Raw genomic sequence first — 60,948 nt, forward strand, 5'->3', positions numbered from 1 at the left:
GACTCCAGACCTCAGCATCACTTGCTGTGGCTCAGACTGTTGGTGGCTGCTGCACGCACAGTTCACATGCTGGAGGATGGTGCCCTGGCCAGCAAGGGCCTTACCTGTGCTGTGATCACCCTTGGCCCCAGCTTGTCCTCCCTGGTGGAGAAGCCCTGCTCTTGCTGCTCCCTGACTCTCCCCAATATCAACAAAGGAGGTTCAGGTTGGAAATGAGGAGACATTTCTTCTCAGAAAGAGCAGTCAGGCACTGGAATGTGTTGCCCAGGGAAGTGGTGGCATCACCATCACTGGGGGTGTTCAAGTGGAGGTTGGATGTGGTTCTTAGGGACATGGTTTAGTGGGTGACATTGGTGGTAGGGGAATGGTTGGACCAGATGATCTTGGAGGTCTCTTCCAACCACGATGATTCTATGATTCTACCTGGGAGGTATCACCATCATTTCACATCTCTGTCTCCACATAACTGAAGTGAGTCTCTGAACTACCTTCCAGATTTTATTGCAACAGACCTTTATGAACAGTGAGTTTACAAGCTCTTCTTCCCTACAGCATATTTGAGTGTTCACATCTGAAATATTTTCTTCCAATAAGAAATTTCTCTGGGTTCTCTGAAGAACTTGGTTTGTGTTTGTTTTTCTCACACCTTTCCCTTCTGCATTCACTTCTGAGATATGTTTCTAGCACATAATACTTAGGGTGAGGAACCAGTCCTGATTTTGAGCTTTGAGTTGCTCTGTGGGTCACACCACAGCCTCTATGTGCAAATTTCTAAAAAGAAAAAATTCTTCATTAAAGAATTGGGATTCCTACATATTTCAGCTGATGAAAAACCTCCAGCTAGTGAAACAACCCTACTGTACACAATCTTTCTGGAAATAGACCTCAAACTATTGTTTTTACTAAGAAATGCTACTGTCCCAGTGAGACAGGAGTTACTAGTTAAATCATGAGATATCTAAGAGAGTTCTTATCCATGCTTACTCTTCCTGTATGCAGTCCCCATCACCAGGTTGTTTGCTTTAATAGACCCTCACAAATCTAGGCTAGTTATTTGACCTTTTGTTGTCCTTCCAAACCTACTCTCTTTTGTCAGTAATCCTTTGAGTGTTCTGCTTTTTTCAAGAGTTTTGAGTGAACTCAGGTGGTCAAGTTGAGGCCATGCATGGCTAGTTACAGCGGAAGGAGAAAAATAAGTACACTGATTAACATTCTGCTCCCTTTGGAGAGGCAAGGAAATGCCTTTGGCAGCTCCAGATTTACTGACACCCTGCTGGCAGCTTATTGCCTGTGTTATCTGAACTGCAATCATTTTTGAAAAATGTGGCTGATCCTTGACTGTTGACTGGGAGGGTGAGAACAGAGCTCTTGGAATTCAATGCTTGATGTTGCTTTAAAAAGTTTTTCTTCATTGGACCCCCTGTGGCCTTTCTCCTTAGCAGGCTTGAGCATTGCAGGCTTAATTCCTCACTGTGTTGTCATTCCAGCAGTCTCCGTCCAGGGATCCACACTCCTGAGGACCCCAGAATTTCACTGGACGTAATGACAACCGCAGAGATCTGGCACTGCTTGCTCTGGTCCTGCTAAATGTTCTTGGCTGGTGGCTCTACCCCTCCACGATGCTGTAGTCACTCAGAGACAATGTGATGAAGGCTCTGTAATAAGTGCAGGGAAACCATGAAATCTTTTGTTGGCTTATAGTAAGAACTTAAGCATATATTTTTCTTTAGTGTTCTGCCTTGTCTTTATCAGACCCGATTGTTTTCTTCGCACTGTGGCACTTAATTGGATTGTTTTCAGTTAAAAATCCAAGCTCACAAGGTAACTGGAATGGAACTGAACTGTTTTCTTTTCTCTGACCTCCCTCATTAGTAGCCTAAGCAAGTGTGAGGCTACGTTAAGTTTGGTACTATTGGTACTATTTTGTTTGCTTGCAATCACTTTTTTTCTTATTTCCTGCAGATGGAGATTGTCCTTATATCATTATTATTATCATTATATCCCAGCCTGGGGTTGTGGTATACAAGAAGTGAAATGGCTAGTTATATAATTTATGTTATCAATTGCCTTGACAGAGAGAAAGGACAATGAAGGTAAATCTCAGAAAGAAAGCAGCAAAAGAAGGAAGGCAATTACAGCATGCTTACATATTTTGTATTACAGAAGCAGCTTAAAAAACGACCTAATCGAATCTCCGTGCCGAGGCTAAACTGGGAAGATGGTAGCTTCTTTGCAAGCTCTACCTCTGACACAAGTGGGATACCAAAACATCATCTTATTTATTATGTATTTCTTCACAGGGTGATTGTATCAATTTCTTATGGGATTGTATGGGCTTGACCTACAAATGCAATGTTGACCAATTCCTCTCCTTAGCAAACTTTGAAAAATATTGCTGAAGTGTTAAAACTATTACTGCAATGCTCACGGTAATTAGCACTTCACTTGGAATGAATTTGACCACTTCAGAGGGTCGCTTTTGAGATAAATGGGAGAAGTGCACACTCCTTTTTGTGTTCACGTCGCATGCTGCCTGGTCAGGCAGATACCCTACTGTGTAGGGTGACAGCACGTAGTGTTACTTGCCCTTTGCTGACACAAAAACTTCAGATCTTTATCAACAAGAAAACTTAGGATCTTGCTGGCAGAGGCCAGCACACATGGCATCTTCATGGGCCAGGTTTAACTACATTGACTGTTTGTGTACATGTGTGTGCCTGTGACAGACAAATGGACAGAGTCAGAGACCCCATCAAATTGATGTCAACCAAGAACTGACTCTTGATGGTTTATCAAGACTTCAGCAGCAGCATAATTCACTGTTCACTAGAAAAAGTACATTTTCTAGGTATTCATAGGGACTATAGGAGGGACATGGGGAAACTGACTCTCACTTCCCTATTTCAAATTAGAGTTACACTACATGTAGTTATGCAGATTTGTTAAGAAGCCAGCTCATTTAAGAGCTGACCTTTGACAAGTTGAGAATGATTATTTTTGTATCCCTGCAGATTTTTATTGCATTTAATTGATCTGTATGACAATCTGCAGACCTGAAGAACTGACAGCTCTGCTCCTGCAAAGACATCTCTCAGAGTTCTCTTTGCTCTGCAAAGCAGAGACAGTTTACTGTTTACTGCTGAAGTGCCCTTGCTGCAACTTTGGCAGCAGTGTCTTCCTCACTAGCAGCCTGTGGCTTTGAGGGAGGAGCAGAGGTGTAGGAGAAGCACAGTTATGATGGAAACAGGAAGGGCTCAAGCACTTAGCTCCAGAGCTGGCTGAGAGGCAACACCTCTCAAGAGAGAACCAGATTACTGTCAAAAACTTGAAGACTTCTCATGATATCAAATAGGAAGCAATACCAGGGAAATCTAGTAGGAACAGGTCAGGTCAGGTACTGCTAAGGGGACTTACAGAACTGGGAGGGCTTCAGGTAATGGGACTGAACGACAGTGAGAGGATTGACTGGAGATGTAAATCAAGAAGGCAGCAAAGCAGGGGCTGCATCTTTGTGTGAGTATTTAGGATGGACCCTGAAATGTAGGGTAGTGGAGGAATAAGGCAGAGGAAGTTAAATAATCAAAGCACTTGGTCAAACCTCAGGGTTTCAACACCATCCTTTCCTTCTATTTCTGACTCATGGTTTTGTGACTGTTTGGGAGGGGAAAGATGACTTCAGATTTCTGAACTCTTAAAAGTTTTCAGGCTGCATTTTAGGATAGCTTTGGGGAAGAAATATCTTCAGTTTCTCCCTGGTGGTCTCTTTACATTGACCCATTACTTACTTCATCACGGAAAAAACAGAGGGTGTGATCTGGAGATCCCTTTATCCCTGAGACTGTGGTTTTCTCTGGTTAGCCATGCCCCTTGCCTCTTCCCTCCCAAAAGCCTCCATTCAGTGCAGCTCCTCTGAGGTACCTACACAGCTGGAGCACCCACCTTAGCAACAACGTGCCTAAACATGAACACAAGTAAGCTTATATCAGCCACTTTGGAACAAATTTTTCATGGTCTTAGAAACGTTTCCTCACAACTCCAACAATCTCTTATTTCTGCTTCCTTGTCACCCATCCTCTTACCTTCTCTACCAACTCCATACTGAGCTACAGACTCTAAAACTAACTGCAGGCTTTGACTCCCCACCACTGACCATCCGAACATGAGGATGTCAAGAGGGAGAGGGACCAGAAGACTATGGCCTTCAGGCAGGAACCTCGTCACCTTTTGCAGGCAAACTTCATTCCCATTCTGCAAGACCAGACACATGAACCTATCCTGCAACCCGAAGTGCTGGGTTCAAGTTACAGAAGAAATCCAGCAGGTTCAATTCCAGTCAGGTTAGTCTCCATGCTTTCTGTGCCTGCTTTGTGTTTCTTGATTGTCCTATGTATGCTACAAGTAGCTACATGATGCTATGGTGCCAGCTGTCCATTACAAGCATGAATGTCCCCTACATAGGCTGCTCCAGAATTCCATGTTCAACAGATTCAATGGGATAGCTCCCGCAAGTCTGGAGACTTCAGCATCAGACCCTAAAATAGATGCACCAGGGCTGAAAAGCAGGGAACAGAATGGAACAGCAAGTTGCATCATTTCATTTACATCTTGTTCCAGTTTCTTTTTTTCTTAATTTATTTTAAGAGCTTTATGTCAGAAACAAAAGCTGATCTAGACAGCTATATAGCAAAGACGAGCAGAAAGTAAATATTAAGTAAGAAGACAGACCGTGCAGTAAGCTTGCAATATAAAGGTGATCTGCCATGTATCAGGATAATTTGGAAACAATCTACACAAAATCTTCTCTATGGGGAAAAAGCATATGCTCATTCCTGAAACAGTGTAAGACCAGATCAAATACATTAATTAAGAATAAAGTATCTGCAGGAGTGCTTTGTTACATATATTATTTCATGTTAAGGGGTCTCATGGGAAAAGACTGCCAACTTCATCATTCTCTAATATTTAAAGAAAATTCAAAGCTGACTGTGCTAACTGAGGAAGAACACTGAGCTTCTTTAATAATTAAAATTGTTATTAATTAGTGTTTTTGCTAACTTTTTTTTTTGTTGTTGTTGTTCCAGACTTTCAATGTTTCTTTGTTTATGGAAAAAGGTCATGTATTAAATATATCTGTAGCAAGTCCGTGAGGATTTTCTCCAGAGAGAATCCAGAAATAATATTTTAAGAGATGACATTGTCTAAGTGAACTCAGCTATAAATATTTTAATTGCTTACAAAGTCAATCAATTTTGTCACATCTTTAACTCCTGCATGAGGAATTTGGTACCTCTGTGCCAGGGTTCCAAATTGCCTGCAAAAGTTGAAGCCAAGAAAGAAGTCTATGCTAAAAATCAGCAATACTTTCATAGCAAAGAAATCATTCAAATGGCATTGAAAATCTGCAAAATATTGGGTTTGGAATGATAGTTGTAAATTGCTAAGACATTCAGGATATGAGCTGAGAGCCTATAAGGGGACCATGGTGATTTCCTTGGTTTTGTTTAGCTGAATGAATTGCTTTGTTCCTTAGACTACGCATACGGAAACACAAATGGTTTCCCAGTGACAGAGATGTTATTAATATAAAGAAAATTATGTGGGCTTTCAGGAAAGTATAAACTAGAACTTTCTAAGAAACAGAATGGAGATAGCAACAGTCCGTAGTTGGTTGTACTGAACAGAGCTGGATTGTCACAAATGCCTATGAAAGGCACTTCATTAAGAACTTAACATCTTTGTTACTAACTTTAAGAGGCATAGCAAATGATGTATTCTGCTTTCAAACTAAGAAGTGAGGCAAGTAGTTTATGGCCCTGCATAAATCCATGGTTCATCCACTCCATAAATAGTGAAATGCTGGTCTCTTTACTTCCCAAAATATAATAAGAGTTGGAAAAGGTTCAGAGATGGTCAAAAAGGATGATGAGAAGTATACAACAGTTTTCAGGCGAAGACTCTTTAGTCTGTAAAAAAGACAATTGAGGAGGTACAGGATGTAAAAAGAAGTATAGCACTGACAGACAGATCAACAGTGTGCTGTGCTGACACCAAACCTAGTGATACCAAGACTCTCAGAAAACAGACTCAGGATAAGGAAAAGACAGAGATTTTCACACAACAGCCCATTGAACTCCCTGCTGAAGTGTGCTGGGAATGAGAGATACTCAGAGGCTTTTAAGAGGAGACCACACAAGCACTTGGAGTAGCAACCCATTGGGGTTAGAATATAGGCTGATCACATTGGGCTCAGGACATCTGAGGGTTTTAAAGGGATCTGTTGGAAGTTTGTTCTGTTCTTCCTTTTTCCTAGGTGTTTGCCCACAACCATCAGGAAGACAGAACTGTGGCCTAGACAGAGCCTGGGTCTGAACTGGTACAGGCATTCCTGTGTTGTCACATAGTTTTAAATACTGATGACAGTTTCCTGAGTACAGTCTGACCTAGCAAACAACATGGTGAGTAATGTTACTCACATGAATATTCCCAAAGAAGTACCAAAACAACCGATTTCAGTGTTACCTAATTCTTCGAGAGTTTCCAGATCAAGATCTTCTTAGTTGTTTGATTCAACTGTGGAACATTCCTTACGAAGCACAACCACACATACCTTCTAAGTTTGCATTTTGCCTATTAAGAAATTGCATTTTATTCTATGCCTCAGCATTTTATAAGCACTTGATACACTGCTATGCCCCACAGGAATCAGGCAACCAAACAGTACATTCAGCAGGTGCAAAACCCTGAACAAAATCATGCACTTTTATAATTTAGGTGGATCAGGGAATTACAAGCAAAATTTGGTTTAAAAACCATCAAAACCATCTGAAAAAGTCATAAAGACACTGGAAAATGTGTTTCTGCATAATCTGCACCATTCTCACCTCGTTCTGCCTTATTTCATGACTAATCTTAAAAGTTTTAGTATTTTGGGCTTATTTTTAGGAAATAGAGCTGGATGATAGTGTATAGAAAAACAGAGAAGAAGCAAGAAAGGAAAACCAGAATTGATTCCTAAATGTTACATTAGTTAAGTAGTTAGTTGCAAACTAATTGTAATGTTTCTTGTAAATTAAGCATTCATATGTTATTTCTGATGCTGAGAAGGTCTTTTTATGGTTAAAAAAAATAGAGTATTTCCAAGGGACATCTCTAGCATGACTCCAATATCATGATCTGTATTTGTTATATCAACTGACCACAGAAGACAGCAATTCATGCCAAAACCTCACATAAATGTCCTTTCACAGACAAGATATCCCCCTTTTGAATTACAAAAATGGGAGCATTATATTGTTTTGGTTTGCTACAGTCCTTCCCCTAAGTTTTTTGAAGGCTTCAGAGGCTCAGTGGAATTTGACAGCTGGTATTTAGGCTTTTGTGGTTGCCGTTAATTGCTGTGCACCAGGGTGTACCCTCATCCTGCAGCCAGAACGGTCTGAGCAGAGGGCACAGAAACTTTCGCTGCTTATTGCAGCGTACAGGAGTGGAACATTGTGCCGTGTGCACAAGTACACATGTTTAGAGCAAAGATTTTGTTTCAAAATGCTTACTATGACCGAAACCTGGCAGCTTAAAAAGATGTTCTTCTATGTAGTCAATAGGTTCTTAGACCTCTAAACTAAGGGCTAACTGCAAAGTACATAAACATAAGTTATTGAGCAAATCCTGCTGATTAATAACTCTTAACTTGCATCACAGTTTTGTTTAAAACCTTGTGTATTCCTGTCAGCTCTCCCCACTTCATTTGCCTGCACAGAAATTATTTGCAGGCTGGTTTTGCCAAGGTTCACTTCAGGGTGAGCTTTCTTTTTTTGCTTGTTTGATTTTGATTTTGATTGTTGCTTTCTTTAAGCGTGCAGACCTTCAAAGGTTATAGATGTGACTAACTGTATTCATGTTAGGTATCCCATTGACCTCAACTACAATAGAGGTTACCCCACTGCAAGATCAAGTAAAGAAAATCCTTCTGTGTATATAGATATATTAGGGGGAAAAAAAAAAAAAAAGGAAAAAAAGAAAAAAAAAAAAAAGAAAGAAAAATTAGAAAATTAAAATAAACCATGTCTATTTTGCAATGGAAAATCCACTAACAAAGTATTTCCACAGGCAGGTAAAAATAGAAACATGAAATACTCAGTTTTTCCATCAGTCTCTTAAGTAACAGGCAGTGCTATTGTTACACTGTTGTTTCTCTTGTTAATTGCACTACTATTTTGGAAAGCTCACAATGCTGACTTATGAGGAATGTTATAAGGAATTATGAGGAAAACTCATTATGTAAATAGACATTTATCATTGTCCAAAATAACTGACCAGTTTTTACATGCTGGTAATTTTTGTAGTTTCAGGAACCATTTGTTTTCCTTTCCTCCCCTGAAAATAGAAGTTTACTCCACTTCCCCCTCTCACACACACATACCAGCAAAACTCAGTAATTTTCCACTGGCACAACGGTCTTTCAGCATCTGCCATCTGCTGTGCTGGCAGGACCCACAAGAGGAGTAGCAGCAGCAAGTCAGGAACTGTAACATCATGTTGTGAATATTCATTCACTTCTCATTGTCACAGATGGTCCTCATTGTCTCTGGGACCAACCTTGCTTCCCCCAGCTTCCCTTTGACAGCTTTACAGGAGGGGAGCAGGCAGAAGCAAGATACTGAAATCAAAGCTCCCAAACATCAAAAAAAAAAAAAAACAGTTGAAATCAGTCACCACTCCCCTTAGGATGTTAGGGATGGTGGTAGCTCCGCCACTCCCCTTTACTGCTGGTATCTATACAGATTTGTAAAGACTTCTGCTCTGGGAAGAGTGCTTTAGTGAAATACTGCTTTTCTAGATCTATAATCATTTTATTTTGAATTTACTTATCATAATATATAGTGTTTTTTTCCCTTGTGCTAATTCTTTTGCTGGGTCATATATCTATGCTTTCAACACTGCAACATGGTAAACGGGAGTGCACAACTTCATTACTACAGGCTACAAATGTGGAAATGGTTTGGCTATCACAGAGAGCTGCCCCTCCATAAAGCACTCTTGCATTGCATACGAGTTAAAATGTGCTAATTTTAGGCTTCTGTTATTTCACACCTACCAAAACTAATGCTTCTGAAAACCAATCTCAGCAGGTAGGTCCATGGTGAATTTCCTGGCTCAGGATGAAGGCAAAGGGAACACATAGATCCACTTGCAGGACCAAGGTCCTGAGTTCGTAAGGTGCCTGGGAAGTAAATCTGTTTTAGTGCACTCAACTCTCATTACCCTGTTGTCACTGTATACTTAGGTAAAATAAATTTAATGTGGTAAAATAAACAAAATGTGGTTGCCAAGTAAGTCTGGGTCACAGCAACCACCCACAAGTCACAACACTAGTGCGAACATCCACCAGCTCCCACGTGCTGGGCGCTGTGAGGGGCAGCACACAGTGCCAGTGAATGTCATCCTTCCGATCCCAGCTCAGGCTTGCCCTCTGCGGCGCTGGCTTTACCAGCAACCCGCATCGCGGGATGACAGTTTTCCTCACAGGCGCTGCTGCTCCTCGCACAGCCAAAGCAGGGTTTCGCTTGCATGCCATGTGCGCCATCACCCTTCCCCTCGTACTTGTGCGCTGGGGCTGTAAATACACCCTGCCGGGGCTCCGAGGGGGCCGTTCCCCGGGTCCCCGCTCCCCTTAAGGGGCCGTGGCCGGGCCCGCCGGGGCCGTGAGAGGGCAGCGGGGCCGGATGGCTCCGCGCGGGTACCGGCAGCAGCCAATGGCGGCCCCGTTCGGCGGCGCCGGGCTCTCGCGAGAGCCGCCGGTAGCCAGCCCTCCGCCGGGGCCCTCCCGCCGCCCTGCTCCTCCTGTCATTAGCGCGGAGGACGGGGCCGTGGTCGCACCCGCTGCGGGCGGCGAGCGCGGAGGAGGCGGAGGAGGGCGGCGGCGGCGGCGGCGCAGAGAGGTGAGTGCCGCGGACAGCCTGCCGCCCCGGGGGGCGCCCCTCAGCCCAGCCCACTCTTCACCCCCGTGCACTGGGTGGTGGTGGGGAGGTGAGACCCTGACAACAGCGCCGCGAAATCCTCCTCAGCCTCCCCATCGCGGTTCGCCGCCCCCCCGGCGTGAGGCAGCAGGAGCAGCCATCGCCGCCGAGACGGAGGGAGGGACGAAGGGAGGAAGGGAGGACGGCAGCTGCCCCTCAGCTCGCGGCTCCCTCGGGGACCGCCGCCGAGTTCCACTCCCCACCTCTTCGCCCCCTCCCCCCCCCCCCCCCCAACCACCCCAACCACCAACCGCCACCACCGGGGGCACGCGGGCGGCGGTTGGGCGCTGAGGGGCCCTTGGGGGGGGGGGGCAGCCGGCGGGCGCTGAGGGATGCACCGGCGGCTTCGGGCGTGAGGGTGCCCTGCCTTCTGTGGAAATAAATACATACTAATGGGTTTAGCTCTGTAATTAGCTCTTTTTAAAAAAAAAAAAAAATCCTCAATAGTTTCTGTTTGCTCTGCTGGACAAATCCAAAATCCAAAACCTGCTTTTGTAGTTGAAGGAGTTTGGGATCGGGCCCATAATTTGACAGCTTGTGCTCTGTGTTTGCAATGGCTTCAGATAAAACTTAAATGCTAAGAAACATGAGGTGTCTCTCGTTGTTGCCTTTTTCTTTGTTAACGTTTTGGTTTAGAATGACAGGGCTCACGCTGAAAGGTTGCCCCCGCCGATGTCACACACCTGATTCCGTGCTGTGAAATCCAGACCCTTGGTGTAGCCCCGGAATGAAAAGCAATGCTGAAGTTTGACTTAAAGTTTCTTCTCAGATAATTGTTGAGTATATTTGTGTTGTTCAACTTTTACTTGTCCGTTGCTGTAGAGTGATGAAATGTACTTTTAAGACCAGAAATGTTGGGTTTTGTCACATACGCTGATTCAGTGTTTTGATTACAGTTTTCCCAAGTCCCTTGAAGTAGAAGGCTCTTGTTTGCAAGTGGATACAACACTAATAAATGTCCCTAATTCGTTGGGCACATTATATCAAACATGCCAAAACATAAACCATGTTCAAGACCTCTGTCTTCCTTCTTCTTTAGGAACTCAATGGTGCAACAGTATCAGTTGTAGTGTTACCCGGAGCAGTTAACTGCAATACTTGCAAACAATCCAAGGTGCTCCTGTAGGTGCTAAGCAGGCTCATTGTAGCTGAGAAATGTTATTGTATCCAGTAAAACTGATGTATTTTTATCTTCTGGGCTGTATGTAGTTGAGTTCTCCTCTTATAAAAAGGTGTCTTGAATTCCAAAAAGGCAGCTTTGCATAGTTCTGTGAAATTAGAGCTTAGTTTTTCACCTTGAACATGGCGTGATGTATGTTCAATTTTTAATATTGTTGATTAACAGAAAAAAAGCATCTAAAATTAGGCATTTTGCCTCTAATATTTCAAGGCAAAAGAAACCACCAAACCACTAGCTAAACAGAATACAAAATAACCAAATATTTATAGCCTAGTGGACAGGTATTGTGCTGCATTTCTGCCTAATTTGCAGAAAGTTAGTCGTCTTTAAAAGCAAAAAAAAAAAAAAAAAAAAACACCCACTCATTAAGCTGTAGTGGACTTGGACCAAGACCCCATACTCTCCGTGCACAATTAAAAAACATTGAGCTTGATTGATCAGTAACTTTATTTTTTTTGTTGTTGTTTGAACTACCTGCTCTGATTTAGGATCTCTCTTGAATCTTTGAGTGACCACAAGGAGGTTAGTGGTGTGGGTTTTGTCCACTGCCTGAGTAGGCAGTGGTTTTGTGTTTTTAAACCTTATCTTCTCCCATAAACTCAATTTTCACTCAGCTCCCATCTAATAAAAATTCTTGCACCAACAGGTTGGAGCAGGGGATTAATTAAAATGTAAAGCCAATTGATAAGCTTTGATATCTGTATTCTAAGAAGAGTTGCAGGGTAGGCATGAAAATTACAAAGACAAGAATTAGTTCTCTGAATACAGTATTCATCAGCACAAAGACTAAGCTGATATTATGTGGCAAATGGTCTGCTTTGAGTCCACTGGAAAGAGTCTTTATGTGTCTTAGGTAATGAGAGTGGACGTAAATCAAACACAGTATTGTCCACAAGATCATTTTATAGTGTTCCCAGCTCATTTCAACATATAGTTGCATTTAGGGCTAACTTGTCAGCAGTAGTAATTACATTACCTTAGCAGAAAAACGTGGGTTTGGTAAATAACCGAAGTTTAATTCTTCAGGTACATTGATGCAGGCTTTTTCAAAGTCTGGAGCCTTAATAACTACTGAGAACACTTAATTGTTGTATAAACAGTGAGGGTAACCAAATCTAACACTAGGGGGTGTGAACTCGGAGAGGAGTTATCTTGTGTCTGGTCTGAATTTGTATGGTGAACTGGATGCAAGGCGAAGGGTCCTTTTTGGAAGGATCAGATGGTGGTCCTTGACAGATGCAGAAGAGTAAACTTGGTTGTTGAATTGGTACAATTCAACAAAAAACTGCTGCAGCTCTGTAGTCTAATGCTACAGAGTAACTTCTGTCAGTCCACTGCATCTGCATGAGGAAGCAGTAGGACATTTTTTCTTTGACAACAATAAAACTAAAACAGGAGCTAGTGGAATGAAGGAATTTATCGGGAAGAATTTATTTTCCTTGTCGTAAATAATTTGATCAGCATGGAGAGCATTAAAATGGACAGTCATTAATACTGTCTTTTACATTTGGAATCAGGCCATTTTGTGAGGCTTGCATTTATATTTCACCAAATACTTCATAGAGACTGAAGAAAAAACAAATTGAGAAATAATGTTAATCTATGCAATCTATTCAATCATCTGGCTTTCTGATCTCTCAGTAATTTTGACACTGGATTTTGTGTTCTGGTTTGAACTGTGACTTTAGTACTCAGTTTGTGATGTATATTCTTAGTATACCTACAAATAAACTTGCAGTTCGTTAGTTGAAATAGTTTTATTTGAATTGTAACAGTAGAATATGATGAAGAAAGCAGACACCTAGAATTTTAATGTAATAAACATGCTTCAGAAGACTTGTGTGAGATCTTGATTTTCAAGGGGAGAGTTGCTTTCCGTATATTTACTAGGAAAAGGAAACAGTGATGGACTTCAAACGGTAGGCTGGGTTTACAGGAATTTACAATAGCAGGAATCTCATGAAGCTATAAAACCAGATACTGCTAGTCACCTTTCAACAAAGAACAGGCACTATGAAGTAATAGTTCGGTACAAACAGATCAAGTTCATCTGAAGGTATGAGCGAGTGCCCTGAAACTTACTGCAATGGAAGAAAGGGAACAGACAAAAGAAAGCTGCTGGCCAGGTGTGGCTTGCCTCACTGGGGGAGCTGAGCGTGCCCAGGTCTGCCCTGTGGGAGGGGGGCTCATTGCTGTGGTAGCTTTGCTTCTGCCATGCATGCAAACCTTGACTGTGCTGGCACTGCTAATAGTCTGAGTCCAGGCACTGGGAAGGGGTTACTGGATAAAAAGGACCTTTCTCACACATCACTCTTCTCTACTTTTTTTTTCTTTTTTGTTTTTTTCCCCTGGATGAGTAGAGCTGAAGCTAATGCTGAGAAAGGCCTGACACAACTGCTGTGTAACACAAGAACAGCTATAGCTCCTTCTGTTAGAAGTCCTTGGTGTTATTATGAGCACACTAGTAAAGAAATGAACTTGCTTCTAGCTGAACAGATAGGAAAGTATCTTTTGGAATTTAACTGTCTGCAGGAGAGCTGCTTTCTACCAGCTCACCAGTGTGCAGGTTACCTAGTCACAGAACTGCCTTGCTGTTTTCAAGCTAAATTCATGACTAGCCATTTAGGTTTCCATCTATCACAACTGAGCACCCAGGAGAGGATGCAGATGTGGCTACTCTATTTCCACATGAAGAACAATCTCTGGCTAACTAGCTACATGTGAACCAGAATGTGGGGAGAGGCAGGAGCAGCACTAATTTTTAGCATGATGAGTCCTGTATGAAGGGGACAGCTTACATTAGTAGCTTCACAGATAAGTGTTGCACTGTATTTTACTGAGGCAGCTGTTATTTCTTGAAGTTAAAGATAACTAGATTCTTCTGTTTTGTGGTATTTAGCATTTGGCAGACCAGCAAAGGAGGACAAATTCAATCACAAGCTATGCATTTAATAGGAGTACCTGCTCTTACAAACTACAGAAACAATACAGAGAACAAAGTCTGTGTTTAACAATAGTTAAAAATACAGTTTTACAAGCACATATGGAACTATAAGGAAATTTTGTTCCGCATAAGAGCTTCTCTGCAGGATGCTAGGCAGTCGTACAGCAATGAAAGACCTGGCTGTTACCAACATGTAACAGCCAACTGTTGAAGTGCATTCCTGTTCAGTGGAGTAATGGCGTTTGGTTAGCAGGTACTTGGGTAGCAAATGCACTCGGTGAGACTTATCTACAAAGTAAGGCGTTCTTACAGTGGACTTTGTACTGTGCCATCTCTTGGAAAGCACTGAGTGCCTCCCACTGAATTCTGATTTTCAAGATTAGGTGAAGGAATTTTATTGCTGCTGGTAGCATTAATATATGTCTTTCTCACTTGATTTTGTTGGATTTGTTTGTGCTCAGTTAGTCTACTGAAGTGGTAAAGTACTCTGGTTAACAGCTGAGTTGATATTCTCCATGACTGATTTGCCATGTTTTGCTTCTGTAAATTAAAAGCTTTGCTGTGCCTAAAGAAAACTTCTGCTAAATCACGCTGTCTGCTTACAGTTGAAAATAATTTATTTCCTTTATTTTTTGAAATTAGTTACAGCATGAATCTTTGCTTCTGCAAATGCTATAGGAAAGGCATGAAGTCTGATTTCAAAATACAGGGGAGGAAATAATGACAATTAAGTTTATGGAAGAAAATAAAACATGAATATATTGCAAACTGAGCTTTTGGTAAAGTCTTATTGCATAGTTCTGCCCTAATCTTAATAGGCACAGTTAATCATTACATCAAAAGATACCATGGGCAGAGAAGCAAGGTTTATTTAAACAGAAGTTCTTCATGAATTCAGATCTCAAATATCTTGTGAGCAAATAGTGTAGATGATCATTTTCTATTGAAATGTTTTAGATGGGTTCTTCTGTGCTTGATTTTTGATGGGGACTCTTTTCTATCTTGTCCTGTTTATCTTCTCATTTAACAGAAAAGGAGAGTTCACATAAAATATGTATGATGTGAGCATCTTGACTCACTTATGTGCCAGATTTGGTGACTTTGCTGCTCAGTTGCATAAGTAGCAGTTAGGACCACATTATGGTTTGGGTTGGAAGAGACCCTAAAGACCATCTCTTTCCAACCCCCCTGCCATGGGCACGGACAGCTCCCACCAGACCAGGTTGCCCAAAGCCCCATCCATCCTGGCCTTGAACACCTGCAGGGATGGGGTGTCCACAGCTTCTCTGGGCAGCCTGTGCCAGTCAGTGCCTTGCCACCCTCTGAGTGAATAATTTCTTACTAATATCTAAACCTGATGTCTAAACCTACCCTCTTCTAGTTTAAAGCAGTTACTCCTTGTCCTATCACTATGCACACGAGAGTGCTTCTCCATCTTTCCTGTAGGCCCCCTTTAGGTACTGGAAGATCCCTAAAAGATCAGAGCCTTCTCTTAACCAGGCTGAACACCCCCCACTCCCTCAGCCTTTCTTCACAGGAGAGGTGCTGCAGCCCTTTGATCATCCTTGTGGCCCTCCTCTGGACTCACTTCAACAGGTCCACATCCTTCTTGTGCTGGGGGCCCCAGAGCTGAACGCAGCGCTCCAGGTGGGGTCTCATGAGAGCAGAGCAGAGGGGGAGAATCACCTCCCTCGCCCTGCTGGCCATGCTGTATTTGTGCTTGGGACTGCCCCAGCCCAGGTGCAGGACCTTGCACTTGGCCCTGTTGAACCTCATGAGGTTCACACAGGCCCACCTCACAGGCCTGTCCAGGTCCCTCTGGATAGCATCCCTTCCCTTCAGAGTGTCAACTGCACCTCACACCTTGGTGTCATCAGCAGACTTGCAGAGAGTGCATTCGATTTCACTGACCATGGCACCGACAAAGATGTTAAACAGCGCTGGTCCCAGTACTGACCCCTGAGAAATGCCACTTGTCACTGGTCTCCACTTGGACAGTGAGCCATTGACTACAACTCTGAGTGCAACCATCCAATTCCTTACCCATCGAGTGGTCCACATCTTTCCAACTTAGAGACAAGGTTATCATGGGGGACAGTGTCAAATGCTTTGCATAAGTCCAGGTAGATGACGCCAATTGCTATTCCCTTAAAATTAAAAACTTTGTAAACCTTTTTTTTTCTTTATAAAAGATTGAAATATTTCTAAAACACCTGGAATAATCTCCTGTAAATTGTTTATGCTTTGAATTATTCCTAATAGAAACTGAGTGAGCCAGAAGTCAGAGAAAATGATGCTAAGTGGAGTAGAAAATCTATAGAGCAGAGACTTTCTCTAAGGTGTTTGAAAAGCACAAAGTGCAGAACATGGACATTACAACACATTTAGTGATGAGAGGGTAGGGGAATCTTCATGGGGGGAATAACTACGTGTATGTAGTGCAAAGCATGAGTATAATTGACCTTTAATATCTGCTTAGAAGAGACATGTATGAAACTGAAGTCAAAGAAAGGTCTTCCTCGTATCACTCATCTGAATCTGACTGCTGTCGCTATTGCCGAGGTTGAGTTATGCAAGCCATGGAGCAGTTAGACAGCTACAGAAGCTGAGGCTGTGGTTCTCAAGTTCAGCCAACTGTGGTCTGTTGTCAACCCACAACACACTCGGAGACTGTCATATGCCTTTGATTTAAAGAACAACCAAAATCCCCAAACTTCCTGTCCCACTGACCATTCACACACTGCTGATGATGCCTGTGGACCATGGTTTGGAAATCCCTAAGTTATGACGAACGGTGGTGTTAAGTATACTTATCTTCAGAAATAGTTTCAGGTAAGAAAATAAATTACAGGTGATCTATCCTACCTTCTCTAAAAGGTCATGGTAAGCAATCTTGTCTCTGCTGCCAGATTGATTGAGCTTAAGGGGTTCTACATTCTTTTTTGTCCTTACGCTCCTATTTGTACAGCCAAAGCCTGTGCTTTAATATAAGTACTCAATGGGAAATGGTGGCATTATGGTTAGAAATAGTTGATTTAAGAAAAAAAACTGAGAAGGGTAACTTTTTGTTTGAAGGGAGAGAAAGATCTAGAAAAACAACAACAGTTGTTGTGGGTTGGAAGATGAAGAGCCGATGATAAAGTTGGAGGGAGAAGAAAAAAGTTCTTTATTTTATGCTTTATATTTTCAAGCCCTGCTGGCAAGCCTTCAAAGAAAATTGAAATCTTTTCAGCTTCTTTCCTATGTTATAGCATGCACCACGTAACGAGCTCTGTTACTCAGTTGTTAGTGCTGTTTACAGGCTGTGTTTGTCCATCCCTTCCACAGGAAGAAACACACTGAAGTCCCCCTGAGCCCCAGGTGCACAAAGAAATAGAAAGTTGTCTCCAAATTTGAGGCCATGTAGTTATGAGAGTGTTATAGGAGAACAAGTGTGCAGGATTAAAATTTGGCTTTCAAGTTTGCTGGTGTAGTAATTTAAAAGGATGGAGCTGTGCAGGTGAGGACTGTACTGTGTCTACCAGCTAATCAGTTTGAGTATGTATGTGTTCCCAGAGGGTTGATTGTAACACCTGGGATGCAATTTAGATGCAAGTTCACTTGCATCAAAGTTTGCTGTGACAGGAACAACAATGTGTGCTCTTGTTTTTGAAGACTTACTGCTCAGAGCTTTGTCATGACAAGGAGTGCAAAATGAGCACTGTACTGATATGTTCAACCCGTCTGATGGTGCTGTTAGTCTTAGGGTGGACATTCAATTTGACTTGCTGTGGTGCAGCTCTAACCAGCTCCTTTCCAAACTGATCCTGTGTGGGCTTCCCACAGGCAGCAGTTCGTCAAGAACTGCTCCAGATATGGGTCTCTACCATGGGGTCCATTCATCAGGAGCACATTGCTCCAACCTTGGTCCCCCACAGGCAGCAGCTCCTGCCAGGTCACCTGCGCCTGCGTGGTCTCTTCTCCATGGGCTACAGGTCCAGCCTGGAATCTGCACTGGTGGGGGTCCTCCACAGGCCTCTGTCAGTGCAGGTCCACCTGCTCCATGGTGGTTTTCTTCATGGGCTGCAGTGTGGAACCCTGCACCCTTGTGGTACTCTGTGGGCTGCAGGGGGACAGCCTGCTTCACCGTGGTCCTTGCCACAGGTAACTTCTGCTCTGGTGCCTAGAGCACCTCTCACCCTCCTTCTTCACTGACCTTCATGCCTGCAAGGCTGTTCCTCACTCCTCTCTCTCTCCTAGTTGCTGTGTAGCAGCAGTTTGTTTTTGTTTTTTCCTTTTCTTAAATATGCTCTCACAGAGGCACAAACAACATCACTTAGTGGCTCGGCTCTGGCCAGCAGTGGGGACCTTATCTAACATGGGGCAGCTTCTAGATTCTTCTCACAGAAGCCACCCCTATAGCCCCCTGCTACCAAAACCTTGCCACGTAAACCCACTACAAGAGAAGACACCCTTTCTGAACATGCCCTGACCTATGCCACTGATCTCAGCTGCTGCTCACAGTTTATTCTGCCAGCAGCAGGGTTGCAGCACAACTTTGCTGAATACTTTGATGGAACTAGTGAAGTGGTTCTTCGGAGGCTGCCAGAAATGCTTCTGCTTTGATGCCTGGCTATAGTGAATAAATACGCTTGCATATTATCCAGTTTAAAAAAAAAAATAAAAAATAAAAAATAAAAAAGAAAGAAAAGAAAAAACAGCCTGCTCTGTAAAATAAATCTTTACAGTCAAAAACAGCTTTTAGGGTGAAAAAACACCAAAGATATGCATCCATTTTTTCATGCATAGTATAGATCATTTCATTTGAAAGGATTTAAAGAGTAGTGGAAATTCAAAAATTGAAAAAGGAAGTAATTATAAGGTAAATGGGAGGGAAATGGTTATACTTTAATAAAGATAAGTAATTTTAGCTCATGTTCCCTCTCTTCTTATCAAACCAGCAGTAAAATTGAGGAAGACAGTTTCAGTTGTTAGTGTCCAGTCTCAGTTTCCAATTTTGGTCCCCAGGTGTAGGATGAGCTTGTGTGGAAGAGTGAAGGCTGCAAGAGAAGAATTAATACAACAGTTTCCATTAGATTATTTCTGTCTTTTTATTGTTCTCTGCATTTTTTTCATGTAGAAGCTCACTTCTGAGTCTAGTCATATTTGATAGTATCTTTCTTATTTCTGTTTGACTGTAATTTCCTCAGCCTGAGAAACACATGCTAAATGTATTTTCTTGGTTCTTTTGCCTAAGTGCTTTCAAGCAATCACGTCATCTTTAAAGAACGGTGCCATATGGAGTAAGAGGGTAAACTTCTATGTTCTTATTTAGGGCATAACAGAGCAGTAGTGAATGCGCTACTGTCTGTTGGTAGCAAATCTGTCTGCATGCAGCTGAAGACTGTAGCTGCATGATGAAATTTTCTTCTGTCCATGTGGAAACTAAGTGCTTTCCCTCCTGGCTGTCAAAGCAAGGCTGCATTTTACTGCAAAGACAGTGGTTAAGTAAGATCAGCCCTCCTCACTTCTCTTTGAATAGTAAAGTAAATCGTCTCCACATATTGCAAACTAATAAACCACAGTAAGAGCAGTGCAGAATAAATCCCGTATTTGTCTTGGATGGAAGGCCAGACTTCTGTCTGGAACGTTTGAATCTGTGCTTAGGATGCAGCTTCCTTCTGTTCAAGGGTGGTGATCATCTTGTCAACAAAGCATCTGATTTACAAAGTGAAGTCACAGAAGTAGGCTCCTATCATATATGTACATCCAGCAAGGGAAATAGGGGATTTCTTGCTTGTGGTATAACAAGCGCTACACCTGCTTATGCTTGTTCCCCATCTTTTATGTGACTACGTCAGGAATGTAGTTTGTGTTTGATCAAGAGTGCAGGACTAGGTGAAGTTTTAGCTAACCCTACTTTTTACAGTGATGCCACACTGAATGCATTCTAATGGCTTTCCAGATCAAGGGTATCAAAATTAATATTTGCTAATGACAAATGCATCAATAAACACAAGTTTCTTTGTAACTTCAGGATTTTTTGCTTTCTTAGTCAATGCTACTTCTAAGCAAGAACCTTCCATGGTTGATGTGAAGCTAAATCCATTTCCCATACTGGATTTGGTGGCATGATTCTCATCAACTTTGAGGAAGAGAGGACTGACAAAGGATAATCCAGCCTCTGTTCTGGATACCAGGGACGTTTTGAAGTGATGGATAGAGGGATAATACAGGAACATACCAGGATCTCCTTATAAGTGCTTTTTCAATGCTGAAAGACCCGGTGCTCTTTGAGGTACTGACCACATTTGACCCTGCATACTTAATGGCCATAATTCAATCAGTTCAGCAGCTGATTACAGAGCACCAAAATTCAGAAAGCTTTCATCTTCTTTGAATGAAATGCATTATTTTCTCTGAACTGGCATCTCTAAATTTACAAAGCAGCCCCAGTACCCTAATATTAACTGTGTTTACATTCAATTACTTTGTCATCTGAATGCAACAGAGTTCAAATCAGTTACAAATCAGTTACTGGCTGATTTTTTAAATTTTTTTTTCAAAACTATTGCTCTGAATTCTAGCAAAGTTAATTCACTGGGATTTATATGATGCTTTCCAGGGGCATGGGGCTTTATTACAGGAAATTAAGGTAGATGTTCATGATCAAAGCATTTGATCCTGTACTGTTTGTGTTCTTTTAAAATTACTCTTATAGGAGTTTACAGTACTGTATGTTTTTCTGAGTGCTCTAAGTTTGGATTGTTTGCTTCGTGCCCCCTTTCTGACAGGAGACTAGGCCAAAATTCATAATTGCGTGTACCCTTGGAATTGAGCTGTTTACTCAGGGAGAGACTATATTTGTATGTTAAATTTTCTTAAAGAAAAATACGTGGGAGCTGTTAAACTTGTATTGGCTCTGGAAACGAGAAATGCAATTAGCATGTGGGATGAGAATATTGCTGTCTGGCCTTCCTTTTTCGTGGCTGTAGCATAATGAAAGTCAGCAGGTCTTGTTTTTTTCCGACTGTGAAAGTGTGGGTTTATTTATATTTCTTAAAGAAATTATTAGCTTAGTAGATAAAAGACCCTGAGATAGTTTCACAAAAGATGCTTGGTAAAAGCAATTTTTGTTTTGAGGGAACATACTATTTTGAGAGAGGATAACTTTTTTCCTACCTTATTCAGTCCTTGGCCTTTAAAATGGTATCAACAAAGGAAGTGTCTCTTACAGATGCTTTTGTGATATGGTTCATAATTTATTGAGAGCTGGATGCAAATCCATTGACTCATTTCACGTAAGCTACCAAAGAGCTACTTCCAGTTATTGCCTGGACCAGGTCGTAGAGCTGAAAGATGCCATCTCTGACTGCCAGCCATGCTTCACGAGAAACATAACAAACATGCATTACAAATATTTCAACGTTATAATTCAGCCTTTGAAGTTTTGGCACTTATTTGGCAAATGTCTCCAAAGAGATATTTTTATCAAACTCTATATAGACAGCTTCAGTATTTTGTCATTTTTCTTTGTAGAGAATATTTTTGCTTTCTGTGAGGTGCCCAGAATTAAAGGATATAAAAATGACAAGATGCCCAAACCACAGTTGGATTCTAGGTCTCTTAGGCTTGTTGGGAGCTGGGCGTATCTGCAGTAGAGACACTTGTGCTCAGTCTTCCTCTGCTGCTCTGCGGTAGAGGGTGGGGATGGGGCAGGGAGGCAATCTAATTTGTTTGCTTCATTTTGGCCCTTAGAACATATTTTAACTGTAAGTCATGCCCATTTGCTGCTGTTTGGTTGCTGGGTTTCTGAAAGTGTTTGATAAACCAGTTATGGATCCAGCCGACAGTTACAGCCTTTTGAGAGGATCAGGAGAAGCAAATTGATGAATTTAAAGATTAATTCCAGGTACCATTACCACACAGAGGGCTGGCATTGTATCAGCTGCCAGGCAGGATTCATCTGCCTGTTGAGTGCTTAAAAGTTGCATATCCAAGCCAGTTAGTCATCCTAGCCTACCTCTGTAGGCAGTGGAGATGAAAGCAGACCTTTCAGAAGGGGATTCCTCTGAGCTGTCTTAGGAGATGTTTGCCTGTGGAAGTGACTGTTTTCACACCCTGCCATTAGAGCTGTTAGAACAAAGGCTATCATGTTTTTCAGGAGAAGATGACTACAAGCAAGGCCCAAGAGGCCCTGCAGTTGTGCAGCCCTGGATGCACGTATATGTTCCTGACTGCTTCGTGAATGTGACTGCTGAGTAGTATCCTATGGCAGCTGAAATTTCAACAGTTATAGAATCTCCTGGTCTCACCTTGGTAAAACATCCCTGTAGGTACATGTGAAAACTTGTGAATTCACAGATTCCTTTTGTTTTGCCAACAGCGTAGTCAGAATATGTTTGTTTTTCTCCAGAATGTACTTCCTCCACAGCAGCTGCAAAAGCCCCAGGGCCCAGTGCAAACACATGCGTAAGCAGGCACAGCACCTCTGCAGTTGCACCTCTGAAAAACCTGGGGCTTAGGTCAAATGAGCTTTGTTCTCAGACTTTTTTTCCTGTTTCATTGTGTAGTTCTACTTTTTTCCCATAGTTCATTGTAGCAATTAGTATTCATCAAATAGAATCATATCTTGAGGTCTCTTCCAACCTAGAAATTCTGTGTGATTCTATGATAGGCTGTGGAAGGGACCCACAAGGATCATCAAGTTCAACTTCTGGCTCTGCTCAGGACCACCCAAAAAATTGAGAGCGTTGTCCAAATGCTTCTTGAACTCCAGCGGGCTCGGTGCTGTGACTACTGCCCTGGGGAGCCTGTCCCAGTGCCCGACCACCCTCTGGGTGCAGAACCTTTCCCTAATCCCCAGCCTGACCCTCCCCAGTCCCAGCTCCATGCTGTTCCCTCGGGTCCTGTCGTTGTCCCCAGAAAGCGGAGCTCAGCACCTGCCCCTTTGCTCCCCTTGTGAGGGAGCTGCAGGCCGCCATGAGGCCTCCCCTCAGCCTGCTCTGCTCTGGGCTGAGCAAACCAAGGCACCTCAGCTGCTCCTTGTGCATCTTGCCCTCTAGACCCTTTACCATCTTCATAGCCCTAAAAATAGGATTCCATAAACCGTTTTGTTTTCCTGAAGTGTCTAAACTTTGCTTTTCAAACGTATGCCTGTGAAGGCTTGCCGGAGGAACAGCTTGCTTTTCCTCAGTGCTGACGTGATCTGTGTCCACTAAAGCTTTGTATTCTTGTGGTTCTGATGTTCCAGGCCATCAGATCCACACAGTCCAATAAATCCGGTTATCCCTCTCCTCTACCTGGCCAGAGGCAGGGCCCCTCTAGTCCTGGCTGGAGCGTCTGCCACTTAATTCTTGCAAATGAGAGGTAGAGGTCCCTTCATCATGGTCAAGAATAACATCAGCTCTTCTACTGCCTCTGGGGTACTGCCCAATAATACTAAATTAAAATACTAAAATACTAAAATAATACTAAACTGAAGGTGAGAGGCAGGACTAAAGCAACAATTCCATTCCTCAGATCTTCCTTTGGGTTTTATGAACTATGCTTTGTGCTTCAGATGCTGATATGTTGCTGCTAATTGGTCTGTTTGTTTGCTTGTTCAAAGTCTTAAGATAATCAGCTAGAGACATTTTCTGTTCTTCTCATAGCATTTAAAAATACGTGGTATTTGTATAAATTGATGATGCTGTAGATGAGAAAAGCAGAGGAATTACAAGAGGTGATACTGGGATCTCTGACACAGGAATGATTGTGATGAGTATCGAGGAGCATTGGACTTAGCTACTGGGTTTTTGGGCTAGTTGGATTAATTTTGTTGTGCCTCGGTTTCCTCATCTCAACATATCAGAACAATCTGATTTCATAAAACTACATGTGGAGAGTGCTGTGTAAGCCTGTAGGTTATCTTGGAGGTATTACTATTATTATTACTGCTGAATAATTGGAGTTGGAAGGGGTCTGTTCCCTAATCTGCTGTAGACACTGCTCAGGATTCTCTGGTCAAATTCTTCCCTTGCTCATACATCTTTGAAGCCCTTCCAAGACTGAGCCCATGTTCATTTACTTTTCTTCATAATTAGTGGTGATTCTACTGATAACTTGCTTTACAAAATGTTGTTGTTGTTTGTTGTTGTTGTTTTTCAAAGTACCTCAAGATTTGGATAGAAAATACTTTAAAGGGGCAAAATATAATTTTCTTGAAAGCTGGAAGGCAGGTACATCACATGGAGAAGCAGAATAAGGCCTGCAGCTCTAATTCATTGGAAGATGTTTTCTGGCATTATTAACAAGAGAAATATCCCAAAGGAGAGGAAAGCAGCTTGAAGCTTGGTAACAACTTGAAGAGACCTTTGCAGCTTTGGCAATCCAGCACTGCAGGTGACCTGTGCTTTCAGGATTTGCTGAAGTTTCTATATATTGTTAATGATTTATTTCATAAGATTTTACTCAAGGGGATGGGAAAAAAGAAAACCCTAGCTTCTAGATCCTGCTCCTGTCCTAGTGTTACCATCTTAGACCTGGGGAGAGTAAAGATATTTTTATTATGCAACTAGGCTAGGAAGGTAGGGCTCAGTATCAACTGGGGCATGATGTGTGGAATAAAAAGTTCTGCTTTTTGCACAGACTTTTTCTGACTGCTAGGATTATTTCTAAAGCAAGGGATTGTACATGGTTTTCTTTTCTGTATACAGGTGCAGGTGAAATATGTTTTTAAGACTCAATTGAAGCTATTGCTATTTTTATTAATCACCCAAAGGATCACAAATGTAAGTATTTCTGATTCTATACTAATGCTACATTATTAAACTCCTTTTTTTAGTGCCCTTTATATTTTCAGAAGTGAAGAGAACATTGCAGAGCAGCTGCATCCCAATGATTTGTGAAGTTAAGACATACTGTCTTACCCTGTGTTGTATCAATGTGACAAACTATATTCTTGATATTATGTATATTCCTGGGGCTTTACCGGGAAACTGGTAGAACTTTCCAAGTGTCCATTTATCAGTACTTTAAAAGACGGCTGATTAATGTTATTTGCATATGAGCAACAGAATGTGTAAACATTGATGGGGGACTCATTTGAATGAGCGCTTTCAGTAGGATTCACAACAGCAACACATCACCAAGGGTGAGAATTATAAGGATTAATGCCTCTTCTGCAGTCAACGGTAGTAGTTATCTGTTTCTCCAGTCTGATCAAATGGAAAGCTCAGAGAAATGCAGTGACAAGGAAGGGTCTGTATGCCTCATAAGTTCTGCGGCCAGCTGAAATAATGCATTTTCAGAATGCATAAGTAAAAACACTAATCCTCCTCCAGCATGTTTTCTCCTAAGCGCTCAGGCTCTTTGTGTGTATGAACTCATTAAGCCTCCTAATGTGACCTGCTAAAGACAGGAATGATGTGTCAGTTCTCATGTAGGGTAACTGAGGCACACCCTATATCGTGGTGTTTGTTTTTGTTTTGTTTTGTTTGTTTGTTTGTTTGTTTTTGTAGGTTTTGTTTTAGTGCATGGGAAAAACAGATGATTTGGATTCTATTTTACTTGATGCAGTTTCCCATGCTGTAACCACAAGAGCATCCTTCCTCTGTACATACATCATCTACAACTAGAAACAGAAATGTCAAAATATTCACAATTTAAACACTTGCATCGTTGCTAAATGCCAGGAATTTAATGTGCGTTTATTCTGCTGAAAGATTTGTCTACCTCAAGTCACCTTTGGGGATGTGTTAGGGATGCCTTGGTTGATAACTCTTTTGGTAGAGTTGTGGAGTAGAACAAGAGGAAATGCATTAAGGAATGAGTGAGAAACTAGAGAGGGCCTTAAGGTGGATATTCCTGTGTTTTACTGTAAATGAGGTACTGGACTTTGCTCTCAGCATTCTTGGGTGCTCATAAAATAATTCAGATTCAAGCACAAAGTATGTCTCTCTTCTGCGTAGTGTAGATGTGTGGTCCACATTAGCATTGCTGCTTGAACATGCTTGTCCACAGTGGGCTTTTTTCAACATACCAGAGCCAAGCGGCTTTCCAGGAGAAGCACTCAGCAACTGCTGATGCAAGCAGAAGCATCACATACTACAAATCCTTCCTGGTCTTTGTAAATTTAGCCACGGTTATTCATGAAGGGTGCAGTCTTTGATACACCATATAGAGGATAGGTGTTCAGCTGTTCATTAACCTCACTGTGATCATTTTCATCAAAATCAAACAAGTTGTGTTCTGTATTGATGCAGCTTGAAGTAAAGGGGGGGGGGGAGGGGGTTTGCCACAGCCTCTTTTGAAATCTTTGCAAAGCTGTCCACTCCACCAGCCTGTTTCTAAATGGAGCCAGCAAAATCTGGTGCGAGAAGAACGTGGCTCACTGGAGAGAGTTAACCTCTGTTTAACAGTTGTTGTAGTTAGGGTATGGCATGTTAGGAAGAACTTCTTTACTGAAAGGGTTGTGAGGCATTGGAACAGGCTGCCTAGGGAAGTGGTGGAGTCACCATCCCTGGAAGTCTTCAAAAGACGTTTAGATGTAGAGCTTAGGGATATGGTTTAGTGGGGACTGCTAGCGTTAGGTCAGAGGTTGGACTCGATGATCTTGAGGTCTCTTCCAACCTAGAAATTCTGTGATTCTGTGAAACCTGTAGCTTGTTGATGTGACTGGCCACAGGGAGAACAGACAGTCCTGTACTTCTGCTGCCACAGGTGTATCCAAACCCTGCTTGGATGTCCAAACTTAGGTGCCTGCAGAATGGACAGAGCCCTTCCATCCCTTTCTTCCCTATGCCTAATCCATGTGCTTCATTACTCCCCTTTCACTGGATTTGGCAGTTGTGTAGTTGGAGGGTGGGACAAACTAGCTCACGGATGTTGTGGAAGAAATATCTCCCCTTTCCAGGGGTGTGGAGATGGACAGTACCTTAGAACTGCTGCAGTATCAGGAATACAGTGGGAGTGTGTGGCCGGGATGGGAAGGATCAATAAAGAATGCTGGAGGGGGAGAGAGGAGGACCTCTGTCTCTTTCCAAGAACCAATTCAGAGACCTGCATTGACACTCCTGGAAACAGCAACTTCTGTCCTTTCTGTGTAAGTGCCTTGTGCCCAGGGCCCAATTCCCATAAGAAACGTCAACATTAAATATTGTTTCAAACGTGGAAATGATCTCATTCTTCCTAGAGCTTATTTGGGTTTTCTGTCTTGGTTACTATTTATGGGAAATAGCTGGTTGAATCCAACTTGTCAAGCAGTGCAGATCACTGCCTGGAAGTCCTCTTTATTTGCCACTCCATTGGTCTCCATCTTCACACTTTGTTGACACTGAGTTGGCATTTCCCTTCAGGCTTCCTGCAGGTAACTCCAATTGTCTTCCTCTCCACTTGTTGGATAAAGAAATGGAGTCACCTTAGTCACCTTATAGGGCAGTAGAGGCTTGCATGTTGAAAAGTAGCAGTGAGCTGTTCTGCAGGAACTTGGGAGTTGCTTTTCCTTCTGCCTTCCTATGAAGCCCATACCTTCGTATTAAGTAACCTATGTTGCATGAAGAGTGCTTCTTACTGATGAGCCTCAGTCCTTTTCTCAGCCGCTTTACCCCCGGGACATGCTGCTAGACACTTCTGAAAGCTTTACTGGTAGGAAAGGCTCTTTCCTAGAGAGGCTGTCATCTTGTTCTCTTATTCTTGTCATAATTAATTTGATCTTGAAAGCATATGAAATTAGGTTCTTTCCTGTTTTCTTTATTTAATCTGGAAATTTGCCCATTTTTGTATGTTTAACTGTGGTGTAGCAGATACACTACAGCCTCAATATGTTTTAGAAACCTGAGCAAATAAGCATATCCTCTGTTCCTTTTCCCACTCACTTTCTATTGCAGCTGGATATGGCAAGAGTTTTTGCCCACCCACACCCTGCTTGTGCTTCTCTTGTCCCTTAGCTAGGAAACCAGATAATTGAATTGAATCTCTGAGATTAAGTTAATGGAAAACTCCACCTGTTTTGGATGAGCTTTCCCAGGCCACGACTGGAGAATGACCTTCCACAGGAAACTAATGCCCTTCACAAACCTCATCATCTTTCACCTAGGTGCAAATCTTCTCTTTGCCTTTCTTTACTCTCCCCCCCCCCCCCTCCTTTCTAGAATGGTGGATATATGTGTGTGTGTGTAGGAGGGAATGTGTATATGTACACATACCCGTAACAAAGCACTCCTGGTCACACTTAGCCCTAGAGATGAGCAGTTGTGGTGTTAGGCAGTGGACTGCACGAAGCCTCAGAGATCTGAAGAAGGGAAAAAAAATAAAAGAAACCCTGAAGAGTTGCTTTTCTTTTTACCTAAACCTCTACCTCAAATCCCAGCTACCCCCTCGCAGTGTATTTTTGTTCTCAAAGTGATACACAGCTGCTGTTGAAATGCAAAAGCACAGTTGTATTGACCCTGCCTCTTCTTCCCTAAACCAGTCTGATGGTAAGACAGAATGACAGTGCTTTCTCTGTTCAGTTGCCCTCGTTAGCCCTGGAGGGATTATATTGTTGCTGTTAGGGCTCTTTCAGGAAGCAGCGTTTCTATCCACCTTGGGTATCACAGAATCGTCTAAGTTGGAAGACACCTCCAAGATCACCTAGTCCAACCTCTGACCTTACACTAACCAGTCCTCCACTAAACCATACCACTGAGCTCTACATCTAAACGTCTTTTAAAGACCTCCAGGGATGGTGACTCAACCACTTCCCTGGGCAGCCCATTCCAGTGCCTAACAGCCCTTTCAGTAAAGAAGTTCTTCCTAATATCCAACCTAAACCTCCCCTGGCACAACTTTAGCCCATTCCCCCTCATCCTGTTGCCAGGCACGTGGGAGAATAGACCAACCCCCACCTTGCTACAGCCTCCTTTAAGGTACCTGTAGAGTGCAATAAGGTTGCCCCTGAGCCTCCTTTTCTTCAGGCTGAACAAGCCCAGCTCCCTCAGCTGCTCCTCATAGGACTTGTTCTCCAGGCCCCTCACCAGCTTCGTCGCCCTTCTCTGCACCTGCTCAAGCACCTCCATATCCTTCTTGTAGTGAGGGGCCCTAAACTGAACACAGTACTCGAGGTGCGGCCTCACCAGAGCCAAGTACAGGGGAACAATACCCTAGCCCTGCTGGCCACACTGCTTCTTATACAAGCCAGGGTGCTGTTGGCCTTCTTGGCCACCTGAGCACACTGCTGGCTCATATTCAGCCAACTATCCACCAATACTCCAGGTCCTTCTCCACCAGGCAGCTTTCCAACCACTCATCTCCCAGCCTGTAGCTCTGCTTGGGGTTGTTGTGCCCCAGGTGGAGGACCCAGCACTTGGCCTTGTTGACCTTCATCAGTACAGAGGGCTGGAGCTCCTGGTGGTTTGGTGGTAAGGGCAGGGCCCATCTCTCATCTCTACCTCCCAAATCTGCTTCCCAGCTTCAGCCTCTAGGAAGGTGGTACCACGTATTCCTCTTCTCTGGGTCAAGAGACTGTACGCATCTTTTCCTATCTGTATCCTGGGTCTCATCACGGTCATCTGCTTATGTGCCAACAGCTGTCTCCTTCTCCAAAAACCATAGTTAAAGAAATTAACTGTTGTAGTGGGATTTGAATGGGCAAGCATCTGATCTCCGGCACTGCACGTACTAACAAGATGCACCACCTGCGTTTGTAGCTTTTAAGGCCAGAGGGATCTGTTGTGCTCATTAACCCTGACTGCAGGCATAGCACAGGCTGTAGCTGGTCGGTCATTGATGTCCTGCATCTTGTTTAGCTGCCAACTCCTTTGCTGTCACAAACTTATTATGTGTAATGTCTATATTAAATTGTGACTGATGTGATTTTCAAAAGAGCCTAGCAAGAGTCAGGAATTTGAACATATATCACCAAAAAAGAAAAAACAATTCAGTGCCATCTTCTCCTGCCATAAAATCCAATACAAAAATCCCTCCTAGTTCCCAAAGGCGAAGCCTCTCTCTGTTCCTGCCTCCTTAAGCTCCTTAGAAAAGAGAAAGGCTTCTTAGCATCCCTAAAATTAAAGAGTTGAATTTTTTGTCTCAAGGCTGAAAATATATTACAATTTCAAGGAAGCTTTATGCAGATGTCATATTAGAACCATCTTTTATTTTTTACTACTTTCTTGAGTTGTACCTCTTGGCCATGAAAGAGCCAGACCTGGAGAAATCTACTGTGACTGAAATATACTTTCAGACAGCTGTATGTGTTTTGAAGTGGAACATATCTTTCATTGGACCCGAGTATACTTTTATCCAGAAAACCAGTAAGTAACCAAGGAGGAAGCAGAGTTCTGGTCAGTGACCTCTAAAAGGATTGCTCTTGCTCTGTAATAAAAATTATTTCATGATCCAAAACATTGCAGTAAAATGTTGTGCAAGGAAATTAATTTAGCAGGTCTTAAAACAAGATTTTCTTGAATATGTGTGGATACAAGTACTTGCTAAAAGCTGACAAAATGCTTAGGTGCAGATGAATGCACTTACTTCAGTAGGTAGAAGTGTCTACAACCATGCAGCTCTTCTTTGAGGACAAAGATCTACACCACGTTGGAACCTGGGGAGACGCAAGAGAGAGGAAAGATGGCAGCAAGCTAAAGCCAACCCTGAAATACCATGCCATTGCACAGCACCATTACCTTTTCAGCAGACTGCTGATTTCACTTGTTGGCCCCCTCAGAGAGGGAGGCCTGCATGGCACTGCCGATCTGGTTCCCCCATCATGTGCTGTGCTGAGACCTGCCCTGTTGAGCCCCTGGGGCACTGCACAGAGCTGGCCTCATCTTTGGAGCACTCTTTGGAAGACAGAGCAGCGAGGGTACACCAGCCCCCCTGTGCCCTGGCTCTCCATCCTTCTTGACCGAGCAGATGTATAACCTCTTCTGTTTTTCCCCCTCTACCCAAGGTTAATGGGGTGCACGTGTTTGTCTGTCTTGTGGCCATGTGCACAGTGGTTTTAATGGTATTAAAGCCCAAAAGTTTGGATTGTTGTCTGAAAAAGCCCTCCTGTAAAGAAATTAAAGTGATTTTTTTGGAAGGACTGAGCTCGTGAAAATATTTACTGCAGTCATTCAATGCCAAGGTCCAATGCTCCTAGACCAGGATGTCTGAAGATTGTACTGTGGGATGGAGCTGCCGATCTCCCACTACTAATGAAAGCTGAAGCTATAATTTTCACATCAAAAGTATTTTTGCTAATGTGCATATACATTTCTATATATGCCTAGTTTATATATACACCCATAGATGCATGCCATAAATGTATATATTTTTGTATATACACACGCAGTGTTACCACCCGGTATCTTTTCCTGTCAGGGAAAGGAATTTCCATTTGTCAGTCATGCTTGCCACTCGCTGGAAGCAGGACTGAATCACAGGCAGGTGTTCATGGGAGACTCGTGCTGCTTTCCTTGGTTGAAAAGCAGGAAATCCTGGAGTGCAGTGGAACTCCAACATTCAGTTTTTATTCCATATTAGGAAATACTTCCTTATCATTACCACGGATGTGTTGTAACCATTCATGAGATTAATTTCGGTGAGGCACGTTGTAAAAGCAAGGCCCTGTTGCTTCGTTCTCGCTTTTGGGCATACTGGGCTGGAGGGACCGAAGACCCCGGCCCAGGGACCGATGGGCTTTTACAACCAATGCTGGCAAAACCTTCCTCACCAAGATGTTTCAAGAGAGGCACTGGGAGCCCCAGCACTCCATCCAGGTTACTCCACCTCTCATGCTGGCATGGAGCACTGAGTGGCAATGGGAGAGAAGCAAAAAGATGGCTGAAAGCGAGGCTGGATGGAAAGTGGGACGGCTTCTTTCAGAAACTGCACTGGCTAATGCCAGCTTGGGGTGAATTTATAACTGGCGCTTTTGCTGCTGTCATTTTGGAGGGATTGTCACCTGCTTCGAGCCCTTTCTTTGTACTTGGCTGCAGGTGGGGTTTGTGGTGTTAGGAGCCTGCAGCAGCCACAGGTCCCTCACATGTCCCCAGCCCCATCTACTGGGGTTCTGCACATGTGCTGACATCTCTGTATGTTTTTTTCATGGCAGTCAGGCACTGGGAGCACCACTCTTCTCTCTCTGTCAGCTGGGACCAGGGCAGTCGCGGGGTTCAGACGCAGCTACGAGGGGTGGCTTGTGTGGGTGCTCTGTGGGGAAAGCGAGAATGGCTTAAAATGGCTAAAACATTTGAGCATCTTTTGCTTTTAAATAGCAGAGCCTGTTCTGATGGGGCTAATTTTACTCTGCTTCTTAGTGCTGCTTTAAATAGAGCAAATGTAATTCATGCTGTAACTTTAAAGAAGCAAAACTTAGTGAACATAACGTGCCTTGAGAACGAATAACAAACTAAAGGAAATGAAGTATATAGTAAGGTAAATGAAAGGCTAACGTGTTAGTGAGGCTTGTTGCAGTTTTGCATTTCATTTTCACTTCTCAGATGGGGACTGCACTAAAAGCCAGGGGATGTCAAAAAGATCTGCTTTTGGCAGTAACACCGAAGAAGAAAAATCTGCGTGTGAAGTATCTGATTTGTTGTATTTGGCAGGGAATGTTGCCTCCTTCAGATATATTTAATAAAATAGAGGCTTGTGAGTTGTAATACTACCGAAAACATAAATTATGTAGGAAGAAAATATTTTCCTTTCCAAAACATATCCCAGAGCAGTGCTCGGCAAACGCACTGGTCTAACAACAATGAACTTCAGTAACAGCAGTAGCGCAGCTAGTGTCACCCAGATGCCAGAAAAAAAAAAAAAAAAGAATACTAATGTCAAAACTCACTGAATTTAAGTTCACATATGCTAATTAAAAATCTTTGGGCAAGACTGTATTTTGACGGTGGCAGTCTTTGTTTTGTGATAACATAAGCACTAAGATCTGGCTCCAAGACTTGAAAAATACTGGCCCAAGGCTGGCAGAGATGGCAGTAGCAGGGTTTTTCCTGTTTGCTTGCTGTCCCAAGGCTTCAGGACTCTGTAGCGTTTTGTGTGTTTCTGGAGGTTTCTCAAAAGTTTTGGAAGTGGATTCCAAAAGGGTTGTAGGAGAAGAAGGCAGAGAACTTCTCTGAGAGGAGGTTTGGTGTAAACAATGGGACAGTGAAAACAGGCACGACACAATTGCCAAATTTGTGCTGGAAGAACCTGTAGCACAGAAAGTCCTTTTCCTTCAGGGCTGTTAACACAGCATGACCACTTTCTCCTTCTGTCCAATCACTGGAGCTACCAGCTGTCCCACAACACTTTTATCCGTGCTACCTGTGTGCATATCAGCTCCCAGTATGCACAGTTGCGTGCTCCACAAGTTGCCCACAGAGCCTGGGCGGCTGCTGCTCCAGCTGCTGCTCCTCCCCTCGCCGGCTGCTGTGTCACACCACCTCATCCTGCTGAGCCTTTGGCTGCTTGTTGCATTTATCTGTCCCTGCCCACTGCCTTTTGATGTGAATCATGCAGTTATTTGTGTATGGTGGGTTGTTTTTTTTGTATACATGTGTATAAATATCCTGTCTCTCTTTAACGGAATCTGAGCAATTTGGAGTTGGCAGGGCTGGTGCTCAGACATCCATCTGTGCTGTATCCATTCTGTCTTCCCAGATAGCACTTTATTTTTTAGATGTAATTCCAGTCACCAGTGGGTTTAGTGCCCAGTTTTGCTAGCTGCTTTGCCGTGTTGCCTGTACAGAGCTGAGCAGTGTTACTCTGAGTGTTCCCTGGCTTCTCACCCAGAAGAACTCCAGTGCTACACATGGTGGTGATAACTGGCACTTCTGAAGGTAACCACTGTATTGAGCTGTGTGAATTTACTTTGGAACAAGTCTGACACCAAAACTGTGTCTCTTTTAGTTTCTAGTTCTATAAACTAGAGTTTATAAACTTTGCAGCTTTAACATTTTTACTGCAGTAGGGAACTGGCTTCCTAATTCCTGGGGTTAGGAGCGTGCTTGGGTATCTAAATGACAATCGTTATCAGCCTTACTGTGAAGTGGCATGGCTGTTTTGAGAGGAGGGGCTGGCATTCAGTATGCCATTCAACATGTATGTAGCTTTATGTTTCAAATCAGTGTCAGAGACCCAGCGGCATGAAGAAGGCATCATAGTGCTGTCACGTGGAGAAATACATATTTTTGTCTCTGAAAGAATTGTGTTCTTTGCTCAGTAGCTTAAGTACACATTTAGTAACAAGTCTGGAGTAAACTTACTGTTGGGCTGATGTATGGTTATGTTGTATGCATGGTTTCAAGAATAAGAATATTTCCTTTGTGGGACTTGGATCCAGATTGATTTGATAGTATGGATCCAGATTAATTTGATAGTAAAACCAAATTACATGATACAAGGTGTAAGTGCAGGAAACCTGCCTGGAAGGAGGTTGGCATCTTCAGAGCCAGTCTTATGGAAGCAAAGCCCAGTCGTGACACTGTCCCTGTCCAGCTTGCACAAGTTTGCTTTTCTCCCGGCTGTCTGTGTAAGAGAGCAAGAGCTGATCATAGTGGTTGCTGTAGTATCTTGAGACGTGAACCCCCTAATAAGGCAAGCAGCATTCTTCATGGAACGATTGGCTTCAGTTCTCACTGCCTGTAGCAAGTGGTCGCATATTCACCTTCTCATTGAAATAAAAAGGTCACTTAAAAAGGTAAATGTGAAAGATCAGAAGAATGTCAGAAGGATCTGAAATGATTGACTTCCCTGTCTTTTCTGGAGGGAGGTAGCTGTCTTTTACTGAGATAGTGATGGTGAACTGTGAGGTACAGTTCAAATGTTTGGTGATAAAAAGTGTTAGGGTTATGCTGTCTACTCCACATCCCTGTCCTTTTGCTCCATGTTTGCAGGCTGGAAAGTAAGGCATAGGGTAATAAAGTAAATTTCTTGACACCTTGTAGCACATCTGGGTAAGTAAAAATAGGCTCTAAGATTATCAAGTGTGGAGCTTCATGCTTCCCTGGCAGGTGATAGCTCTGCGCCCTCCCTCAGCTCCAAGTGTCCCAAGCGGGAGCTGTGAAAGCGAGAGACCATGTGCACGAGGCTTGGATTTTGTGTCTTCATCCTCTCCTGATTAGAAAATAAACCCAGCTGAGTGCCAAGCATTTTCTTTAGGGGAGAATGGATCTCCAGGGGCCTTGACTTCTTCCATCTTTCCCCTTCTGAGTTTTTACTAATACACGGGATTGGATACTTCTGATGTTTTGCTTTAATTAACCAGAGCCTTAATCTGAGAATCTAATATGAAAACACTGCTGATGGACTGTGGGAGCTGCCAAGAAGCCTCCTGGAGAGGATGTGAGTTTTGAGTTACCAGTTGTGCAGCAGAAGCTAGATTTCCAATGGTGGAGACACTGTCAGGAAAATCAATGCTGTAATAGAGTTGCCATGCTAGATAGGAGCAGAGGCTGAAGTTGTAGTAGCTACTGTTTGGCCTGTCTTTACTTTCCAGTTAGAAAATACATGTATCTCAGAGTAAAGCAAAAAAATATATATGCTTGGGCCAGGCAGCATTTTTCACCAGGAAGGAGATAGCAGGTGAGGAGAGAAACTTACTCAGAGGGGACTCTTAATCTCCAGTTAGTTAGCATGGGGCTTGCTGTCCCCTTTCTGCTGCTCTTCCTTTGGTGGTGCCCTCCATGCCACTATCCCACCTACCTCTCATATAGGGCGACAAGGGGATGCTTTGCACACCTAGAGCTCCTCACTCCTCTCTCCTCTGTGTCCCTGCCATAGGGGCTAACTGATGAGCAGACCAGGCACTGGGAGAAAGTCTCACACTGGGAATTTAGCCACCTGTTCAGGCGGCACAAACCTGATTCCTGGGCCAAAGAGCACATATGGTTCTTCTGCTCTTGGCAGCTCCAAGGCCTTGTCCCGCAGGCCACACACAGCTCAGCGCCTCCTGTTGATTAGATTGTTTTGATGTCTCTCTCATTCAGAGCCTGTGGTGTATCATTTTTTCCAAAGCAACGGGCCCTTCAGAAAGGCCTTCGGTCTTTGCCAGCCAGAGGAGCTGCAGCGAAGTGTGCCTGGTCAGCTCATGTGAGCTTCCTGTGCTCCAGGGAGCCCAGTGCAGTGCCAGTGCTGCAGCACTGGAGAACAGTGGTGCTCTGCCAAGTTATGCGAGTTGGGGTGGGTTAATCAGCTTCTGAGGGCATTTCCAAGAGCTGTGGGTGGCACCTCTTCAAAACATTCCCATGAACGTGGTGAGGTCAGTAAAAGCAGGGTTCAGGCAATGAAGCTTTGAAGCCTCTTCCTTCCACCCCCTCCAGCATCAGCTGTTTACAAAAGTCATACTTAAATATTTTACTTGATGGCTCCCAACTGCATATTTTGTTTGAGATGCAGATTTGTGCGTTGTTTTGGGGTTGGATAGTGCAAGCAGAGAGGTAGGAGGAAAAAGGACAAAGAGGTTTTCTCTGTTGTGAATTGAGTAGGGTTTGCTGAGCACATTGGGTGTCCTGCCACCTCAAGCACTTTTCCACTTATGTTGGGGAACCTGGAGAGCTCACAGTGCTTCTCAGATTCACAACGCTTTTACCCCATAGTGACAGAGCCGACTGGTAGCCATCTAGGGCCAGGCACCAACCACAAGGAGAGCGAATGTCAGCTGCCTTCATCCCTCCTCACCCGGCAGAGCTTCAGGGCCACTGGGGCACGTGAGGCCATGTGGGGTACAGGCAGCCCATGCTCCTGTGGCCATCTCCCTCCTGTCCTAGTGGGCTTGTGCTGTGGTATGGTGGGGAGGTCGGCATGACCTGTGGATCAAGAGCTTTCTCTGAGCTCACTAGGTTACTGGTTGGGTTCTCTTCTGTGTTTTCTTACTGTAGCACCACAGTGAAGTTCAGCCCTGCTATAAATAGTGGGGTGTGCTGATGCCAGAGCGGTTATCTCATTTTCACAGGCTTAATAAAATCAAATGACTTAGATTCACTCTTCGGTAGCATTGGCATTTGCAACTATAGGAGCATGGGGAAAACAAATCAATGGGAAACAAAACTGCAGTATGGTTTTATCCTACCAGGAATAGGAGGCGTACAAATGGTAAACAGCCCGTTGCCTGCTGATGCTAGGGCGTGCTTTACCTTAAAGAAAGGTTAATCCACTCCGAGCCTGGGCTAATGCTACACTCCCCTGACACTGCAAAACCATCAGAAGGCAAGTTTTTACTTTGCTAGATAATTTCTTGAAATAATTTAATCGTGGATGCTGGTGTGTGTTCAGCATTTGTTTAATTTGGGTGTGTCAACACACTGCCTGCCGGTTTTGCTCTCAGATACCTGTTTTATATTTACCTTTTCCCACCTATCAAGGAAGAAAGGTAGTGTAATGTAGGAGAGCAGACTTAGCAGGTAGAATGCAGCAAAGTTCCCTAACTTTTGGAAAAGTGTCCAGCATAAGGGATGTTTTTGTATGGAGAAAGTAGCCCCTGAATTTTCAGTGACAGTTACTGGGAGTTGACAGCTCTCATCTTTCTCTAGTAGAAAATTGAAGGGGACAGAATAATGATTAAAAAAAATAAAGATCTGCATCATCATAAAACAGCTGTAGTGCTATTAAAACCTCCTTGCACATGTGTGGGGAGATCCATTTGTATTCTCAGAGCTCCAGCATCTTGCACACTCCAAAATACATGGCTAAAGTAATAGCCATATAATGTTATAAAAAGCCTTTATTTGTGATACAGCAGCTGCATTTCTGGCAACAAATATCTTATTGTCACCCCAAATTCAATTAAAAATTCACAAGATAAAGTGCTGTCTTCACAGAGAGTAGCCAGCGCATCCAAAACAAAGAAAAACAAACAAACAAAAAAACACAAGACAGAATTAAGCAATCTTCCTATATGATGTAGAAATGCAAGTCTATTTCTGTATGAAACCTTTAATTATTTTACCTTAAAAGGTATTAAGGGCTGCCTGAAGATCATAAACCTAATTTAAGGTTTGTCTTCCTCAAAATCCCCTGGTGAAATTAGAGGGGTTACATGAAAGAAAGGAAGGAAGGAAGGAAGGAAGGAAGGAAGGAAGGAAGGAAGGAAGGAAGGAAGGAAGGAAGGAAAAGAAAAAAGTGTATTTACTTCTGGTTAGCTTTTCAAAATAATAAATAAATAAATAAACACCTTGAGCAAACAAAGATGCTGTTATTTGTGGCTCCCCTCTGTGGTGGAGCAGCAGCTCTGCTGGTGTGCCTCAGCCCATGTTCAGGTAGGGCATGAGTCCTCCTAGGACACACTGTGTTTTGTTCCTCTTGTTGACTTTTTCTTTTAACCCCTGTCAGCTGCAAGGAGCTTGGGACTGCCCTGAGATGCCTTTGTCCTTCATTAAAAGGGATCTTCTGGCACAGGGAATTCTGTAAAGAGTGGGTGCTCCAGAAAGCCCTCATCTGGTTGTCAGTGTGGCACAGGGGTAGTGGTAAATGAATGAAACCGAAATGCTGGTAGCCTAATGCTCTTGTGGTGGGGAAGAGTTTTCTATTCTTGCTGGTTGGCTGTTGCTTTAAAAAAAAAAAAAAAAAGGAAAAATACGGAAGTTTTCCATTTAAGATATGGTGATGCCAGTATTTCACTTTGACGTGATACTTTCTAAAATTCCCCAACTGTCCATGTGCAATTTTGTTGAGCTCCTTTTGAATTCTAAGATATCAGGTAGGTATTCCTTATCCTTGAAGTCATTTCTGGATAGTGTTAGGATTTTTGTTCATTTTTCCTGTCCTTCTGGTAGTCCTTAGCATTTCCGGAGTCTGAAGATGCCACAAAGCCATCCTGCACATCCAGCTGTGGGAGCTGCCCCATCCTCTTGCTTTTTTCTTTTACTTTCCATGCTCTGCCATCTCTTCCCTCCCCCAGGCTGGGCTCAGGCCCACCAGAGGTACATTTTCCCAACATGAGGTGTTTGCTTTTTTTTGTTTTGTGTTAGAGAGTGGGTAGTAAGTCCTGGTAACTTGGGATAGTTTTATAATACAATGTTTTGTTGGTTTTTGTTTTTTGTTTTTTTTTAAATGGAGTTTCTTATATACTAAGAACAGTGCTTTTCCTGTGATTTCTATAGTGTCTAAGATTTTGGAGATGGAGAGTAGGAAAGAAGTATACATATCCACTTTTTTTCCAAGTGAGTAATTATTTGATGTGCTCTGTTTCAGTGCATGTTACCATGGCGATGACTGCAGGGACTACAACATCCTTTCCCATGAGCAACCACACCCGGGAGAGAGTGACAGTGGCCAAGCTTACGCTGGAGAACTTCTACAGCAACCTAATTACCCAGCACGAAGAGAGAGAAACAAGGTACCAGCTCTGCTTTCTCTCACCTTTCTCCAGCTTTTCTTGGTTGGCTTTTGGCAGCATTTGTTCAGGAGGAGTTTCAGCCCTGTGCACAGAGTGGGTCTCAGCAGGTTTTCATTACTTGATAGCAAGGAGCTCATCACCTAAAGGTGCAGCTGCTGTCTGTGCTGGCAGACCTGTGAACATGCCCTCCTGCACCAAGCAGTCACTGAGCGCCTCTGCTGCTGAAGTTCTCGTGCAACTTATCACCTTCTCAAATTATTATTACTTTATGGAAACCACTCTGTGTGTGGTCTTACTTTGCTGCACATGTGAGGTTTTTACTTGTGTGCGTGGTTTTGGTGACCTCTGGTTCCTTCACATGTGCCACAGGGAATAAACCCTACAGAGGCAAATGCTGCAGAGCTGCTGATGTTTGGTAACTTGTTTTTGTACAAGGCAGTGGCTTGTGGTGTTTATTCATGCTCTGCAGTGCTGAGCTCATGCCAAGACTCATAAACTCTGCAGAAGAGAGTGTGTGAGTAATGGGGAACAGGGTTGATGGTTTAGAGGTGTTTGATGGGATGATGTAGTGAGGAAAGGAGGCAGAGAGCTGTTAGAATGGAAATAGATGGCGGGAAAGAGTGTAGGGCTGGTAACAAAGTGTTGGAAGGCTCTTGACTGGGAAGGAAGAGTTTTGGGGGTAACATTGTACCCACCCTCTAAGTTTCTTCTGTGTGATGCTGACTGGTACTCTGTGCGAGGGAGTATGCGTTGGTCATCTCTGCTTTAACTCCTCATCAGTGCACAGCTCCACTGTGCTGAAGTGCTGCTTGAATTAAGTGTCAAAGCTCCAAGCACTTGATTGTAATGAATGTTGTGTTTCAGATTGTCAGCAGTATGTGAAATTATCATTCTCCTGCTAATGTGTTTTTAATTGAGGGATTTTCAGTCAAACAGCAGGGTTTCCCTCTTCATCATATTTAGTCATTATCCCATGTAACTGAGTTGCTTCTATTTAGGCGAGTAGTCTGTCTACTGAGGGCTTTTTTTTTAGGGGACCCTGCTGCACTTCCTCAAGTGCAGGAAGGCAGGAGCAGCCTGGCACCCAGCACTCGAACTGAGCTGTTGCCAGCAGGTGACCAGCTTCCTGAAGCTGCACCCTGACAGTCGTACAGAAGCACCCTGGGGGTGCACAGAGAGAGTTCCAGTATCCACACTGGCCCCTTGCTGTGTGCAGCCTCCCTGCCATCTGTGGAATACTCCAGGCTTCACACCCCGCATAGAGCCTCCCCGCCTGGCCGGCACCAGCAGCAGGAGTCCAGGAGGGGCAAGCCCTGGCCCAAGCAAGACATGAGAGGAGGTGGTGGCAAATCCAGGAGGGTGCAATGAGTTAGCATGAGGCTAAGGGGAGCAGGACCGGTTGTGTGATCAGGGAACAGACAGCAAGACTGGGAGCAATGGTGGAAGCTGGGGCTGGGTTGAGGTGCTGGAGGTAAAGCTGAGATGGTTTTTCCACCATTTCAAATGTTTTTATCAATTAGGAGTATGAGTCAGAATAACCAGCCTTACTTGACGATTATATAAAGAAATAAAAGTCCATTAGGCTGATTATATGGTTGGGCCTTTAGTGCCTAATTCTGGAATCATATAAGTACATGATTAAATTTACTTACACGTTTTCAACAGGTTTGGTTACAAGTGAGGAAATGTATGGAGTGGGCAATAAGTTCTCAAATTTCTGTTTGAGTCAAATGCTTTGGTATCTGGACTATGTCAGGAAAAGGGGTTGTCTTACTGTAGTGTTATGGTGGTTTTTTTGTTTGTTTTTTAATTAAAAAAATAAACTTCTTGTTTTACTCCTTTGCAGGCAGAAGAAACTAGAAGTGGCTATGGAGGAAGAAGGGCTTGCAGATGAGGAGGTAATACAACTTGAATAACCTTTGAAGAGATTGCTTTGTTTTTGTTAGCACTTCTTAAAGTTGGAATTTGAGGAGTTTACAGGCACATTAGCTGTCAGGACAGTAAGTTTTAGTTTGTAAGTGAATGTTGCTTTTGTAAATAATGAGGCAAGCTGTGCATATGCTTGAATGTGATGCTTTGAGTAGCTGAGGGCTTTTCATACCCCTTTTAGTCATTATGAAGCATATGACCACAGCAAGTATGTAACATGTTTTTCAAAATTTAAAATTGTTTGGCATGTGATTTGGCTACAGGCAAGAAAAGGGTGAGATGCACTTGGGTAGAAAGCAAAATGCTGAACCACTTTTTTTTTTTTTTCTTGATTTAAACAATAAAGCAGGTGTTCCCATGATCTATTACGATACAGATGTGAAGGGAACTCTTTCCAGATGGCATGTCTCAGAACTTTTCTGAGGTTTATCACATCATTGCTGTCTGTACTTCTTCCAGAATAGGCACTGGAATAAATAGTAACAGCAGCCTCAGTCAGTTCTATTTATTTCTCGTTTTTTGGGTTGACATAACTTCTGGAAAGAGGGAAAAGTAATGTTGGTGTGTAATGCCATCTTGTGGTTTTAAATGATACAGTCGTTGTTCTCCAAAATCTAGCAGGCCTGATTGATGGGTTTCATTATCAGCCTCTGAGATATTTTTGGCATCTTTGGGAGCATAAGCTGGCATTTGTATTTTTTCAGGATGAATTCCATTGATATTTTTATAGGACAAAATATATGGCAGGATTGGGACAGATTTTTCTTTCAAATACAAGTATTTTCCTGCCCTAAAACAAATAGATTTTGTTATAGGATAGGGTAAGCTGGATTTCTGCTGCCTGTTAGACTCCTTGTTGCCCGTCATTTGTGTTTTTGGCAGGGTGCAAGTTTGAGCTTTTATTGATCCTTTATGCTGCTGAAAAACAGAGTCCTTGTCTTAGCTGGTGACTTTGGCCTTTGGTCTGATGCACCTTGTTTGAACCTATATGTTCTTTTCATAGTTTCTATTACTGCCTCTTTATACGTAAGTAATAAGCTAATAAGCAAACAAACAACCAAACAAAAAGCTGTGCTTGAGGCCTCTTCATAAAAGACTGTGGATCACACTTCAAGAAATTCAGGAAGATTTCTCCTTTTACATTTTCTTTGTACTCATAGAGGAAGGGAGAATGCTTTACAGGAAGAGAGATTATATATCTTGACTTTCTACTGTCAAATGACTTAAATTCTCATGTGTCTTCCTAGAAAAAACTGCGCAGGTCACAGCATGCTCGCAAAGAAACAGAGTTTCTGCGACTGAAGAGGACGAGACTTGGCTTGGATGACTTTGAATCTTTGAAAGTTATAGGAAGAGGAGCATTTGGGGAGGTTTGTGGCTTTCTTGCTTGAATGGGATATTAAAATTGGATTGAACATCAAAAAGAAACATTTTAATTAAAGAATAAAAAGTTTCAGTTGAGCAGTTTTATTTTAGGAGAATAGCGATTCGAGTAATTTTGCACATGTAATAAGACCAGTACGTACATGGATTTATCAAGGCCACTGGAAAAGGTTTGTTTCCTGCAGCTTCCCTTCCTATTAGCCCCAACTGATGTTGCCCATGCATCCACCCAGAAATGATAGATTTGCAGTTGCACAGCTCCTCTCCATAAAAGTCTTCTCTGCCCTGTGTCAAATCAAGGTTGTGCTTACTCCTGAATTTTACCAAACTCAGTCTCTCAGCTATGTGGAATTTAGTGTGCCTGCTAGTTTTTTAAAACAATGACTGCTTCAAACATCTGTTCATCACTAGTGTTAGCTTTGTACATGTGCTTTTCAATGTTTAACAAAAGAACCTTTCCATGCCCACCAGTTTAGAGCCGTTCTTATGTTCCACACTGGGGTTTAGTTTGAGGTAGATGGGATTGATTGGGTTATTTTTCTCATTAAAGGTACGTCTCGTTCAGAAGAAGGATACAGGTCATATTTATGCAATGAAGATACTACGAAAAGCAGATATGCTGGAGAAAGAACAGGTTTGTGTTGTATAAGTCCCTTAGATTTCAAAGTTACTTTGCTTAGAAAATTGCCAAATCTCTCTTTGACAGGTATTATTTAGTCGTTATTTTCACTTCTGTAGTCCCAATAATTGTACTGCTGTCCAACACATCCATGGAGTTGCTAGGTCAGTACAACAGAGTAAGTAGAAGTTAGCATTCTTGAAAATGTTTTAGTTACAACCAATTTGTAACAGTGATAAGGATGGTGTTTTTTTCTGTTAGTCTCTTCCTTTATCAATGTGCACCTTATAGCACTTCTTTGTAAGAATACATTTCGAAGAAAATGCTTCTTGGAGTGGTTTTGTTTGTTTTGCTTTGTGGTGTTTTTTTTTGTGTTTTTTTTTTTTTTTTTGTGTGTGTGTGTGGTTTTTTTTGCTTTTGCCTTGTAATCCAGAATTCACCACAAATTCCTAATAGGACAAAGCAATATGAAGAACTAGCAATAGTTCTTTTTTAGCAATATGAAGAATAGAAATCAAGTGTGGATGTCTCAAGCAAAAGTGCAGCTAGAGAAAGTTGGGGTTACTTAGCCTGGAGAAGAGAAGGCTCTGGGGAGACCTTTTAGCAGCCTTCCAGTACCTAAAAGGAGCCTAAATAAAAGGTGGGGAGAGATTCTTAGTCACAGAGTGTAGTGATAGAATAAGGAGTAACTGCTTTAAACTAAAAGAGGGTAGGTTTAGGCTAGATATTAGGAAGAAATTCTTCACCCAGAGGGTGGCGAGGCCCTGACACAGATTGCGCAGAGAAGCTGTGGATGCCCCATCCCTGGAAGTGTTCAAGGGCAGGCTGGATGGGGTTTCAGGCAGCCTGGTATAGTGGGAGCTGTCCCTGCCCATGGCAGGGGGGTTGGAACCAGATGGTCTTTAGGGTCCCTTCCAACCCAAGCTGTTCTATCTTCCTTACCTGTCCAAACCCATCATTATTTCTTATATTATCTTTCTCAGCAGTGATACTGGTAGTACTACTACATTTTTTTTTTAAGTCATCCCAGGACAGACATTTTGTCTACTCATTGCTGTTTCCTTGAATGAAGGGAAACAGAGGAGTATTATGTTCTGCCTCACAGCCAGGATGTGTGTGGTCTGCTGGCTGAAGCCCTGCCCTCATTTCATAACCTGATGTGGCAAGGAGGCTTAGATCACAGTCCACATTTAGCTTGTGTCTGTAATGTTCCCTGGAGAGTATTTATTTGCTCTAACTTTCATTGCCTGGTTTGTTCAATGGGAAAGCATCACAGAAGACAAATACGAGAGAGATAGAACTTTCAAGCAGGGTGGCACTGTGAAGTTTTTCTGGCTGCTTTTTAAGCAAGGTTTCAATGTTATACTTTATAGCTACATTTAGAAGCAGAGGAGTGGAGGGTGGAAAGAAATCTTTTCTAATGTGAATGTATGGAATAGATAGAGCTAGATAAATTAAAGTTGGAGCCTCTACTACAGAGAGGGAACGCATTGCCCTACAAAAAAGACACACATTAGAAAGATGTTAGAACTGAGGAACAGATGCAGAAGACTTGGCTTATTGTAAATATTGCTTGAATCTGGAATAATGGTACATATTTTCTTTACGGAAGTCACTTTCTGGTATCTGAAATGTGAAAATCTTACAGCTGTCAAGAAATGTTTTTCCATGCAGATATTTTTCATTTTCTTCCAGAACTAGGGTACATTCTAGTAAAACACACACCCTTCCTCCTGTCTCTATTACTCTTAGTTTCCAGTGAATTCATGAGGTAGCAGCTCTCAGTATGCTTTTCAAAGACTCAACTGGGACTGGAATACATGTATCTTAAGCATGGTCAGACATTCCCAAGCTCACTTGCCTAGGACCAACGTCAGCAGCAGTGGTGAATGTATCAGTTCTGGGCCAGCTTTGTGCACATCATTTGACGGAAATGCTCCATCTTCCCTTCCCTTTTCTTTCCCTCTGCTAAAATAGCCCATGGCCATTTTTTGCCCTCCTTGAATACTGGCCATTCAGCTCACTGCTACTTAAGGTCATCTCTGCAAACTGAGATTCATTCCAGCCCTTTTTCCCTTTGGTCAAGGTATTTGCTATGCAGTTCAAGTAAGCTTCACCATGTTTACAGGTAGGAGCAGTCTCCGTGTGTCATTTGAAAGGGCTTCATGCACCATTAGTAGTATGTACAGTGTGGGTTTGGGAGCTAGATGGTTGTTTGCTGTATGTCAGACATTTCACAATGCTGAAGAGATAAGGTTTTGCAGGAAGTAATTTAGTCATTCTATCACTCTTGCAAAAGAGGATTCCACAGGCTTATCTTGCCAAGTTTAAACTGTGAAGTATTACTGTGAGGAAGCAGTTATTAACTCTTTATTTGTAAACGTATATGAAAAAAAATGATAAATTCTGACATTAAACATTAAGCATCTACCATTTTACCTATTAGTTCTTGTGTTATTTACAACAAACTCTATTTTTTTCCAATAATTATGTCAATATCTGCATACTGAATTGCACATTAAATTTTTATTTGAGTTTGCAGTAGGGATGCTACCTTGCAGAGCTGACCATCATAACAGAGCTTTTGATTTTATTTTTTTTTAATGTTCTTAGTTCATTTTAGGATACAGTAAAAATGGAACTGCAGTTTTCCACCAACTTCTTCAGTTCTGCCTGACAAACAGGAAGCTCAACAAGCCATGTGTTTTCTTTCTAGATACCACTTTTGTGAAGTTATGTAAATAGTTATTTTCAATATTGAGTTAATTTCTGTGATTTTTTGCTGTGTGTTTTCTGAGGACTTTGTAGGGTCTAGTAAAAACTATGTAAAATAGGAGTGCAAAAAAGTATGAAGAATATCTTATTTGTATAAAGATCATGAAAATATATTTTAGGATTAGGAATATAGCATGGCATTTGGTATTGAAGTAATTAAATACTTCTTTAATAACAGTATTAAAAAAATTTTAGGTGGCCCATATCCGAGCAGAAAGAGATATTTTGGTTGAAGCAGATGGAGCCTGGGTAGTGAAAATGTTTTACAGTTTTCAGGATAAAAGAAATCTTTACCTGATCATGGAGTTCTTACCTGGAGGTAAGCTATATGTTGTGTTGTTACTAAGTTGTATAAGTACTTCTTCCTTAGCTTTGTTTTCAGCTTTCTAGAAGTGAAGAAACAAGCATGCTGTGTAATTTGTGATAGCATAAATTTTAATGATGTTTTAAGTGAAGTCCAGGTAACTTAACCTTTCCTGATTTGTAGGTGAAGGGGAAGGATTATTGGAAGATGTTAAAATAGACTTGGATTAAATAATAATTCTAGTCCCATGTTCTGCTTTTTACTGACAAAGCTAGAAACAGTTTTAAAAAAGTCACTCTTGATCAATTTTTGTGCAATACATTTATTATGCATTAAAAAATTGCTGCATTATTCAAGGCTATCCAATTAGAATTCCTATTTAGGATTGCAACAATTTTACACCAGTTTGCAGAAAAAGTATGTTGGGTTTGTAGGTCCTTGCAGTAATAATTTTATAATTAGTAGCTATAATGCTAGTAACAAGTTTAAATTTGGAATCTAATGGGGTTTCACCATTAAAATGTTCTGATTTATAAGCTGTATTTTGTTTTTTTTTGATTAGGTGACATGATGACCTTGCTAATGAAGAAAGACACCTTATCAGAAGAAGAGACACAGTTCTACATTTCTGAAACCGTGTTGGCCATAGATGCTATTCATCAGCTGGGATTCATCCACAGGGATATTAAACCAGATAACCTCCTGCTGGATGCTAAGGCATGTGGTGTGCACGTAAACTATCTATGCTTTAAACATTACAATCTGCAGATAACGCCATTCACAGTGGTGCTTATCACTGGGAAACTGTAGTGCCATACCACTAGCTGGAATAAAGACAAAAAATGGTTGCTATCTTTTTATGGTAGAACTTCACTACACTTAAAGCAAAACTACCCTTGTGGTTATTTTTTTTTTGTTTGTTTGTTTTGTTTTGCTTTGTTTCTATTTCTTTTTTCCTCTTTTTGTAGTTGGAAAGCCTTGTAAGTGTGGAAAGACCCACTCAGGGCATCCAGATGCTCAAATTCGTACACACGAAAGACTGGTATAGTTTGTTAGTTCAAGAAGAAGGAAAGCATGAAACAATCAGATAACACTAAATAATCAGTTCACTTCCTGCAGTTATCTCATTTGTTTTATTGTCCACTCATGAGTGGGAGCAGTCTGTCCCTTTGACTGCCTATGAGCTATGAAATGGACCCGCTAAGTATCATACACAAGCCTGTAGAATGTCTAGCACTGATCTCTAGAAACCCAATTAAAACTAGGTTAACGTCAAAACAGAATAATTTTGTGCTGGTGGCTTTTTCAGTCTCAGTGCAAAACAAAACCAAGTAAACTATCTGTACTCAGCTGTTGCAGATATAGCTATTCCCAGGAATTACACCCTTTTTAGAGAAAACACATTCTCTCCATACATCAAGAATCAGGCACTATTTGCCCACTTTCCCTGGATTAGGTAGTCCTGTGCAAGTCCATCATTCACACATGGACTAAGAAGGCAAGTGCAGTTATGAAAACAACTTTTTTCTTTTTTTTTTGAACACTACCTTTCTAAATTGTTCTTATCTTATTTCTTATCTTATTTGGTGTTTTTTAGGGTCATGTAAAACTGTCTGATTTTGGGCTATGCACAGGTTTAAAGAAAGCTCACAGAACTGAGTTCTACAGGAACCTTACACACAATCCACCAAGTGACTTCTGTAAGTGTAAGTTGTCCTAGGTAAACATTTAAATAGTTTTGAGCTCCAGCTATACCACATCATACTTTATTTCTGCTGGGTTAAACAAAATTGGTCAGGCTGAGTGCATTTATTTGGATAACTGGAAATGCATGTGTTCCCCATGACATGGGAGCATTTCACAGGAAAGAAATTGTTTTGTGTAGTGCTAATGTGTTTTTGTACACTTGTATACAGACACAAGTACATGTAGTGTGATTATATTTTAATGCATTTTTCATAACAATGTTACTGAAGTTACAGAAATGAATGCTCTTCCAGATCAAATATGGGTTTCATGTGCTGACTTACCGAGGTCAGTGACAATCACAACAAACCTTAAGAGAGTAGAGCTGTTCATCTCTATGCCATGGCGACACTTAGACATTAGGATTTTATTGCATAAACATAAAATTATTCCACAGTTCTTCTCAGATTCTTCCCTTGTTGTTTAAAAAACATTGTCATCTTCTGTTTCATACCTGAATATACACATACACACTACCAGCCGCAACAACATTTGCTGATTGCAGATCAATCTGAAATAAATAAATAAATAAATAAATGCTAATTTAGAATTGCCAGTCACATATCCTACTGATGTGATTTGCAGCCACAAATTGGACAGTAGTTATTCATTGTCCTTTTTCTGTCTCCAGTGAAAATCAAGTATTTATTTCTAGGAAAAAAAGCATTCTTAAGATATAAAATCGTTTTCCTTTGAAGACAAAATGTTATCAGCCTTTACTTCACAAATGCATTCGTTACCTAATAACTATTCTCTAAATTAGCATTTCAGAATATGAACTCAAAGAGAAAAGCAGAAACATGGAAGAAGAACAGGCGACAGCTGGTAAGTCAATAACATCATATATATATGTGTTTTTAACTATTTACAGAAGGCATTAAATAAAAACGTGGCATTAATGCTACCGGTTTTGTTGTTTTGTTTTTTAAATCTGTAAAGGCCTTGTCTGCTACAGTTGTAGCTCTTTTCAAAGTCCACAAATTCTAATCAAATCAAATAATTTCATTTGTTTGTTTTCAGAGCTGTGACTAGCAAGGCACTCCTCTTCTTTATGTTTTGTTTCCCTCACAAGCATCTCGACTAACTAATCTCAGGTGTCAGCAGCCACTTAGCAAAGCTGTATCTTGAATATGTCTCCTAGACTGAGGCTATGTGTTTGAACTTGAGTTTAATTCCTGCAGTTCAGTATTGCAAGATGAGTAGCTACATGATTCTTTTTCAGAGAATTGCAGAGGAAAAACTTGTTTGGTCTCCCGCTGAATGGGAATAGTATGGAAAAGCACTGAAGTGGTGCAGCAGGGGTTTATAGTGCAGAGTGGCCAAGTAATAAAGGGCATTCTGGCATTAACTAAAGCAAACTGAAGCATCTGTCAACCATAGCATTTCAGAGTTTCAGCTCTGCTTGTTTCACTGAACAGTAGTTTGTAAAAAACATCAATTGCAAATTGTGGAACTTTTTATTTTTCCTCCACATTTGGGAGGATGATTTCCGTTTACTTTCAAGGTTCAAGGTTCTCACTACATCCGTGTTTTCTCATGTAAAAGAACAATCTTCTTGGGATTTTAGATATTGTGAATTGTCAAATTCAGCATTCTTGTCCATCCAAAAACCAAGATACTATATATGAATCCCCTAGAAAAAAAAGTTTTGCAAAGTGGAAAAAAGGTAGCATTAATTTTTAAAAGAACTTATTCATTTTTTCCAGGCTTATTCTACTGTTGGGACCCCAGATTATATTGCACCAGAAGTATTTATGCAGACCGGGTACAATAAACTCTGTGACTGGTGGTCTTTGGGAGTCATCATGTATGAAATGCTAATAGGTATGTTAAAGACTGCAGGCCTAAGAATCAGAGGATTCAAAGGTGACAGGGTCTGTTAGTTCACCTAATATGACCTGCATAGTGCAGGTAGTAGGATTTTATTCACTACTTCCTGAAGTGAGCCCCAAGCATAGCTTGCAGAAAACTTTAAAGTACTCCCATCTTTCCAAGAAGACAGCAACAGGTAATGCCTCAGTTAGTCGTTTCAGCGAATAACTAACTGTTCACTATTAAATGCTTTTGAGGTTTTGTCTTCTTACCTGGTAGTACCAAAATCAACTTTAAATATAGTACTATAAAAGAGAGCTTTTGTCTCCAACAATATTTTAGATCTGGGAGCCACAGTGGCAAAAGCAGAGCCAAGGGAGGGCCAGCAGCTAGCATTCATTGCTACTTCAGGCAGTGCCTCCACTCTTGACAGTCTACTACTCTGGGAAAAGCTTGTTCTTTTTTTTTTTTAATGTTTGTGCAGGGTATCCACCTTTCTGTTCAGAAACACCACAAGAAACTTACAGGAAAGTTATGAATTGGAAAGAAACTTTGGTATTTCCTCCAGAGGTGCCCATATCAGAGAAAGCAAAGGATTTAATTCTAAGGTCAGTAATAAAAGCCCACTCCTGGCTACTCATCCAGACATAGTTATCTTCCATTAGGTTAACTTTCTGTTCTGCATGAAGGAAGCTCTAGACTGGGGGAAAAATTGGTTTCTTCTGCGTCACCTTCCTTGATGGATTTTTCAGTCTTTTTCCTTTTGCCATTTGTTTAGCATGAAGGAATAAGCTGTAGTGATCTTGATTGGTACTGCTGCATTAGGAGAAGGAGCACGCTGGGGGAAAAAAAAAGTGATTGACACTTTTTTTTCCCCTCAAAGGGGCTCAGAAAACAACTACTCACCAACATTTTTAACAGTAAAGAAAATCTTTGGATGTTTTGGATTTACTCATGTTTTCCAAGACGCTAGTTTTTAATCCTTTCATCTTGTATTGAAATTTTATTGATGGGTTTTGATGTCAAGGTCAGGCAGAAATGCTCTGTTTTCCTGATAGATTTGGAGGGGCAAATGCTTTATGGCCTTCATGTGTTTTGTTTTTTTTGTTTGTTTGTTTTGTGCTTTTGTTTAAATATTGTATTACAAGCTTGCACTATTTTGTTACAGGCAAAAAGGGGACTGCACTTGTATAGGCAGGGCTAAGAGCTAGAATTTATTGCAGACAAAGCTAAAGTTTTATTTTTGTGGATACAGATAAAACCGAACTAAAATAAGGTCAAGTTCAGACAAAGCCTGAGACCTGGTCTGGCTAACTGTTATTATAAAGTTTGAGGTCTATTATTAGTACTTGGCATCCACCACCTGGCTGGACTATAGCAGAAATATGAGCAGTTATTTCCCAGGTGTCGCTACCACAAATAAAAGAACATTACAGTCTATAATTGGAGACAGTTTTATAGCCTAACTTGCTATAAACTTGCAAGGATTTTACTAAAAATTTTACTAAAATCCTTGCAGAAGATTTCACTAAGCAGTGAGAAGATGACCTTTTTTGTATTGAGGTGTACATGATAGGAGAAGTGCCTTGTGAATCTGGATGATGAGATTGTATGGAGAGAGATATAACAGCAGGATGACTAAATCACCTATTAGAGGCTCTGCACATTTAAGCAAAAAATACTTGATGTAATGAAGGTCAGCTGACTTACAGAGCGCCAAGAGGCCCACATCCACTTCCAGTAGGTTGATGGGGACTCCACACTGCAAAATCAAGCTTTGTTTGACATGGATATGTTTTCCTCTGTTATTGTAAACCTCCCTCTGTGTCACTTCTGACACCTTTTGCCACCCTCAAAGAGACTCTGCAAAGACAGTGTAAAAATATAAAGCAATTACATCTTTGCAAAATGTAGCTAGGGCTTAATGAACTCCAATGAGCTTTCATTGGCATGCTTACTATCTCCTTGATGAAATGCTTAAGAGTCTTTTCCAGTCAGGTAGGCATCAGTCAAGAGGAGAAGAGAGTCAGCCTTTGCTGCTCCCTGGTACAAATCCCTGATGTCACCAAGGTGCTATTTGAGAACCTCTTCCTCCCTCTTTTTTTTCTTCAGGGCTTTATCCTTTTCCTTGTTGGTGTTTATCCTTCTGCCTACTTGAGCTGGTAACTGTCCCCATCTCAAGAGTCTTATCTCTGTCTTCATTTTCACCTTTCTTATCATGTCTCTACAGACTCTCACAGCTTCTTCTCTCAGATTGAGAGTTTATTCAGGAGTCTGTGCCAAGACTGTGCAACTGGACCATATCAGAGAGAGGCCTTGGGTCTTCATGCCATCAGCCCCTAGATCGCTGGGGGGAGGGAATTGAGAGTGACAGGGAGAGTAGGGTATGTTTTGGACATGGCATGTTCTGAATTTGCGTTGGCTCACCTTATTTCCAAAATGTCACATGTGAGAGTAGTCTTCTATCACATGATGTCTATGTTCCTATTAGTTTGACTTTAAAACATGAATTTTAAATAGTTGAGAATGTGCAAAGGAGTTTTCAGTAGTAGGGACATAAGAGTTTCTATTCCAAACTAATCTTGCAAGACATGCAGTAATTTTTGACTAAACTTGAAGATGGGAATATCATTAGAAAATGTACAAGTTACTGTCATCATGACCTTCATTTTTGGGAATGTTAACAATATTCTACTTCTGCTATTTTCCCTCATCTCCTAGATACAATGGGCTACTTTTACATTACTTGGAAAATACAGCAATTTAAAAGAACATGCTCAAATTCCCGATACAGGATACCATGGCACAGTTTTTCGCTGTTGCTTCTGTCTGCGTTTATTGTAACATTCTCTTTATTTTTCCACCTTTTCAGGTTTTGTACTGACTCAGAAAACAGAATTGGTAGTAATGGAGTAGAGGAAATAAAAAGTCATCCATTTTTTGAAGGCGTGGACTGGGGACATATCAGGTACAGATGTGTATACATATATATATATACACATATTTTATAGAGAACATAGCAGCCATGAAAGCAAGAATTTCATGCATTATGATGGCAAGAATAATTCTCTTCAATTTACCTCTTATTTTGAAATGCACTACTGGCAATAACGAGTGACAGCCAAGGTTTTCAGGCTGTGCTGTAATTCATAGATCTGATCAGAGTTTACTGTCTTGAGATTTCTCAGGTTGGCCCAGATTGACCAGGATGGAAAAAAAAAGTGGCAGACTGGTCAAGTTATTCCTGATTTATGCTCTTGATATTGTCAGAGAGCTCCTCTTCCATCAGTAATGGGAAATGCAGCTGTTGCTATAATTCACTATTTTTGTGATAGGAGCAAGAGAAAAGCAAACTCTGCCCCAAAAATGCAGGGGAAACAGATGAATGAAAACAAAAGGCAGCAAGTAGTAGGAAAATGTCGGGTATGTCTTTACACCTGAGTGAACCGGTATGTCTAGAGGGCGCTGGGCAGAGGCACTGACTCACCTCAGAGCGGCAGCCTCATTGGCCTAAATTCTGCTGGCCAAGCCTGGATAGAGGCCCTGCTGAGGCAGCCATACCAGGTCTAGCCTGAGCTTGTGTGTACAGATGCTGAGCTACATCTACATGTACGTGCAGTGGTAGCACCTTCAAACAAGACTTTGGGACCACAGATGTTTTCAGCTGCAGTAATAGCTACTCTTCAGCCCTTCTTAAGGCTTGAGGTAGTCTGCTCTTTCAGGAATACTGCACTTTTGCATGTGAAAATCCACACAGTGGGCGTGTGATTGTCCAGCTCATGTACTTCTTGTTTCTTCTGTTGTAGAAAGCTTCATGTAACTTATCTTTTCAATGTGGGAAACATTAATGAGCACCAACAGCAGTGACTTACCTGTTCATGCCACATTTGGCAATGTGGCAAAAGGGTTTCCCCATTCCACCCAGAAGTGTATTTAGTTGTAGTTGTAATAATCATAGCTGTAATAATTTTACAGCTGTAAATTAATGTCCCCCACAGTGCCATGTTCCAGTTTGAATGCTTTTGTGGGACAGATCACTGAAGTAACTTCAAAAGCTACCTTAAAACTTTTTAGAGGACTGTCTGATTGTTAAGCTAATAAATCAGAAACATGTGACTCAACTCATTTTGGATGAGAGATACTGACAACTGAGCATCAGAAATGGGAGCTACAGTCAGCAGGTGTTTGGATGAGTTCCAGGCTGATGGGTACTGGATTTGTAAAGCAAGATGTCTAATGGCTTCAAATACAAGTAAAATCCTGCTTGGCTGGGTAGGCAGGATTTAAGAAATGAAGGTAACCACTGTGGTTCTTGGTGACATCAAAGATTGTAATAGCTATATGGCAGATGAGTTTGGAATGCTGTTTCAGCTAATGGAAAAGCATGTTTTTCCCCAAGCTTGCCAAGATGTTAGTGCTAGATAGGAAATTATTGAACCTTGCCATGATGTCAAGAAGTAGGCAGGCCAGATGCATCTCTTATGGAAACTTTGTACTTTAAATTACAGGGATGTTGTAACTGTAAAAAACTAAGTTAAAAGAAATGGAACTTAATGTATCTTTTTTTTCTTTCTTACTATTCTTTTATGTCTATCTACAGGGAAAGACCAGCTGCAATCCCTATAGAAATCAAAAGTATTGATGATACATCCAACTTTGATGAGTTTCCTGAATCTGATATTTTACAGCCTGGTGAGACTGCCACTGTAAATTCCAAATTTCAATCTGTAATGTGCCATGTGCCAAAATGCTCCATGGGTTTGTTCATTCTTGTTTATTAACTTTTCTGATGTCCTAGTCAAGGTAATATATAGGCTTGATCTAGAGATTCTCTTTCAAAAACAAATGTAAACGTATGACTTCTCATAGCTTCTACTTCCTTAAAACTTTAGGGAGAAAAAAGATTGTAATAGTTAAGTACATTAATTAAAATGGTTTTCATATGTAGTGAGCGCCAAAAGCAGTACAGTTTTCTACCATATAGTCTGTCTAAACAAATTCTGATAAAAACAGTCTGCACTGATTTACTTTTGATCTTTAATTTTTATTTTTTAGTTTTATGCTAAACAGTGCCTCTCCAGTGTCTGTTAGCTATTCCTGTATTTAGGTAACACCAAGTGCATTTGTATTGGTTTTGGCATCTCAGACCCACTGTATTACTGAAAATGTACATCTAGATACCCAAAAACAAACTTGGACATCAGCATTTTTAGCGCCTAGAGTTGAAAATGCTGTTGTAGAACTCTAAAAGCAGCAACCTGAGTGCTGAATATAGGAGCCCACTGCAGTGAACGTCAGTGTTCAGCACACTAGCCGTGCGGGCTGCTCACAAAATAAAACGTGACTAGATCTCCCGCTGGCTATACAAGCCTCGCAGAAGCTATAACCAGGCAGAAGGCCTAGAAAAGGAACATGTGCTTTCATGTGTGGGAGAACTTGGATAAAACTTTTTCTTCAGTTTGTGGTGAGGATAACGCTATAGCGTACTCCTTCATTTGTTGTGCATATAGCATTCTCAATGTTTTGTTTCTTTTAATTATATATGCTATAGTAGTTTAAGAGGTTCCTCTCAATGTATGGGAGCCAGTTATAGTATATACATATACAGAAGATAATAACCATTAACAAACAAAACCAAATTTTTTTCACTTCAGAGATGCATGCTGAAATTAAGTGACTATTAAGTCATTTATTAGTTACTTTTTAAACTACATTAAACTAGTATAAGTAATGCTTATATTAATGACAAAAGGCTGACCTGATTAGAAACAGGAATTTTTCAAGGAATTTATGATGAGTAGGGAAATACAAGTTCAGGACTGTTGATGTGTGAAAAGTCCTTTCAGAAGCAACACTGTTCTTGTGTTTTGTTTTGTTTTGGTTTGGTTTGGTTTTGGTTTATTTTTACTTTTGTATCTGAATTCTAGTGCCAAACACAACGGAGCCTGACTACAAATCCAAAGACTGGGTTTTCCTCAACTATACCTACAAGAGGTTTGAAGGGCTCACGCAGCGTGGTTCGATCCCTACCTACATGAAAGCTGGGAAATTGTGAAACAAAACCCAGACCCACAGAAGAAATAAAAACAGAAACCTCAGGTAGCTGCATCACCAGACCCGCTTGGCATTAGTTATTAATACATTGACTCTGGTGCGCATCAATTTCACAAGGAAATTCTACAGGATTAGGATTTCTAAGACTACTACAGGAATTAGTTGGCAGTGCCAGCTGGCTTTTTTTTTTAATATTTGAATATTTTTGTTAACTTTATTATACAAAGGTACTGGAATAAAAGGAACATACATCCCTTTGTAACTGCACTGCCTATGTGTGTATAATGGTTAATTATGCCTCTCTGTCCTGTGGCTTTGTTTGTACAGTAAACTGTCTAATCCACCCGGGAGTAAAACACATCATTTTATGCAGCATTGTTATCATACTGCTTACCTGGTGGGTTTTAAATATGCAGTATTAAAAAAAATAATAAATCATTGCCCACATTTTCAGAATTCTCTGAGCAGTTGCTCAAGGGTGTTTCAGTTGTGGTGTGCAGATATACCCCATGAGTGTGGCAATATTGGATTATTCTAAATAGCAGTGTCCTGTGGGGCCTACTTGTACCCTGCCTAGCCTCGTTGCTCCCCGCTGGAGGGTTTTGTGAGCAGATTGTCCCTTTTTGTGGGGGATGTGGGGCAGGAAGATGGTCCCTGCGATCTGTATAGTGGCATTTCTGCTTTAATTGATAATTAATGGGTCCTATCATTGAAGATGATGATACTGTTCATGATGATGATATACCTGTTGACAACTTCAGAAGAAAAAAAGGAATCTGAGTAACAATGACAAAGACTCTTAACAGATTTATTTTTTCCATTACCAAGTTCTGAAAATATGGCAGTTTTCAAGATTGCATTTCTGTCTATGTTGGAAGGCAGATAATCTTGCTATTGAGAATTTAAAATATCCTTTTCTGTCTGAGAAAAACTTACCCTAGGGAAGTGATCAAATGGCTGCTTTTTCTTTTCCATCTCCCTAAGAAGTTCCAAGAAGGGATGCTGTTGCACCCTTTTCTTTCCAGAATACCAGTAGCAACCTCTGCCGAACCAGAGGAAATGGAGTGCCCAACTAGACTTACTCTTCTGTGGGCTCCAGTTTTTTCTAGCATCTCTTCCTAATGTGGACCATGGGATTATAAAGGATCAGCTGAGTCTGAAGCCCAGTTACCAGGAACCACAAACAACCACAACTGAATCAGGCAGAGCACCTACACCTGTTCTCCCCACTCTGCAAGATGGGGACAAACTGACAGTAGAGAGGGGTCTCCTTCCCCTGGCTCAAGGAAACTGAAGCAGAAAACTGTGTACTGGCTATGATTTTGTTCCTCAGCTACATCCCTGCCTATACTAGCATATTATCTGCAGTACTTTGAATCTATCACAATACAGTGGAGAACTTTGGTGTCGTTTTCTGATTACAAAAGAGACTTACAGCAATCAACAATTCACCAGTAATTGAACAAGCAGGGTCACTGTCGCTGTCTTCCTCCTTTAAACACAAGTGAAAGGCACTCTAAAGCCCCCACAACACCCATCGGAGTGAAGCACAGGATGTTTTGGCATGTGGTAGGGAAGACTCCATTAGACTGACTTTTACAGCAAAATGGAAGTGACTATTTATAAAGCTTTTACAGAAATATTTATTGCTGTTAGGCACCATGGTATCAGCTGTTCTGAATTATTTGTATGCTTCAAAAACATAGTTTAAAGTGTTCATCTGTTGCATAAAAGTCCATTTATCAGAAAAATTTGTGTGCATCAGCAGCTTACTGGCAATGTGTGTAGTCTGCCTTGATTCAACAGTTGCTAATTTTTTCAAGGCCTTCAGTGATGCCTTTCCTCCAATACTTTATCTTCCTTCAAGCATCTAACATCTGCTACTTATGCTGCTTTTCTCCAAAAAAAAAAAAAAGCGTTCAGTTCATCAAAGAAGAGTGTCCAGTGCCTCAGGGCCCACCCAATTTATAGTCAGATTATGGCTGAGCTAAACTTGCCTAAATGTTCAATTTAAGTGGGAACAACTATGCAATCTCCTAGTTTTTCTTCACAAATCTTACACTAATTAACACCTCTTTACTGCTACTGGGACAAGATCCTTCAGTAATTCTCTGGTGTTGTCTTTAGCCATGTCAATCCAACGTAGTGAAGGTCAACTGTATCCATACAGAGACTGTCCAAAGCCAGTAACTTAAATCCACCTTTTTATACTTTTTAATTTCTTTCTGACATAGCAGCATAGAAGCATAGCAGCTTCTGAGGCTTCTGAGAAAAGGAAATTCCTTTTCCTGACATTCAGTCCCTTCTACCAAGATGGAGGAGATTGGGCAGAATATATACAAGATGCAGATTTTGCCCCAAAGGGTACTGCTATTCAAAATAGATTTTTTCTTAGTTTTAATTTCCAATCTCATTCATGGGGTCACTATGTGCACCGGAAGTGGAATTCCTGTGAACAACACATTTCAAAAGACCACAGTTACCCTTTTGTGTAATGTAAAAAGAAGTCTTTGCTTGAATTTGCTAAGACAAGATCAATTTCATGGAAACTGCAAATGCTCAGTAATACTGGTGTTTGTTTGTTTGTTTTTTCCTGCAGGGTTTGCAGGAGGGGAGATAAATGCATTCTTAATTTAAAGCTATCTATTAAACTATGTCTGTACATACTCACCGGTTTACAAACTTGGGAAACAGCTGAACCCTTATATTCATAACACTAAAGATAATATGCATTTAAAATTGCAGATAATTAAACATATCAGTGCTCACGTAAGAGTTATATCCTTCAGGAAACAGCCTGCAGCCTATTTAGCATAAGCTCCTGTATTGTGGTAGTTGAATTTATTTCTTTGAAAACAGAATTATTTTAATCAATAAGTCCAACAAAATATTAACTACTGCTTTTAGGATTATAGGTTTTTTTTTTCAAAGTTTAAACTGTGACACTATAATAGATTAAAAAGAACAGAAGGTTAATCTACACTGGCTTTCAAAAAATGGAAGTGCAACATATCTTTTTGCTTTATTTTTGTCTTATTCCTTTGGATGGTCATTTGTCTTTTTGTTTATTTTTTTTTCTCCTTTGGTGTTGTTTGTCACTGTGCCATTTATTTTTCTTATTCTTGGAGTACCAAAGATCCTGAAATGGCTTGATGATTGCAACCATGTGAAAATTTATTTTGTGGAAGTATGATTTGTTAACTTTTGTTAAAATGTGAAATTTTTTATGCAAATTCTTAGAGGTTTACTGGGAAGTTAACCTATTCCAGCAGGGAAAACCTGAGTGCATCAATGGAAGTAGTGAGCCTGAATCTAAATTCTGGATCTGAATATGCTGAAACTGGGGAGGAAGTTTGAATTGGAGAACACATCTGAGCTTTTGCACTTTGTTCCATCTCTAATCAGCATGAATGCGTGGCCTTAGGTATAGGACATACACAGAGGTTCATTCATGTGCAAAAGGAGTTAAAATAACAATTAAAAAAAAAAAAAGCCAGCATTCACAAATCAAATATTGTTGATACTGCATTTGCACTGTTAAATTTGCCTTGCTGGAGCGTTATGTATTATTTTTATAGGTCAATTGTTAAACAGCTGAGTGGTTGGATACAGTATGGAATAATAGCATCTGATATGGGTGAATTCACCAAAGTGCAAAGGGGCTTGCTGAGAGCTCTCCACACTACTAAGAGAAATGGGCATAAGCAGTACAAAGGGTGTTGTGTTGGCTCCTTGTAACAAGGTGACTTTCCTCCTCTGCAACAGCAAGTAGGGAATACTGCAATTTAGCCCAGTTATACTCTAATGCTTAGGAAATGCTCTCACTTTTTCAATAATATGAGCAATTACAAGCATTGTGACATACTGTACCTTGTCCTTTTAATGTTGATATATTACAGCAGCTTGTTCTTGGAGTCAAAATGGCAACTGCTATATTTTTCCTAGACTGTTTCATTAGTTGTGGTTGGGAAGGTTACATAGAAGCATTATAAAATTTATATGAGGCTTTTTACAGCATTTGAAAATAAAAGTAGCATTCTTTTTGTAAAGTTGCAGTTTTCTATTTCTTTATTTTTACAGTAATGTGTTGGGTTTGTTTCTTTTCCAGAATGGGAGACATCCTAGGGAACTGAAACACTGGTTTGGGTGTGTGTGGTGAGGGTTCATTGTCAGTGGAATTGAAGATGAGAATGCACATCACTATTCTCAATCAGATGTACAGAGAGCAAGAATTACCTGACTGGTACAAACTGCAGTCACATGAAGCTGTTTCTAAAAGGGCTACCGCTCTTCACAGAAGGCTTCCATCTCCTTCCCTGGAGATGATAATTTAGTCAAGAAAGGCTTCCATGGACAGTTGTTCTTCAATTCATCACAGGAACATTTTTGTCCTGCTGTTCCCAATTCCTTACCATGTTTAGAGCAGTGGAAGCAGATGCAGTTGTTAGGCATTGTAACATTATTTTGAGGTGAGCAGCTGAAAGCGAAGAGGAGCTGGTACCCGCTGAGTAGCCCTCCAGTGAGTAACAGCCCTCCTCTGCTCAAGAATCACTGCTCTCAGTAAGCTGATGCAATTTGAGCAGGATCTTACAAATTCTATTTAATGCACTTACACTTTTCTTGCAGTAACCAGATGTTATCTTGTACTGAGCTACATCTCAAAAGGAACTGCAGGCTTGGTTCTTTTTCTCCTTGCATTTCCAAATTCAGTATTTCTCAAAAATACAGCACCTTAAATATAAAGGCTATGCCTTCAGCACATGCAAATATGTATTTTTTTAAGTCAATCACTCAAGAAAATAGTATGTAATTTAGTGTTAAAACATACTGCAAATATCTGCTATGCATTTATTTTTTTTTTTGTACAGAGTGTGCCTTGTAACCAAAATGATTATGCTTTGGACAATAAAATGTCTTTCTGACAATCTTCCTAT

At 41.5% G+C, this 60,948-nt stretch overlaps 1 protein-coding gene across 3 annotated transcripts; it reads left to right on the forward strand.

The window, feature by feature from the left end:
• Positions 1–9,823: 9,823 nt before the first annotated feature.
• STK38L (serine/threonine kinase 38 like) lies at positions 9,824–60,023 on the forward strand. Of its 3 annotated transcripts, XM_084301012.1 has the most exons (15): positions 9,862–9,938; positions 24,817–24,891; positions 39,248–39,392; positions 41,239–41,290; positions 42,569–42,691; positions 43,255–43,338; positions 46,294–46,417; positions 46,965–47,119; positions 48,000–48,108; positions 48,912–48,973; positions 49,855–49,972; positions 50,445–50,568; positions 52,833–52,928; positions 54,561–54,652; positions 55,888–60,023. In XM_084301012.1, the coding sequence occupies exons 3-15, from the start codon at positions 39,259–39,261 to the stop codon at positions 56,013–56,015; spliced, it is 1,401 nt and encodes a 466-aa protein (XP_084157138.1). In that variant the 5' UTR covers positions 9,862–9,938; positions 24,817–24,891; positions 39,248–39,258; the 3' UTR covers positions 56,016–60,023. The 3 variants fall into 3 exon arrangements, with proteins under 3 accessions (XP_084157137.1, XP_084157139.1, XP_084157138.1); XM_084301011.1 differs by lacking the exon at positions 24,817–24,891 and having other exon boundaries at positions 9,824–9,938; XM_084301013.1 differs by lacking the exon at positions 24,817–24,891 and having other exon boundaries at positions 9,824–9,938; positions 48,000–48,102.
• Positions 60,024–60,948: the final 925 nt, after the last annotated feature.

The sequence above is a fragment of the Netta rufina genome, assembly GCF_964035555.1.
Source record: "Netta rufina genome assembly, chromosome: 1".
Classification (NCBI taxonomy): domain Eukaryota; kingdom Metazoa; phylum Chordata; class Aves; order Anseriformes; family Anatidae; genus Netta; species Netta rufina.

What these genes read in the sequence shown, in the direction of transcription:
- STK38L (XM_084301011.1), top strand. Translation starts at nt 39,259, where the DNA reads ATGGCGATGACTGCAGGGACTACAACATCCTTTCCCATGAGCAACCAC. An exon ending in AGAAGAACAGGCGACAGCTG is followed by an intron (nt 48,974 to 49,854) that starts GTAAGTCAATAA and finishes CATTTTTTCCAG; the next exon opens with GCTTATTCTACTGTTGGGAC. An exon ending in CATGTATGAAATGCTAATAG is followed by an intron (nt 49,973 to 50,444) that starts GTATGTTAAAGA and finishes ATGTTTGTGCAG; the next exon opens with GGTATCCACCTTTCTGTTCA.